The 72,089-nt window shown below is 29.8% G+C and overlaps 1 protein-coding gene, 1 long non-coding RNA gene and 1 pseudogene across 2 annotated transcripts; 2 read left to right on the forward strand and 1 right to left on the reverse strand.

Annotated features, from left to right (window-relative positions):
• Positions 1–4,528: 4,528 nt before the first annotated feature.
• On the reverse strand, positions 4,529–21,400 carry LOC126469789 (NADH-ubiquinone oxidoreductase chain 5-like). The gene is made up of 2 exons (XM_050097039.1): positions 20,795–21,400; positions 4,529–5,183 (listed from the first exon to the last, which is right to left on the reverse strand). The coding sequence occupies exons 1-2, from the start codon at positions 21,102–21,104 to the stop codon at positions 5,137–5,139; spliced, it is 357 nt and encodes a 118-aa protein (XP_049952996.1). The 5' UTR covers positions 21,105–21,400; the 3' UTR covers positions 4,529–5,136.
• Positions 21,401–32,966: 11,566 nt separating this feature from the next.
• Positions 32,967–43,261, forward strand: LOC126469790 (uncharacterized). Its single transcript, XR_007586078.1, has 2 exons — positions 32,967–33,704; positions 42,735–43,261. It is a non-coding gene; the product is annotated as an uncharacterized LOC126469790 (long non-coding RNA).
• Positions 43,262–46,205: 2,944 nt separating this feature from the next.
• On the forward strand, positions 46,206–58,943 carry LOC126470709 (NADH-ubiquinone oxidoreductase chain 5-like; annotated as a pseudogene).
• The last annotated feature ends 13,146 nt before the right edge of the window (positions 58,944–72,089 follow it).

Raw genomic sequence — 72,089 nt, forward strand, 5'->3', positions numbered from 1 at the left:
TATGGACCTGAGTCTTTAGCACCAAATTTCTTTGTGGTCGATGGTGGTGGTGTGATTCATGAAGATCAAGGTCTGTGTGCATAGATTTTCTATATACCCTGTGACCCAGCAATCCATCTGCTTTCTGTTAATTGATGTACCATCACTTTTGTAGTGAAATCATGGTTAAACATACATATGGACTAAAATGCTCAATAATGTACCCAGATGTTTCTCATGATCTTACAAGAAAAAGTTTAAAAATATTAATACTAAATTGAAAAGACATTTTATTTGTGGAAGGAGAAGCAACATTTTTAGCAATAGATAATATCTGAAAAGACAATAAAAATTAGCTTCGGTGTTCATTTTTTTCACTTTGATTCTGCCTTGGCATTTCTCTCAGCTGGTTTATGGGCATTATGTGTCATAAGATGGAATAAATTAATATATATGTATGAAATGCTGCATTTGTTATTAGTTCAATACTACTGTAGAAACCCACCATGCCAAAAATTTAAGCAAGTTCAAATAGAAAAAGTTAACTTCACCCATTCTGTAATTAACATCTCTGGTAGTGTATGTTGTGGACTGAACCTTTACTCCGTATTAACAATAACAAACAATTTTGTTTTCTACTGATAATTTACAGATTCTTACTAAAAGATAACTTGAGATTTCACTTACGGGTATGGCTATGCTCAAGTAATGACTTTGGCCTAGACTACTCCAAAAGTAATTAAAAAACAATATATTGTAATTATTTTTAAAACTTCAGAAATTATAATCTGAACAGTATCAACAATATTTTTTATTATAGTATTATTAGGTGGACTATACCATGAATGAAATCAAGGAGCCTTACAATGAGCAGAATAAAGGGTTGTAGTTAACTATAACATTTGGGTTGCATTCAAAAAGTATTGATATAATCAATCAACCTTAAATAGAATAAGAAGCGAAATATTGCAGTCAGTTTCGACCTGGAAGATTGGTAAATAAAATACCCTTATTCTTATTAATTGAAGCCAAAAAGAGGCGTATTACTGTTAATAATATAATTGAACTATAAAGTTCCAATTAAGGAAATGTAAAGCCAATATGAAAGCTGCTAACTTTTTATATTAGCAGTTAAACTCCGTTAACATTTCTAAAATTTATATAGTTTAAATAAAACATTATATTTTCACTGTAAAAATAATATATGTATATTTATAAATACCTAAAAGTAAAAATACTTCCTTAACATCTTCAGTGTCACGCTCTAATTATAAGCTATTTAAGTAAACGAAAAATAATACCACCAAAATAAATATTCAAAAAATAAAAGTTAAAAGATAAATCTTAAAATTAGAATCATATCAACCTTGTATATAACTAATTAAATAAATAAATAGTCTATATAAACCTTGACCACCAAATAATTCACCTCAACCATAATCAAATGACTTTGATGAATAATAACCCAATTTTAAAGGAAAATATCTAATAAACTTAGTTGAAATGAAAGGTATAAACCACATTAGACGCAATAATTACGATTAAAACAATTGGACGACAATGATATTGAAGATATGAATATTCAGACTTTATAGATGTAGAATTTGACACTTATATAACACCAGAACAAGACCTAGAAAACGACGGATTTCGACTTCTAGATGTGGATAACCGAACAATTTTACCAATAAATACAGAAGTACGAGTATTAACAAGAGCATCAGACGTTCTACATTCATGAGCAGTACCTGCATTAGGAGTTAAAATTGACGCAACGCCAGGTCGACTAAACCAAGGAACATTTACAATAAACCGGCCTGGACTATTCTTTGGACAATGCTCAGAAATCTGTGGAGCAAACCACAGATTTATACCAATTGTAATTGAAAGAACTTCAGTAAACTTATTTATCAAGTGATTATCTAAGATAATCTAAGGAGTTAGTTAAAATATATAACATTAGAGTGTCAATCTAAAATAACTAAATAATTAGTACACCTTGAAATACATCAGATGACTGAAAGTAAGTAATGGTCTCTTAAACCAAAAAATAGTAAATTAACGACTACTTCTGATGGGGAATTATAATCCAAATCCCTCAAATATCCCCTCTCATATGATTCTCCCTATTTATTATATTTTCGACTACATTAATTTTATTTAATCAAATAAACTTTTTCTCATTCAAACCAAACCTTATTAAAAGAGCAGAAAAAAGAACAATTGATGTAAAGAACTTAAATTGAAAATGATAACAAACTTATTTTCAACATTTGATCCATCATCTAATATCTTCAATTTATCATTAAATTGAACTAGAACATTCCTAGGATTATTATTAATCCCATCAATATTTTGACTTACACCATCACGAATTAATATTATTTGAAATAAACTAAACTTAACCTTACACAATGAATTTAAAACATTGCTAGGACCAAAATCATTTAATGGAACAACATTCATCTTCATTTCAATCTTTATTATAATACTATTTAATAATTTCATAGGATTATTCCCTTACATCTTTACTAGAACAAGACATATAGCATTAACATTTGCAATTGCTCTACCTATATGATTAAGATTTATATTATTTGGATGAATTAATCATACAAATCACATATTTGCACACCTTGTTCCACAAGGAACACCGCCTGCATTAATATCATTTATAGTATTAATTGAAACAATTAGAAATGTCATTCGACCAGGTACACTAGCAGTATGACTAGCAGCAAATATAATTGCAGGGCACTTACTATTAACGTTGCTAGGAAATACAGGACCATCTATAGCAATAAACTTAATTTCACTATTAATTATTGGACAAATACTTCTATTAATTCTAGAATCAGCAGTAGCAATAATTCAGGCCTATGTTTTCTCAATTTTAAGAACTTTATATTCTAGAGAAGTATACTAAACTTATGTTAACAACTCACTCAAACCACCCATTCCACTTAGTAGATTACAGACCTTGACCATTAACAGGAGCAATTGGAGCAATAGTTCTAGTATCAGGATTAGCAAAATGATTTCACCTATTTAACATTAACTTATTTATAATTGGATTTGGAATTACACTTCTAACTATAATCCAATGATGACGAGATGTAGTACGAGAAGGAACATACCAAGGACTACATACGGGATTTGTATCAATTGGATTACGATGAGGAATAATTTTATTTATTGCATCAGAAGTACTATTCTTTGTTTCATTTTTTTGAGCATTTTTTAGAAGAAGACTAGCACCTACTATTGAATTAGGAATATTATGACCCCCAATAGGAATTCAACCTTTCAATCCTATACAAATTCCATTACTTAATACAGCTATTCTTTTAGCATCAGGAGTAACAGTAACATGAGCACATCATAGTCTAATAGAATCTAATCATACTCAAGCATTACAAGGATTATTCTTCACAGTACTACTAGGACTATACTTCACTATACTTCAAGCATATGAATATTGAGAAGCACCCTTCACCATTGCAGATGCAGTTTATGGATCAACATTCTTTGTTGCAACAGGATTTCATGGTCTACATGTAATTATCGGAACAATTTTCTTATCAACATGTCTACTTCGACATTCAATAAATCAATTCTCACCAAGACACCACTTTGGGTTTGAAGCAGCAGCATGATACTGACACTTTGTAGACGTAGTATGATTATTCTTATATATTTCTATTTATTGATGAGGTAGATAATTGTTTTTCTAGTATAAATAGTACATTTGACTTCCAATCAAAAAGCTTGATATAAATCAAGAAAAACAATCCTAATCTTATCTACAAGAATTTTTATTAGATTTATTATTCCAATAATTGTTATAATCCTTGCAACAACATTATCAAAAAAATTAATTAATGACCGAGAAAAAAGATCACCATTCGAGTGTGGATTTGACCCAAAAAGATCAGCACGAATACCATTCTCACTTCGATTCTTCTTAATTGCAGTAATTTTCTTAATTTTTGATGTAGAAATCGCATTAATCCTTCCAATTGTAATTATTTTTAAAACTTCAGAAATTATAATCTGAACAGTATCAACAATATTTTTTATTATAGTATTATTAGGTGGACTATACCATGAATGAAATCAAGGAGCCTTACAATGAGCAGAATAAAGGGTTGTAGTTAACTATAACATTTGGGTTGCATTCAAAAAGTATTGATATAATCAATCAACCTTAAATAGAATAAGAAGCGAAATATTGCAGTCAGTTTCGACCTGGAAGATTGGTAAATAAAATACCCTTATTCTTATTAATTGAAGCCAAAAAGAGGCGTATTACTGTTAATAATATAATTGAACTATAAAGTTCCAATTAAGGAAATGTAAAGCCAATATGAAAGCTGCTAACTTTTTATATTAGCGGTTAAACTCCGTTAACATTTCTAAAATTTATATAGTTTAAATAAAACATTACATTTTCACTGTAAAAATAATATATGTATATTTATAAATACCTAAAAGTAAAAATACTTCCTTAACATCTTCAGTGTCACGCTCTAATTATAAGCTATTTAAGTAAACGAAAAATAATACCACCAAAATAAATATTCAAAAAATAAAAGTTAAAAGATAAATCTTAAAATTAGAATCATATCAACCTTGTATATAACTAATTAAATAAATAAATAGTCTATATAAACCTTGACCACCAAATAATTCACCTCAACCATAATCAAATGACTTTGATGAATAATAACCCAATTTTAAAGGAAAATATCTAATAAACTTAGTTGAAATGAAAGGTATAAACCACATAGAACCAGCAAATCTAACAAAAGAAAGCATACTTAAAGAAAATAAATTTTGAGAAAAATCAAAATTAGAAATAAGATAACCCAAATAAGCACCTAAAACAACTACAGTAATAGTTAAAAACTTCAAATAATAAGGCAGGGCAATCACATGAGGAACAGGAAAAATTAACCAAGACAAAAGGCTACCACCAAAAACAGAAACAAACAATAAACCAATTATACCAAAAGAAATATAATAACCCTTATCGTCAAAAGAAAATCTAGAATAAAAATTATTGTCACCAGATATTGAATAATAAAAAAGACGAAAGGAATAAGAAGCAGTTAAACCAGTAGAAAAGAAATAAAGAAAAAAAATCAAACAATTAATTCATCTTAAACAAACCATCTCAAGAATTAAATCCTTTGAATAAAAACCTGCTAAAAATGGTATACCACACAAAGATAAACTAGAAACATTAAAACAAACTGAGGTTAAAGGCATAAAATTAACAATTGAACCTATAAAACGAATATCCTGAGAATCCTTTAAATTATGAATTATTGAACCTGCACACATAAACAATAAAGCCTTAAATAAAGCATGAGCTAATAAATGAAAAAATGCAAGTTTTGGATAACCCATAGCCAAAATTCTTATTATTAAACCAAGTTGTCTTAAAGTAGAAAGAGCAATAATTTTCTTCAAATCAAATTCAAAATTTGCACCCAAACCGGCCATAAACATAGTTATACAACCAATTAAAAGTAAGAATCAACCACAATTATAAGTATCTAATATTGGTCTAAAACGAATTAATAAATAAACCCCAGCAGTAACAAGAGTAGAAGAATGAACCAAAGCAGAAACAGGAGTAGGAGCAGCCATAGCTGCAGGAAGTCAAGAAGAAAAGGGAATTTGAGCTCTTTTAGTTATAGCTGCTAAAACAATTAATATAGTAATAAGCTTTATTTCAAAAGAATTAGAAATAAAATCATAAAAATAAATATAATTTCAACCGCCAAAATTCAATATTCAAGCAATAGAAATTAAAATAGCAACATCACCAATACGATTAGAAAGTGCAGTTAACATACCCGCATTATAAGATTTTACATTTTGATAATAAATAACTAAACAATAAGAAACTAAACCTAAACCATCTCATCCTAATAAAATTCTAATCAAATTAGGACTAATAATTAAAAAACCTATAGAAAGAATAAATATTAAAACAATAATAATAAAACGATTTATATTCTTTTCTCCCGATATATAATCCTCTCTATAATAAATAACCAAAGAAGAAATATATATAACAAAAGATATAAAAATAAGAGACATTCAATCCAAAATTAAAGTCATAACAACCATAGAACCATTTAAATTAAAAAGCTCTCATTCAACAAAAACTCTATAATCAATTATTAAATAATAAATACCCAAAATAAAAATTATAGTTCTAGAAAAAAATAGAGAAAAAAAACTCAAAGAACAAATAGAAAACAAATTCACGGCCTAAGATGAAAAAATTCATATCATTGATTCCACAAAACAACATTTTTAATTAAAATACTTAAGCAACCTAAACAAAAAAATACTCACCCTTTAAACAAAGAATATTTAAAGGCAATCAATGTAAAAGTAAAAGATGATATTCACGAAAATAACCAAGAGAACAAGTATAAACACCAGAATAATAATTACCATGCTGAGAATAAGAATATATATATAAAGTATAAACAGCTCTAAAAAAAGACAAAAAAATTAAAGCAAGAAATCTAAAAGAAGATCAAGACATAATTCTATTTAATAATCTAAGTTCACCTACCAAATTTAAAGAAGGAGGAGCGGCTACATTAGAAGATCTCAAAAGAAATCATCATAAAGCCATTCTTGGCATTAAATTAATTATACCCTTGTTAATCAATAATCTTCGTCTACCTAAACGCTCATAAATAATATTAGATAGACAAAATAAACCAGAAGAACACAAACCATGACCAACCATTAAAGAAAGAGAACCTATACAACCTCATCAATTCATAGTTATTAATCCTCCAATAACCATTCTTATATGAGCAACAGAAGAATAAGCAATTAAAGATTTTAAATCAACCTGACGAAAACAAATAAATCTAACAATAACCCCACCGGATAAACCTAAAGACACTCAAAAATAATTAAACTTTAAACCCAAATAAGAAATAACCTTTATAACACGAAAAATACCATAACCACCTAACTTTAATAAAACACCAGCAAGAATTATTCTACCTGAAATAGGGGCCTCAACATGGGCCTTAGGAAGCCATAAATGAACCAAAAATATTGGCATCTTAACTAAAAAAGCAAGAATTATAAAAACATAAAACATAAAATAATAAGAACCAAAATCAACCAATAAAGGAAAATATAAAGTATCAGAAAAATCATAAACCCTAAATAAAACTAATAATAAAGGCAATCTAGCAACCAAAGTATAAAAAATTAAATAAACACCAGCCTGCAACCGTTCAGGTTGATAACCCCAACCCAAAATCAAAAGTAAAGTAGGAACCAATCTAGCCTAAAAAAAAATATAAAAAGAAAGAAGACTCAATCTAGCAAATGAACAATAAAGCATAATCATTAAAATTAAAACTATAAAAACAAAAAAATTAGAATGATAAGAACTTAAATAAACTGAACCTCTAGCAGTAATTATTAAAGAACAAATTCAAAAACTAAGTAGAATCAAACTAAAAGAAAAATAATCAATACCAAAATAATATCTAATCATATTTAAATCTGCATATGAATAAACACAAATCATAAAAACAAAACTAGACAGAAACATTAAAGAATGAACCAACCATCAACAATTATTAACTAAACAAAGAGGGATCAAAAAAATAGTTATAAATAAATACTTTAACATAAAGATAAACCAAAAGAATTAAAAAAATCATTACCATGAGAACGAATTATTGAAACTAAAATAGAAAGACCTAAAGCACCTTCACAAACAGAAAAAACCAAAAAAATAACAGGAAAAAAATAATCATAATCAAACTCAATAAGAAAAACAATAACCAACATAAATAAAGAAAGAACAATATATTCTAATCTCAAAAGAACCATTAATAAATGCTTACGTTTAGAAGAAAAAACATAAACACCAGCAAAATTAATCAATAAAGAAGTAAAGACAGAGAATATAAACATTAGTTTTAATAGTTTAAAAAAAACGCCGGTCTTGTAAACCGGAGATAAGTCTGGCCCCCGCTTTTAAAACTTCAGAGGTGGAAAGCTTCCCATCATCGGTCCCCAAAACCGATATTTTAAATAAACTAACCCCTGAAATGATCAAAATAATAATTATATCACTATCAAACGTAATAAATATTAATGTTATTAAATTAAGACACCCAATATCAATAATGCTTTTCATTATCCTACAAACTTTTTTAGTTGGGCTAATAACAGGGACAATAATGGAAAGATATTGGTTATCATATATTTTATTTTTAACATTTCTTGGTGGTATATTAGTTCTATTTATTTATATTACGAGAATTGCATCAAACGAAATATTTCAACCTAAATCAATTACAATAATTATTACCTTAACAATATGAATATTTATCATATCAACATTAATTATTTTAGATATAACAATATTTATAGACTTTTTCAAAAATACTGAAACTATAAATATTGATAATTCAATCAATTATCAAGAAATAACAATATCTTTAGAAAAACTATATAATAGACCAACATTCATTATTACAATAATAATATTAATTTATTTATTTTTAGCACTATTAGCAGTTGTTAAAATCACCAGCATTAACCAGGGGCCTATTCGTAAAATAAGATAATTTACTAATGAATAAACCCTTACGATTGAGACATCCTTTAATTAAAATCATCAATAACTCTTTAGTTGATTTACCCGCACCAACAAATATTTCATTTTGATGGAATTTTGGGTCCCTACTAGGGCTATGTTTGGTAATTCAAATTGTAACTGGACTATTTTTAGCTATACATTATACATCAAATATTGAAATAGCATTTAGTAGTGTAGTTCACATCTGCCGAGATGTAAATAATGGCTGAATTATTCGAACTTTACATGCAAATGGAGCTTCTATATTTTTTATTTGTATTTATTTGCATGTAGGACGAGGAATTTACTACGGATCTTATATATACATACACACCTGAATAATTGGTACAGTAATCCTATTTTTAGTTATAGCAACTGCATTTATAGGATACGTTTTACCTTGAGGTCAAATATCATTCTGAGGTGCAACAGTAATTACTAATTTATTATCAGCAATCCCATACTTAGGAACAGATTTAGTTCAATGAGTGTGAGGAGGATTTGCTGTTGATAATGCAACATTAAATCGATTCTTTACATTCCATTTTGTATTACCATTTATTATTGCTGCAATAGCAGCAATTCATTTATTTTTCCTTCACCAAACAGGGTCTAATAACCCTTTAGGACTAAATGGAGATATTGAAAAAATTCCATTTCACCCATACTTTACTTTCAAGGACTCTATTACATTTGTATTAATAACATCATTATTAATTATATTGTGCTTGATCAATCCTTACCTCCTAGGAGATCCGGATAATTCTGTACCTGCCAACCCATTAGTAACTCCTGTCCATATTCAACCAGAATGGTACTTCTTATTTGCATATGCAATTCTTCGGTCAATCCCTAATAAACTTGGAGGTGTTATTGCGTTATTCCTATCAATTAGAATCTTAATAATTTTACCATTTTATAATAAAACACCATTCCGAGGTATTCAATTCTATCCTATCAACCAGATTTTATTCTGAATTATAGTAGTTGTTGTATGCTTATTAACATGAATTGGAAAACGGCCTGTTGAAGAACCTTATATTATAACAGGACAAATCTTAACAATTATTTACTTTACATACTTCTTAATTAATGTGCATGTTGCAAACGCATGAGATAAGCTAATTAAGGAATAATAAGTTAATTAGCTTAGGAAAAGCATATGTTTTGAAAACATAAAACTAGAAGTTTAACTCTTCTATTAACTTTTCTTAAAAAATTTCACTAAATAAATGAAATAAATAAAATCTTTAAACCAACAAAGAAAATAAAAAAATTTAAAGATAATGGCAAAAAACTTTTTCAAGCTAAGTACATTAATTTATCGTAACGAAAACGTGGTAATGTGCCACGAACTCAAATAAAACCAAAGGACATAACAGCAAGCTTAATAAAAAATATAAAAGAATAAAAATCACCACCTAAAAAAATTAAAGCTAATAACATTCTTATAAAAACAATTCTAGTATACTCAGCTAAAAAAATTAAAGTAAAACCTCCTGCACCATATTCAATATTAAACCCTGAAACTAACTCAGATTCACCCTCGGCAAAGTCAAAAGGAGTACGGTTAGTTTCAGCTAAACGAGAAGCAAAACAAGCTAAAGCTAAAGGAAAAGAAATAATAATAAATCAACAATAAAGCTGATAGTTTATAAAATCAAACATGTTAAAACTACCAATTAAAATAATTAAAGATAATAAAATTAAAGCCAAACTAACTTCATATGAAATTGTTTGAGCAACAGAACGAAGAGAACCTAGTAAAGAATAATTTGAATTAGAAGACCAACCAGCAATTATAACAGTATAAACACCTAATCTAGTACAACATAAAAAAAACAAAAATCCATAAGAAAAAGAACATATATAAGTTAAGTAGGGAAAAATCACTCAAACAGCCAAGGAAATTATTAAATTTAAAACAGGAGAAAAATAATAAAGTAAATAATTAGATATAATAGGAATTGGCTGCTCCTTACAAATTAACTTGATAGCATCACTAAAGGGTTGAGGAATTCCGACAAAACCTACTTTATTTGGACCCTTTCGAATTTGAATATAACCTAAAACCTTACGCTCTAATAAAGTTAAAAAAGCAACACTAATTAAAACACAAATAACTAATAAAAGAAAATTCAAAATAAACATAAATAAATCATAAAGTATCAATACTATTTGTAGAAAAAATCTACATAAATGAATTCTAAATTCAACACATTAATCTGTCAAAATAGTAATTTAATTAGTATTAATCAATAAAATAAAAAATATTTCAACCATATGGTCCTTTCGTACTAATATGAATTAATAATCTTAGGATAGAAACCGACCTGGCTCACGCCGGTCTGAACTCAGATCATGTAAGAATTTAAAGGTCGAACAGACCTAATTACTGGGCTACTGCACCCAAAATTTTTCTTAATCCAACATCGAGGTCGCAATCTGCTTTGTCGATATGAGCTCTCAAAAACAATTACGCTGTTATCCCTAAGGTAACTTAATCTTATGATCATAAATTATGGATCAAAACAACAAACATAAATAAATGATATAATAATGAAGAGTTTATTTATCCTTCATGTCACCCCAACAAAACATCATCATTAAATATAGAAAGACAAACAAAAAACTATATAAAAATAAAATGTTAAGCTCTATAGGGTCTTCTCGTCCTAAAGAAAAATTTAAGCCTTTTGACTCAAAAGTTAAATTCAAAAATTTATTAAGAGACAGTTGATTTCTCGTCAAGCCATTCATTCCAGCCACTAATTAAGAGACTAATGATTATGCTACCTTTGCACGGTCAAAATACCGCGGCTCTTTAAAAATTTGCTCAGTGAGCAGGCCAGACCTCAAAATATTTTCTAGAGGACATGTTTTTGATAAACAGGCGGAAATCAATTTTGCCTAGTTCCTTATAATAAATTAAGAAGGTAAAAATTATATACAAATAAATATACTAATTCTATCATTATTACAAAAATTTCAAAATTAAATTTATAATCTTAATAAAAAACCTAAAATAATTATAAAATCAAAAATAAAAATAATGAACTAAAACGTAATCTTAAAGATAGCTGGTTTAAAGCTTACTATTATATTTTATTAAAACAAATTATAGGTTATTAACTTCAAAGCTTATCCCTTAAAGAATAAATAAGTTAATATTTATACCTAAAAAATTAAATAAAAACAATTAACTTTAAAAAATTAAATTTTTTCTTAAGAAACTAGATATCTTGGGAAAAGATTAACATCTCATTTCTATAAATAATTTAATAATAATTATGATACATTAACTATAAATTATTTATAAATCAACCCAAATCGAGACAAGTAAAGTAAATACTAAAATTTTGATAAACCCTGATACAAAAGGTACAATAAATAAAATCTACTTTTAAAAATTTAAAATAATATTTCATAAAACAATTACATTACCAATAAACTTTAATATAAAAAATCAATTCTACAAAATATACTAAGACAAAATTCGACAAAATTATTTTTATTAAATAATTAAATAAACAAAAAATAAATATAATAAAATAAATAATCAAGATATCCTGATTTGCACAGAAAAATTTTCAGTGTAAATGAAACACTTTACTAATAAGTTATATCTTGAAACTCTTCCTAGATACACTTTCCAGTACATCTACTATGTTACGACTTATCTCATCTAAATTGAAGCTAAATTAAAGTAATAAAATAGAATAATCAATAATGAGAGCGACGGGCGATGTGTACACACCTCAGAGCCAATATCAGTTAAATTAAATAAATTAAATTACTATCAAATCCACCTTCATTAATAGTATTTCACCATCAAATCCGTTATAAACAAAAATCTATTGTAACCCACCTCCTCTTAATTATAAGCTGCACCTTGACCTGAAATACTTTACAATTATAAATCTTGAGAATTATAACTCTAAAAAGATTCTCTGATAACGGAGATATACAAACAAATAAATTAAGTAGAGTAAATCGTGTATTATCAATCATGGGGTAGGTTCCTCTGAATGGAATGAGATACCGCCAAATTCTTTGGGTTTAAAGACCTTAACTAATAGTACCCAGGTAAATATAATTAACATTTAAAATAATAGGGTATCTAATCCTAGTTTATTATTCAAATTTCACAGATTCATAAAAAGAGCTATAAATAAATTTTAACATTTCACCTTACAAATTTATATTTTAACCCTAAAAATATAAATAACTGTTTTAACCAATAATATTCACTTGTATCAATCGTATAACCGCGGCTGCTGGCACGAATTATGCCGATACTAAATCAATTGCTAAATCCAAAATCACTTGATAATTAAATCAAATTACTGCAAAATAGAACATTTAGTTTAACAAAACTTACATATAATACAAAGAAAAAGTGAATAAATAAGCAAGAATAAAACTTTTGGAAACAAAATAAGAAATTTAAAAATTTATAAAAATAAGAAAAAAAAAACGATTCAAATATTTAAAGAAAAACAAAATAAAACAAACACAAAAATAACAAAAAAAAAAGAAACGCACCCTAGAATGACCACAACAACTTCTCTATTATATATAAATAAAGATTAATATGGAACATGTATACCGATAAATGTATTATATTCTTTCTTATTTAATCTTTCTTTTCACTAATAATAAAGAAAGATTAAATAATATAATAAATATATTTAATATAATTATGTAAATTAATGTAATATGTTATTAATATAAAATTAACTTTATATTAAGTTAACTTAAATATTAATTAGTTAAATAATCTAATTATAGATAATATATTAAATTATATTATTATAATTAATATAATTAGTTATATTAATATAAAATTTTATATTTAATAATATTAATTATATTTATTATATCCAATTATAATAATATTAAATATTAATTTACATATTATTATATAATTTATAATACAATAACTTATTTTAAGCTAAAAACATAAGTAGCTATAATCCTAGGTAAATAAATGTATTAAAATAATCATTTAATAATTATAAAATAACATTATAGGTATTTAAATTCAATTAAATGTAATATATTGATATAAATTATTTATTATATATAATATATATATTTAGATTATCCTAACGAGATAAATTAATTAGAAATAACCAAAATAATACATAAACAAATTTCTAAAAAAAATTTTTAATTTATGTATTAAATATAAATGAAGTGCCTGATTAAAGGTTTACCTTGATAGGGTAAATCAAGTAAATAAAATTACCTTCATTAAATTACATAAGACAGAATTAAACTACCTCCTTTACTATCAAAAACTAACGTGCATCATACACCTTAATGTAAAAAGGTAAGCTAAACAAGCTAATGGGTTCATACCCCATTTATAGAGGTATCAATCCTCTCCTTTTTAATGACCAACAACTCTACAAAACTTCTCTTCCTATCAACATTAATGATAGGAACGATCCTGTCCATTTCATCAAACTCCTGATTCGGAGTTTGAATAGGACTTGAGATCAACTTACTTTCATTTATTCCTCTCCTAACAAGAAATAAAAATATAATAATAAATGAATCATCAATTAAATATTTTATTGTCCAAGCAATAGCATCGACAATACTATTATTTTCAATTTTGCTGATTCAAATAAAGTATCCAATAGGATGAGAAACAGAATTTATTCCATCAATAATGATTAGATCTAGATTATTATTAAAGATTGGGGCTGCACCCTTTCATTTCTGATTTCCAGAAGTAATAGGAGCTTCAAGATGAAATAACTGTTTAACACTAATAACATGACAAAAAATTGCCCCAATAATAGTATTATCTTACTGTATTCAACTAAGAACTTTCATTTGAACAATTATTATTCTAAGAATTATTATTGGGGCAATAGGTGGTTTAAATCAAACATCGCTACGACAACTTCTAGCATATTCCTCAATTAGACATTTAGGGTGAATAATTAGATCCCTAACAGTTAGAGAAAACATTTGAGAACTATACTTTATTATTTATTCACTATTAAGATTAATTATGGTCCTATTATTTAAGCAAATAAATCTATTTTTTATAAATCAGATCTATTCAGCTAGAAATATAAAAACTGAAATTAAATTCATAATATTCTTATCCCTTTTATCATTAGGTGGTTTACCACCATTTCTTGGATTTCTACCAAAATGAATTGTAATACAATCATTGATGGAAAATAACATAACAACTATTATAACAATTATGGTTGTATTAACTACAATCACACTTTATTATTATATACGTATTAGATTCTCAGCCCTAATTATATCATACACAGAAAATTCGTGATCTATAAAAATAAAGTCTCAAAAATCAAGAATTATTCTTCCTATAACAGTAATAATTTCAACAATAGGATTAGTCTCAACATCAACCTTAATCTCATTATACTAAGGACTTAAGTTAAACAAACTAATAACCTTCAAAGTTATAATTAAAAGAATAATCTTTTAGGCCTTAGTAAAATTTTACACCTCTAGAATTGCAGTCTAGAATCATAATTGAATATAAGACCTAAAGTATGGTAAGAGAGAAACATCTCATAAGTAGATTTACAGTCTACCACCTTAAATTCAGCCATCTTACCGCAAAAATGATTATTCTCAACAAACCATAAGGATATTGGTACTTTACACTTCTTATTTGGAGCGTGAGCAGGAATAGTAGGAACATCAATAAGAATACTTATTCGTGCTGAACTTGGTCAACCAGGATCTCTAATTGGAGATGACCAAATTTATAATGTCATTATTACAGCTCACGCATTTGTAATAATTTTTTTTATAGTAATACCTATTATAATTGGTGGATTTGGTAATTGACTTGTACCATTAATAATTGGTGCACCAGATATAGCATTCCCACGAATAAATTATATAAGTTTTTGATTACTACCGCCCTCACTTACCCTTCTTCTTACATCTTCTATAGTAGATAACGGTGCTGGTACAGGATGAACAGTTTACCCTCCTCTTGCAGGAGCTATCGCACATGGGGGGGGCATCTGTAGACCTAGCTATTTTTTCACTTCACTTAGCAGGTGTATCATCTATTCTTGGTGCAGTAAACTTCATTACAACAGCAATTAATATACGATCAGAAAGTATAACTCTAGATCAAACACCTTTATTTGTCTGATCTGTAGCTATTACAGCCCTTCTTCTCCTTTTATCACTTCCAGTATTAGCAGGGGCTATTACTATACTATTAACAGATCGAAATTTAAATACATCATTCTTTGACCCTGCTGGAGGAGGTGACCCAATTTTATATCAACACCTATTCTGATTCTTTGGACACCCAGAAGTTTACATTTTAATTCTACCGGGGTTTGGGATTATTTCTCACATTGTATGTCAAGAAAGAGGAAAAATTGAATCATTTGGAACACTAGGTATAATTTATGCTATATTATCAATTGGACTAATAGGATTTATTGTATGAGCACATCATATATTCACAGTAGGAATAGACGTTGACACACGAGCATACTTTACATCAGCAACAATAATTATTGCTGTACCTACAGGAATCAAGGTATTCAGATGATTAGCTACACTATATGGAACTAAATTCAAATTTAATCCACCGTTATTATGAGCTCTAGGATTTATTTTCCTATTTACAATTGGTGGGCTAACAGGATTAGTATTAGCAAATTCATCACTTGACATTGTATTACATGATACATATTATGTAGTTGCCCACTTCCATTATGTCTTATCTATAGGAGCAGTATTTGCAATTATAGGAGGTGTTATTCAATGATATCCATTATTTACAGGATTAACTATAAATAATACATGATTAAAAATCCAATTCACAATTATATTTATTGGAGTAAACTTAACATTCTTTCCTCAGCACTTCCTAGGACTAGCAGGAATACCACGACGATATTCAGATTACCCAGACGCATATACATCATGAAATGTAGTATCAAGAATTGGGTCCACAATTTCTATTGTAGGAATCATTATATTCATTGTAATTATATGAGAAAGAATGGTTACAAACCGGGCAATCATATTTAGAGCTAATATAAGAAGATCAACAGAATGACTGCAAAATAACCCACCTGCGGAACACAGTTACTCAGAACTACCATTAATTTCTAGATTCTAATATGGCAGATTAGTGCAGTAGATTTAAGCTCTACAAATAAAGGTTTGACCTTTTATTAGAAAATTAATGGCAACATGATCAAATTTATCCCTTCAAGATGGAGCTTCACCATTAATGGAGCAACTATCATTCTTCCATGATCATACCATGGTCGTATTATTATTAATTACAGTAATTGTAGGCTATGCCCTAAGTTACATATTATTCATTGCCTATACAAACCGAAACATACTTCACGGGCATTTAATTGAAACAATCTGAACAGCACTACCAGCAATTACACTAATTTTTATTGCACTACCATCATTACGACTTCTATATTTACTTGATGATTCAGTAGACGCAATAATTACGATTAAAACAATTGGACGACAATGATATTGAAGATATGAATATTCAGACTTTATAGATGTAGAATTTGACACTTATATAACACCAGAACAAGACCTAGAAAACGACGGATTTCGACTTCTAGATGTGGATAACCGAACAATTTTACCAATAAATACAGAAGTACGAGTATTAACAAGAGCATCAGACGTTCTACATTCATGAGCAGTACCTGCATTAGGAGTTAAAATTGACGCAACGCCAGGTCGACTAAACCAAGGAACATTTACAATAAACCGGCCTGGACTATTCTTTGGACAATGCTCAGAAATCTGTGGAGCAAACCACAGATTTATACCAATTGTAATTGAAAGAACTTCAGTAAACTTATTTATCAAGTGATTATCTAAGATAATCTAAGGAGTTAGTTAAAATATATAACATTAGAGTGTCAATCTAAAATAACTAAATAATTAGTACACCTTGAAATACATCAGATGACTGAAAGTAAGTAATGGTCTCTTAAACCAAAAAATAGTAAATTAACGACTACTTCTGATGGGGAATTATAATCCAAATCCCTCAAATATCCCCTCTCATATGATTCTCCCTATTTATTATATTTTCGACTACATTAATTTTATTTAATCAAATAAACTTTTTCTCATTCAAACCAAACCTTATTAAAAGAGCAGAAAAAAGAACAATTGATATAAAGAACTTAAATTGAAAATGATAACAAACTTATTTTCAACATTTGATCCATCAACTAATATCTTCAATTTATCATTAAATTGAACTAGAACATTCCTAGGATTATTATTAATCCCATCAATATTTTGACTTACAATATCACGAATTAATATTATTTGAAATAAACTAAACTTAACCTTACACAATGAATTTAAAACATTGCTAGGACCAAAATCATTTAATGGAACAACATTCATCTTCATTTCAATCTTTATTATAATACTATTTAATAATTTCATAGGATTATTCCCTTACATCTTTACTAGAACAAGACATATAGCATTAACATTTGCAATTGCTCTACCTATATGATTAAGATTTATATTATTTGGATGAATTAATCATACAAATCACATATTTGCACACCTTGTTCCACAAGGAACACCGCCTGCATTAATATCATTTATAGTATTAATTGAAACAATTAGAAATGTCATTCGACCAGGTACACTAGCAGTACGACTAGCAGCAAATATAATTGCAGGGCACTTACTATTAACGTTGCTAGGAAATACAGGACCATCTATAGCAATAAACTTAATTTCACTATTAATTATTGGACAAATACTTCTATTAATTCTAGAATCAGCAGTAGCAATAATTCAGGCCTATGTTTTCTCAATTTTAAGAACTTTATATTCTAGAGAAGTATACTAAACTTATGTTAACAACTCACTCAAACCACCCATTCCACTTAGTAGATTACAGACCTTGACCATTAACAGGAGCAATTGGAGCAATAGTTCTAGTATCAGGATTAGCAAAATGATTTCACCTATTTAACATTAACTTATTTATAATTGGATTTGGAATTACACTTCTAACTATAATCCAATGATGACGAGATGTAGTACGAGAAGGAACATACCAAGGACTACATACGGGATTTGTATCAATTGGATTACGATGAGGAATAATTTTATTTATTGCATCAGAAGTACTATTCTTTGTTTCATTTTTTTGAGCATTTTTTAGAAGAAGACTAGCACCTACTATTGAATTAGGAATATTATGACCCCCAATAGGAATTCAACCTTTCAATCCTATACAAATTCCATTACTTAATACAGCTATTCTTTTAGCATCAGGAGTAACAGTAACATGAGCACATCATAGTCTAATAGAATCTAATCATACTCAAGCATTACAAGGATTATTCTTCACAGTACTACTAGGACTATACTTCACTATACTTCAAGCATATGAATATTGAGAAGCACCCTTCACCATTGCAGATGCAGTTTATGGATCAACATTCTTTGTTGCAACAGGATTTCATGGTCTACATGTAATTATCGGAACAATTTTCTTATCAACATGTCTACTTCGACATTCAATAAATCAATTCTCACCAAGACACCACTTTGGGTTTGAAGCAGCAGCATGATACTGACACTTTGTAGACGTAGTATGATTATTCTTATATAATTCTATTTATTGATGAGGTAGATAATTGTTTTTCTAGTATAAATAGTACATTTGACTTCCAATCAAAAAGCTTGATATAAATCAAGAAAAACAATCCTAATCTTATCTACAAGAATTTTTATTAGATTTATTATTCCAATAATTGTTATAATCCTTGCAACAACATTATCAAAAAAATTAATTAATGACCGAGAAAAAAGATCACCATTCGAGTGTGGATTTGACCCAAAAAGATCAGCACGAATACCATTCTCACTTCGATTCTTCTTAATTGCAGTAATTTTCTTAATTTTTGATGTAGAAATCGCATTAATCCTTCCAATTGTAATTATTTTTAAAACTTCAGAAATTATAATCTGAACAGTATCAACAATATTTTTTATTATAGTATTATTAGGTGGACTATACCATGAATGAAATCAAGGAGCCTTACAATGAGCAGAATAAAGGGTTGTAGTTAACTATAACATTTGGGTTGCATTCAAAAAGTATTGATATAATCAATCAACCTTAAATAGAATAAGAAGCGAAATATTGCAGTCAGTTTCGACCTGGAAGATTGGTAAATAAAATACCCTTATTCTTATTAATTGAAGCCAAAAAGAGGCGTATTACTGTTAATAATATAATTGAACTATAAAGTTCCAATTAAGGAAATGTAAAGCCAATATGAAAGCTGCTAACTTTTTATATTAGCGGTTAAACTCCGTTAACATTTCTAAAATTTATATAGTTTAAATAAAACATTACATTTTCACTGTAAAAATAATATATGTATATTTATAAATACCTAAAAGTAAAAATACTTCCTTAACATCTTCAGTGTCACGCTCTAATTATAAGCTATTTAAGTAAACGAAAAATAGTACCACCAAAATAAATATTCGAAAAATAAAAGTTAAAAGATAAATCTTAAAATTAGAATCATATCAACCTTGTATATAACTAATTAAATAAATAAATAGTCTATATAAACCTTGACCACCAAATAATTCACCTCAACCATAATCAAATGACTTTGATGAATAATAACCCAATTTTAAAGGAAAATATCTAATAAACTTAGTTGAAATGAAAGGTATAAACCACATAGAACCAGCAAATCTAACAAAAGAAAGCATACTTAAAGAAAATAAATTTTGAGAAAAATCAAAATTAGAAATAAGATAACCCAAATAAGCACCTAAAACAACTACAGTAATAGTTAAAAACTTCAAATAATAAGGCAGGGCAATCACATGAGGAACAGGAAAAATTAACCAAGACAAAAGGCTACCACCAAAAACAGAAACAAACAATAAACCAATTATACCAAAAGAAATATAATAACCCTTATCGTCAAAAGTAAATCTAGAATAAAAATTATTGTCACCAGATATTGAATAATAAAAAAGACGAAAAGAATAAGAAGCAGTTAAAGCAGTAGAAAAGAAATAAAGAAAAAAAAATCAAACAGTTAATTCATCTTAAACAAACCATCTCAAGAATTAAATCCCTTGAATAAAAACCTGCTAAAAATGGTATACCACACAAAGATAAACTAGAAACATTAAAACAAACTGAAGTTAAAGGCATAAAATTAACAATTGAACCTATAAAACGAATATCCTGAGAATCCTTTAAATTATGAATTATTGAACCTGCACACATAAACAATAAAGCCTTAAATAAAGCATGAGCTAATAAATGAAAAAATGCAAGTTTTGGATAACCCATAGCCAAAATTCTTATTATTAAACCAAGTTGTCTTAAAGTAGAAAGAGCAATAATTTTCTTCAAATCAAATTCAAAATTTGCACCCAAACCGGCCATAAACATAGTTATACAACCAATTAAAAGTAAGAATCAACCACAATTATAAGTATCTAATATTGGTCTAAAACGAATTAATAAATAAACCCCAGCAGTAACAAGAGTAGAAGAATGAACCAAAGCAGAAACAGGAGTAGGAGCAGCCATAGCTGCAGGAAGTCAAGAAGAAAAGGGAATTTGAGCTCTTTTAGTTATAGCTGCTAAAACAATTAATATAGTAATAAGCTTTATTTCAAAAGAATTAGAAATAAAATCATAATAATAAATATAATTTCAACCGCCAAAATTCAATATTCAAGCAATAGAAATTAAAATAGCAACATCACCAATACGATTAGAAAGTGCAGTTAACATACCCGCATTATAAGATTTTACATTTTGATAATAAATAACTAAACAATAAGAAACTAAACCCAAACCATCTCATCCTAATAAAATTCTAATCAAATTAGGACTAATAATTAAAAAACCTATAGAAAGAATAAATATTAAAACAATAATAATAAAACGATTTATATTCTTTTCTCCCGATATATAATCCTCTCTATAATAAATAACCAAAGAAGAAATATATATAACAAAAGATATAAAAATAAGAGACATTCAATCCAAAATTAAAGTCATAACAACCATAGAACCATTTAAATTAAAAAGCTCTCATTCAACAAAAACTCTATAATCAATTATTAAATAATAAATACCCAAAATAAAAATTATAGTTCTAGAAAAAAATAGAGAAAAAAAACTCAAAGAACAAATAGAAAACAAATTCACGGCCTAAGATGAAAAAATTCATATCATTGATTCCACAAAACAACATTTTTAATTAAAATACTTAAGCAACCTAAACAAAAAAATACTCACCCTTTAAACAAAGAATATTTAAAGGCAATCAATATAAAAGTAAAAGATGATATTCACGAAAATAACCAAGAGAACAAGTATAAACACCAGAATAATAATTACCATGCTGAGAATAAGAATATATATATAAAGTATAAACAGCTCTAAAAAAAGACAAAAAAATTAAAGCAAGAAATCTAAAAGAAGATCAAGACATAATTCTATTTAATAATCTAAGTTCACCTACCAAATTTAAAGAAGGAGGAGCGGCTATATTAGAAGATCTCAAAAGAAATCATCATAAAGCCATTCTTGGCATTAAATTAATTATACCCTTGTTAATCAATAATCTTCGTCTACCTAAACGCTCATAAATAATATTAGATAGACAAAATAAACCAGAAGAACACAAACCATGACCAACCATTAAAGAAAGAGAACCTATACAACCTCATCAATTCATAGTTATTAATCCTCCAATAACCATTCTTATATGAGCAACAGAAGAATAAGCAATTAAAGATTTTAAATCAACCTGACGAAAACAAATAAATCTAACAATAACCCCACCGGATAAACCTAAAGACAATCAAAAATAATTAAACTTTAAACCCAAATAAGAAATAACCTTTATAACACGAAAAATACCATAACCACCTAACTTTAATAAAACACCAGCAAGAATTATTCTACCTGAAATAGGGGCCTCAACATGGGCCTTAGGAAGCCATAAATGAACCAAAAATATTGGCATCTTAACTAAAAAAGCAAGAATTATAAAAACATAAAACATAAAATAATAAGAACCAAAATCAACCAATAAAGGAAAATATAAAGTATTAGAAAAATCATAAACCCTAAATAAAACTAATAATAAAGGCAATCTAGCAACCAAAGTATAAAAAATTAAATAAACACCAGCCTGCAACCGTTCAGGTTGATAACCCCAACCCAAAATCAAAAGTAAAGTAGGAACCAATCTAGCCTCAAAAAAAATATAAAAAGAAAGAAGACTCAATCTAGCAAATGAACAATAAAGCATAATCATTAAAATTAAAACTATAAAAACAAAAAAATTAGAATGATAAGAACTTAAATAAACTGTACCTCTAGCAGTAATTATTAAAGAACAAATTCAAAAACTAAGTAGAATCAAACTAAAAGAAAAATAATCAATACCAAAATAATATCTAATCATATTTAAATCTGCATATGAATAAACACAAATCATAAAAACAAAACTAGACAGAAACATTAAAGAATGAACCAACCATCAACAATTATTAACTAAACAAAGAGGGATCAAAAAAATAGTTATAAATAAATACTTTAACATAAAGATAAACCAAAAGAATTAAAAAAATCATTACCATGAGAACGAATTATTGAAACTAAAATAGAAAGACCTAAAGCACCTTCACAAACAGAAAAAACCAAAAAAATAACAGGAAAAAAATAATCATAATCAAACTCAATAAGAAAAACAATAACCAACATAAATAAAGAAAGAACAATATATTCTAATCTCAAAAGAACCATTAATAAATGCTTACGTTTAGAAGAAAAAACATAAACACCAGCAAAATAAATCAATAAAGAAGTAAAGACAGAGAATATAAACATTAGTTTTAATAGTTTAAAAAAAACGCCGGTCTTGTAAACCGGAGATAAGTCTGGCCCCCGCTTTTAAAACTTCAGAGGTGGAAAGCTTCCCATCATCGGTCCCCAAAACCGATATTTTAAATAAACTAACCCCTGAAATGATCAAAATTATAATTATATCACTATCAAACGTAATAAATATTAATTTTATTAAATTAAGACACCCAATATCAATAATGCTTTTCATTATCCTACAAACTTTTTTAGTTGGGCTAATAACAGGGACAATAATGGAAAGATATTGGTTATCATATATTTTATTTTTAACATTTCTTGGTGGTATATTAGTTCTATTTATTTATATTACGAGAATTGCATCAAACGAAATATTTCAACCTAAATCAATTACAATAATTATTACCTTAACAATATGAATATTTATCATATCAACATTAATTATTTTAGATATAACAATATTTATAGACTTTTTCAAAAATACTGAAACTATAAATATTGATAATTCAATCAATTATCAAGAAATAACAATATCTTTAGAAAAACTATATAACAGACCAACATTCATTATTACAATAATAATAATAATTTATTTATTTTTAGCACTATTAGCAGTTGTTAAAATCACCAACATTAACCAGGGGCCTATTCGTAAAATAAGATAATTTACTAATGAATAAACCCTTACGATTGAGACATCCTTTAATTAAAATCATCAATAACTCTTTAGTTGATTTACTCGCACCAACAAATATTTCATTTTGATGGAATTTTGGGTCCCTACTAGGGCTATGTTTGGTAATTCAAATTGTAACTGGACTATTTTTAGCTATACATTATACATCAAATATTGAAATAGCATTTAGTAGTGTAGTTCACATCTGCCGAGATGTAAATAATGGCTGAATTATTCGAACCTTACATGCAAATGGAGCTTCTATATTTTTTATTTGTATTTATTTGCATGTAGGACGAGGAATTTACCAAGGATCTTATATATACATACACACCTGAATAATTGGTACAGTAATCCTATTTTTAGTTATAGCAACTGCATTTATAGGATACGTTTTACCTTGAGGTCAAATATCATTCTGAGGTGCAACAGTAATTACTAATTTATTATCAGCAATCCCATACTTAGGAACAGATTTAGTTCAATGAGTGTGAGGAGGATTTGCTGTTGATAATGCAACATTAAATCGATTCTTTACATTCCATTTTGTATTACCATTTATTATTGCTGCAATAGCAGCAATTCATTTATTTTTCCTTCACCAAACAGGGTCTAATAACCCTTTAGGACTAAATGGAGATATTGAAAAAATTCCATTTCACCCATACTTTACTTTCAAGGACTCTATTACGTTTGTATTAATAACATCATTATTAATTATGTTGTGCTTGATCAATCCTTACCTCCTAGGAGATCCGGATAATTTTGTACCTGCCAACCCATTAGTAACTCCTGTCCATATTCAACCAGAATGGTACTTCTTATTTGCATATGCAATTCTTCGGTCAATCCCTAACAAACTTGGAGGTGTTATTGCGTTATTCCTATCAATTAGAATCTTAATAATTTTACCATTTTATAATAAAACACCATTCCGAGGTATTCAATTCTATCCTATCAACCAGATTTTATTCTGAATTATAGTAGTTGTTGTATGCTTATTAACATGAATTGGAAAACGGCCTGTTGAAGAACCTTATATTATAACAGGACAAATCTTAACAATTATTTACTTTACATACTTCTTAATTAATGTGCATGTTGCAAACGCATGAGATAAGCTAATTAAGGAATAATAAGTTAATTAGCTTAGGAAAAGCATATGTTTTGAAAACATAAAACTAGAAGTTTAACTCTTCTATTAACATTTCTTAAAAAATTTCACTAAATAAATGAAATAAATAAAATCTTTAAACCAACAAAGAAAATAAAAAAATTTAAAGATAATGGCAAAAAACTTTTTCAAGCTAAGTACATTAATTTATCGTAACGAAAACGTGGTAATGTGCCACGAACTCAAATAAAACCAAAGGACATAACAGCAAGCTTAATAAAAAACATAAAAGAATAAAAATCACCACCTAAAAAAATTAAAGCTAATAACATTCTTATAAAAACAATTCTAGTATACTCAGCTAAAAAAATTAAAGTAAAACCTCCTGCACCATATTCAATATTAAACCCTGAAACTAACTCAGATTCACCCTCGGCAAAGTCAAAAGGAGTACGGTTAGTTTCAGCTAAACAAGAAGCAAAACAAGCATCAAGTAAATATAGAAGTCGTAATGATGGTAGTGCAATAAAAATTAGTGTAATTGCTGGTAGTGCTGTTCAGATTGTTTCAATTAAATGCCCGTGAAGTATGTTTCGGTTTGTATAGGCAATGAATAATATGTAACTTAGGGCATAGCCTACAATTACTGTAATTAATAATAATACGACCATGGTATGATCATGGAAGAATGATAGTTGCTCCATTAATGGTGAAGCTCCATCTTGAAGGGATAAATTTGATCATGTTGCCATTAATTTTCTAATAAAAGGTCAAACCTTTATTTGTAGAGCTTAAATCTACTGCACTAATCTGCCATATTAGAATCTAGAAATTAATGGTAGTTCTGAGTAACTGTGTTCCGCAGGTGGGTTATTTTGCAGTCATTCTGTTGATCTTCTTATATTAGCTCTAAATATGATTGCCCGGTTTGTAACCATTCTTTCTCATATAATTACAATGAATATAATGATTCCTACAATAGAAATTGTGGACCCAATTCTTGATACTACATTTCATGATGTATATGCGTCTGGGTAATCTGAATATCGTCGTGGTATTCCTGCTAGTCCTAGGAAGTGCTGAGGAAAGAATGTTAAGTTTACTCCAATAAATATAATTGTGAATTGGATTTTTAATCATGTATTATTTATAGTTAATCCTGTAAATAATGGATATCATTGAATAACACCTCCTATAATTGCAAATACTGCTCCTATAGATAAGACATAATGGAAGTGGGCAACTACATAATATGTATCATGTAATACAATGTCAAGTGATGAATTTGCTAATACTAATCCTGTTAGCCCACCAATTGTAAATAGGAAAATAAATCCTAGAGCTCATAATAACGGTGGATTAAATTTGAATTTAGTTCCATATAGTGTAGCTAATCATCTGAATACCTTGATTCCTGTAGGTACAGCAATAATTATTGTTGCTGATGTAAAGTATGCTCGTGTGTCAACGTCTATTCCTACTGTGAATATATGATGTGCTCATACAATAAATCCTATTAGTCCAATTGATAATATAGCATAAATTATACCTAGTGTTCCAAATGATTCAATTTTTCCTCTTTCTTGACATACAATGTGAGAAATAATCCCAAACCCCGGTAGAATTAAAATGTAAACTTCTGGGTGTCCAAAGAATCAGAATAGGTGTTGATATAAAATTGGGTCACCTCCTCCAGCAGGGTCAAAGAATGATGTATTTAAATTTCGATCTGTTAATAGTATAGTAATAGCCCCTGCTAATACTGGAAGTGATAAAAGGAGAAGAAGGGCTGTAATAGCTACAGATCAGACAAATAAAGGTGTTTGATCTAGAGTTATACTTTCTGATCGTATATTAATTGCTGTTGTAATGAAGTTTACTGCACCAAGAATAGATGATACACCTGCTAAGTGAAGTGAAAAAATAGCTAGGTCTACAGATGCCCCCCCCATGTGCGATAGCTCCTGCAAGAGGAGGGTAAACTGTTCATCCTGTACCAGCACCGTTATCTACTATAGAAGATGTAAGAAGAAGGGTAAGTGAGGGCGGTAGTAATCAAAAACTTATATAATTTATTCGTGGGAATGCTATATCTGGTGCACCAATTATTAATGGTACAAGTCAATTACCAAATCCACCAATTATAATAGGTATTACTATAAAAAAAATTATTACAAATGCGTGAGCTGTAATAATGACATTATAAATTTGGTCATCTCCAATTAGAGATCCTGGTTGACCAAGTTCAGCACGAATAAGTATTCTTATTGATGTTCCTACTATTCCTGCTCACGCTCCAAATAAGAAGTGTAAAGTACCAATATCCTTATGGTTTGTTGAGAATAATCATTTTTGCGGTAAGATGGCTGAATTTAAGGTGGTAGACTGTAAATCTACTTATGAGATGTTTCTCTCTTACCATACTTTAGGTCTTATATTCAATTATGATTCTAGACTGCAATTCTAGAGGTGTAAAATTTTACTAAGGCCTAAAAGATTATTCTTTTAATTATAACTTTGAAGGTTATTAGTTTGTTTAACTTAAGTCCTTAGTATAATGAGATTAAGGTTGATGTTGAGACTAATCCTATTGTTGAAATTATTACTGTTATAGGAAGAATAATTCTTGATTTTTGAGACTTTATTTTTATAGATCACGAATGTTCTGTGTATGATATAATTAGGGCTGAGAATCTAATACGTATATAATAATAAAGTGTGATTGTAGTTAATACAACCATAATTGTTATAATAGTTGTTATGTTATTTTCCATCAATGATTGTATTACAATTCATTTTGGTAGAAATCCAAGAAATGGTGGTAAACCACCTAATGGTAAAAGGGATAAGAATATTATGAATTTAATTTCAGTTTTTATATTTCTAGCTGAATAGATCTGATTTATAAAAAATAGATTTATTTGCTTAAATAATAGGACCATAATTAATCTTAATAGTGAATAAATAATAAAGTATAGTTCTCAAATGTTTTCTCTAACTGTTAGGGATCTAATTATTCACCCTAAATGTCTAATTGAGGAATATGCTAGAAGTTGTCGTAGCGATGTTTGATTTAAACCACCTATTGCCCCAATAATAATTCTTAGAATAATAATTGTTCAAATGAAAGTTCTTAGTTGAATACAGTAAGATAATACTATTATTGGGGCAATTTTTTGTCATGTTATTAGTGTTAAACAGTTATTTCATCTTGAAGCTCCTATTACTTCTGGAAATCAGAAATGAAAGGGTGCAGCCCCAATCTTTAATAATAATCTAGATCTAATTATTATTGATGGAATAAATTCTGTTTCTCATCCTATTGGATACTTTATTTGAATCAGCAAAATTGAAAATAATAGTATTGTCGATGCTATTGCTTGGACAATAAAATATTTAATTGATGATTCATTTATTATTATATTTTTATTTCTTGTTAGGAGCGGAATAAATGAAAGTAAGTTGATCTCAAGTCCTATTCAAACTCCGAATCAGGAGTTTGATGAAATGGACAGGATCGTTCCTATCATTAATGTTGATAGGAAGAGAAGTTTTGTAGAGTTGTTGGTCATTAAAAAGGAGAGGATTGATACCTCTATAAATGGGGTATGAACCCATTAGCTTGTTTAGCTTACCTTTTTACATTAAGGTGTATGATGCACGTTAGTTTTTGATACTAAAGGAGGTAGTTTAATTCTGTCTTATGTAATTTAATGAAGGTAATTTTATTTACTTGATTTACCCTATCAAGGTAACCCTTTAATCAGGCACTTCATTTATATTTAATATATAAATTAAAAATTTTTTTTAGAAATTTGTTTATGTATTATTTTGGTTATTTCTAATTAATTTATCTCGTTAGGATAATCTAAATACATATATATTATATATAATAAATAATTTATATTAATATATTACATTTAATTAAATTTAAATACCTATAATGTTATTTTATAATTATTAAATGATTATTTTAATACATTTATTTACCTAGGATTATAGCTACTTATGTTTTTAGCTTAAAATAAGTTATTGTATTATAAATTATATAATAATATGTAAATTAATATTTAATATTATTATAATTGGATATAATAAATATAATTAATATTATTAAATATAAAATTTTATATTAATATAACTAATTATATTAATTATAATAATATAATTTAATATATTATCTATAATTAGATTATTTAACTAATTAATATTTAAGTTAACTTAATATAAAGTTAATTTTATATTAATAACATATTACATTAATTTACATAATTATATTAAATATATTTATTATATTATTTAATCTTTCTTTATTATTAGTGAAAAGAAAGATTAAATAAGAAAGAATATAATACATTTATCGGTATACATGTTCCATATTAATCTTTATTTATATATAATAGAGAAGTTGTTGTGGTCATTCTAGGGTGCGTTTCTTTTTTTTTTTTGTTATTTTTGTGTTTGTTTTATTTTGTTTTTCTTTAAATATTTGAATCGTTTATTTTTTCTTATTTTTATAAATTTTTAAATTTCTTATTTTGTTTCCAAAAGTTTTATTCTTGCTTATTTATTCACTTTTTCTTTGTATTATATGTAAGTTTTGTGAAACTAAATGTTCTATTTTGCAGTAATTTGATTTAATTATCAAGTGATTTTGGATTTAGCAATTGATTTAGTATCGGCATAATTCGTGCCAGCAGCCGCGGTTATACGATTGATACAAGTGAATATTATTGGTTAAAACAGTTATTTATATTTTTAGGGTTAAAATATAAATTTGTAAGGTGAAATGTTAAAATTTATTTATAGCTCTTTTTATGAATCTGTGAAATTTGAATAATAAACTAGGATTAGATACCCTATTATTTTAAATGTTAATTATATTTACCTGGGTACTATTAGTTAAGGTCTTTAAACCCAAAGAATTTGGCGGTATCTCATTCCATTCAGAGGAACCTACCCCATGATTGATAATACACGATTTACTCTACTCAATTTATTTGTTTGTATATCTCCGTTATCAGAGAATCTTTTTAGAGTTATAATTCTCAAGATTTATAATTGTAAAGTATTTCAGGTCAAGGTGCAGCTTATAATTAAGAGGAGGTGGGTTACAATAGATTTTTGTTTATAACGGATTTGATGGTGAAATACTATTAATGAAGGTGGATTTGATAGTAATTTAATTTATTTAATTTAACTGATATTGGCTCTGAGGTGTGTACACATCGCCCGTCGCTCTCATTATTGATTATTCTATTTTATTACTTTAATTTAGCTTCAATTTAGATGAGATAAGTCGTAACATAGTAGATGTACTGGAAAGTGTATCTAGGAAGAGTTTCAAGATATAACTTATTAGTAAAGTGTTTCATTTACACTGAAAATTTTTCTGTGCAAATCAGGATATCTTGATTATTTATTTTATTATATTTATTTTTTGTTTATTTAATTATTTAATAAAAATAATTTTGTCGAATTTTGTCTTAGTATATTTTGTAGAATTGATTTTTTATATTATAGTTTATTGGTAATGTAATTGTTTTATGAAATATTATTTTAAATTTTTAAAAGTAGATTTTATTTATTGTACCTTTTGTATCAGGGTTTATCAAAATTTTAGTATTTACTTTACTTGTCTCGATTTGGGTTGATTTATAAATAATTTATAGTTAATGTATCATAATTATTATTAAATTATTTATAGAAATGAGATGTTACTCTTTTCCCAAGATATCTAGTTTCTTAAGAAAAAATTTAATTTTTTAAAGTTAATTGTTTTTATTTAATTTTTTAGGTATAAATATTAACTTATTTATTCTTTAAGGGATAAGCTTTGAAGTTAATAACCTATAATTTGTTTTAATAAAATATAATAGTAAGCTTTAAACCAGCTATCTTTAAGATTACGTTTCAGTTCATTACTTTTATTTTTGATTTTATAATTATTTTAGGTTTTTTATTAAGATTATAAATTTAATTTTGAAATTTTTGTAATAATGATAGAATTAGTATATTTATTTGTATATAATTTTTACCTTGTTAATTTATTATAAGGAACTAGGCAAAATTGATTTCCGCCTGTTTATCAAAAACATGTCCTCTAGAAAATATTTTGAGGTCTGGCCTGCTCACTGAGCAAATTTTTAAAGAGCCGCGGTATTTTGACCGTGCAAAGGTAGCATAATCATTAGTCTCTTAATTAGTGGCTGGAATGAATGGCTTGACGAGAAATCAACTGTCTCTTAATAAATTTTTGAATTTAACTTTTGAGTCAAAAGGCTTAAATTTTTCTTTAGGACGAGAAGACCCTATAGAGCTTAACATTTTATTTTTATATAGTTTTTTGTTTGTCTTTCTATATTTAATGATGATGTTTTGTTGGGGTGACATGAAGGATAAATAAACTCTTCATTATTATATCATTTATTTATGTTTGTTGTTTTGATCCATAATTTATGATCATAAGATTAAGTTGCCTTAGGGATAACAGCGTAATTGTTTTTGAGAGCTCATATCGACAAAGCAGATTGCGACCTCGATGTTGGATTAAGAAAAATTTTGGGTGCAGTAGCCCAGTAATTAGGTCTGTTCGACCTTTAAATTCTTACATGATCTGAGTTCAGACCGGCGTGAGCCAGGTCGGTTTCTATCCTAAGATTATTAATTCATATTAGTACGAAAGGACCACATGGTTGAAATATTTTTTATTTTATTGATTAATACTAATTAAATTACTATTTTGACAGATTAATGTGTTGAATTTAGAATTCATTTATGTAGATTTTTTCTACAAATAGTATTGATACTTTATGATTTATTTATGTTTATTTTGAATTTTCTTTTATTAGTTATTTGTGTTTTAATTAGTGTTGCTTTTTTAACTTTATTAGAGCGTAAGGTTTTAGGTTATATTCAAATTCGGAAGGGTCCAAATAAAGTAGGTTTTGTCGGAATTCCTCAACCCTTTAGTGATGCTATCAAGTTAATTTGTAAGGAGCAGCCAATTCCTATTATATCTAATTATTTACTTTATTATTTTTCTCCTGTTTTTAATTTAATAATTTCCTTGGCTGTTTGAGTGATTTTTCCCTACTTAACTTATATATGTTCTTTTTCTTATGGATTTTTGTTTTTTTTATGTTGTACTTGATTAGGTGTTTATACTGTTATAATTGCTGGTTGGTCTTCTAATTCAAATTATTCTTTACTAGGTTCTCTTCGTTCTGTTGCTCAAACAATTTCATATGAAGTTAGTTTGGCTTTAATTTTATTATCTTTAATTATTTTAATTGGTAGTTTTAACATGTTTGATTTTATAAACTATCAGCTTTATTGTTGATTTATTATTATTTCTTTTCCTTTAGCTTTAGCTTGTTTTGCTTCTTGTTTAGCTGAAACTAACCGTACTCCTTTTGACTTTGCCGAGGGTGAATCTGAGTTAGTTTCAGGGTTTAATATTGAATATGGTGCAGGAGGTTTTACTTTAATTTTTTTAGCTGAGTATACTAGAATTGTTTTTATAAGAATGTTATTAGCTTTAATTTTTTTAGGTGGTGATTTTTATTCTTTTATATTTTTTATTAAGCTTGCTGTTATGTCCTTTGGTTTTATTTGAGTTCGTGGCACATTACCACGTTTCCGTTACGATAAATTAATGTACTTAGCTTGAAAAAGTTTTTTGCCATTATCTTTAAATTTTTTGTATTTTCTTTGTTGGTTTAAAGATTTTATTTATTTCATTTATTTAGTGAAATTTTTTTAAGAAAAGTTAATAGAAGAGTTAAACTTCTAGTTTTATGTTTTCAAAACATATGCTTTTCCTAAGCTAATTAACTTATTATTCCTTAATTAGCTTATCTCATGCGTTTGCAACATGCACATTAATTAAGAAGTATGTAAAGTAAATAATTGTTAAGATTTGTCCTGTTATAATATAAGGTTCTTCAACAGGCCGTTTTCCAATTCATGTTAATAAGCATACAACAACTACTATAATTCAGAATAAAATCTGGTTGATAGGATAGAATTGAATACCTCGGAATGGTGTTTTATTATAAAATGGTAAAATTATTAAGATTCTAATTGATAGGAATAACGCAATAACACCTCCAAGTTTATTAGGGATTGACCGAAGAATTGCATATGCAAATAAGAAGTACCATTCTGGTTGAATATGGACAGGAGTTACTAATGGGTTGGCAGGTACAAAATTATCCGGATCTCCTAGGAGGTAAGGATTGATCAAGCACAATATAATTAATAATGATGTTATTAATACAAATGTAATAGAGTCCTTGAAAGTAAAGTATGGGTGAAATGGAATTTTTTCAATATCTCCATTTAGTCCTAAAGGGTTATTAGACCCTGTTTGGTGAAGGAAAAATAAATGAATTGCTGCTATTGCAGCAATAATAAATGGTAATACAAAATGGAATGTAAAGAATCGATTTAATGTTGCATTATCAACAGCAAATCCTCCTCACACTCATTGAACTAAATCTGTTCCTAAGTATGGGATTGCTGATAATAAATTAGTAATTACTGTTGCACCTCAGAATGATATTTGACCTCAAGGTAAAACGTATCCTATAAATGCAGTTGCTATAACTAAAAATAGGATTACTGTACCAATTATTCAGGTGTGTATGTATATATAAGATCCGTAGTAAATTCCTCGTCCTACATGCAAATAAATACAAATAAAAAATATAGAAGCTCCATTTGCATGTAAGGTTCGAATAATTCAGCCATTATTTACATCTCAGCAGATGTGAACTACACTACTAAATGCTATTTCAATATTTGATGTATAATGTATAGCTAAAAATAGTCCAGTTACAATTTGAATTACCAAACATAGCCCTAGTAGGGACCCAAAATTCCATCAAAATGAAATATTTGTTGGTGCGGGTAAATCAACTAAAGAGTTATTGATGATTTTAATTAAAGGATGTCTCAATCGTAAGGGTTTATTTGTTAGTAAATTATCTTATTTTACGAATAGGCCCCTGGTTAATGTTGGTGATTTTAACAACTGCTAATAGTGCTAAAAATATAAATTATTATTATTATTGTAATAATGAATGTTGGTCTATTATATAGTTTTTCTAAAGATATTGTTATTTCTTGATAATTGATTGAATTATCAATATTTATAGTTTCAGTATTTTTGAAAAAGTCTATAAATATTGTTATATCTAAAATAATTAATGTTGATATGATAAATATTCATATTGTTAAGGTAATAATTATTGTAATTGATTTAGGTTGAAATATTTCGTTTGATGCAATTCTCGTAATATAAATAAATAGAACTAATATACCACCAAGAAATGTTAAAAATAAAATATATGATAACCAATATCTTTCCATTATTGTCCCTGTTATTAGCCCAACTAAAAAAGTTTGTAGGATAATGAAAAGCATTATTGATATTGGGTGTCTTAATTTAATAAAATTAATATTTATTACGTTTGATAGTGATATAATTATTATTTTGATCATTTCAGGGGTTAGTTTATTTAAAATATCGGTTTTGGGGACCGATGATGGGAAGCTTTCCACCTCTGAAGTTTTAAAAGCGGGGGCCAGACTTATCTCCGGTTTACAAGACCGGCGTTTTTTTAAACTATTAAAACTAATGTTTATATTCTCTGTATTTACTTCTTTATTGATTTATTTTGCTGGTGTTTATGTTTTTTCTTCTAAACGTAAGCATTTATTAATGGTTCTTTTGAGATTAGAATATATTGTTCTTTCTTTATTTATGTTGGTTATTGTTTTTCTTATTGAGTTTGATTATGATTATTTTTTTCCTGTTATTTTTTTGTTTTTTTCTGTTTGTGAAGGTGCTTTAGGTCTTTCTATTTTAGTTTCAATAATTCGTTCTCATGGTAATGATTTTTTTAATTCTTTTGGTTTATCTTTATGTTAAAGTATTTATTTATAACTATTTTTTTGATCCCTCTTTGTTTAGTTAATAATTGTTGATGGTTGGTTCATTCTTTAATGTTTCTGTCTAGTTTTGTTTTTATGATTTGTGTTTATTCATATGCAGATTTAAATATGATTAGATATTATTTTGGTATTGATTATTTTTCTTTTAGTTTGATTCTACTCAGTTTTTGAATTTGTTCTTTAATAATTACTGCTAGAGGTTCAGTTTATTTAAGTTCTTATCATTCTAATTTTTTTGTTTTTATAGTTTTAATTTTAATGATTATGCTTTATTGTTCATTTGCTAGATTGAGTCTTCTTTCTTTTTATATTTTTTTTTAGGCTAGATTGGTTCCTACTTTACTTTTGATTTTGGGTTGGGGTTATCAACCTGAACGGTTGCAGGCTGGTGTTTATTTAATTTTTTATACTTTGGTTGCTAGATTGCCTTTATTATTAGTTTTATTTAGGGTTTATGATTTTTCTGATACTTTATATTTTCCTTTATTGGTTGATTTTGGTTCTTATTATTTTATGTTTTATGTTTTTATAATTCTTGCTTTTTTAGTAAAGATGCCAATATTTTTGGTTCATTTATGGCTTCCTAAGGCCCATGTTGAGGCCCCTATTTCAGGTAGAATAATTCTTGCTGGTGTTTTATTAAAGTTAGGTGGTTATGGTATTTTTCGTGTTATAAAGGTTATTTCTTATTTGGGTTTAAAGTTTAATTATTTTTGAGTGTCTTTAGGTTTATCCGGTGGGGTTATTGTTAGATTTATTTGTTTTCGTCAGGTTGATTTAAAATCTTTAATTGCTTATTCTTCTGTTGCTCATATAAGAATGGTTATTGGAGGATTAATAACTATGAATTGATGAGGTTGTATAGGTTCTCTTTCTTTAATGGTTGGTCATGGTTTGTGTTCTTCTGGTTTATTTTGTCTATCTAATATTATTTATGAGCGTTTAGGTAGACAAAGATTATTGATTAACAAGGGTATAATTAATTTAATGCCAAGAATGGCTTTATGATGATTTCTTTTGAGATCTTCTAATATAGCCGCTCCTCCTTCTTTAAATTTGGTAGGTGAACTTAGATTATTAAATAGAATTATGTCTTGATCTTCTTTTAGATTTCTTGCTTTAATTTTTTTGTCTTTTTTTAGAGCTGTTTATACTTTATATATATATTCTTATTCTCAGCATGGTAATTATTATTCTGGTGTTTATACTTGTTCTCTTGGTTATTTTCGTGAATATCATCTTTTACTTTTACATTGATTGCCTTTAAATATTCTTTGTTTAAAGGGTGAGTATTTTTTTGTTTAGGTTGCTTAAGTATTTTAATTAAAAATGTTGTTTTGTGGCATCAATGATATGAATTTTTTCATCTTAGGCCGTGAATTTGTTTTCTATTTGTTCTTTGAGTTTTTTTTCTCTATTTTTTTCTAGAACTATAATTTTTATTTTGGGTATTTATTATTTAATAATTGATTATAGAGTTTTTGTTGAATGAGAGCTTTTTAATTTAAATGGTTCTATGGTTGTTATGACTTTAATTTTGGATTGAATGTCTCTTATTTTTATATCTTTTGTTATATATATTTCTTCTTTGGTTATTTATTATAGAGAGGATTATATATCGGGAGAAAAGAATATAAATCGTTTTATTATTATTGTTTTAATATTTATTCTTTCTATAGGTTTTTTAATTATTAGTCCTAATTTGATTAGAATTTTATTAGGAAGAGATGGTTCAGGTTTAGTTTCTTATTGTTTAGTTATTTATTATCAAAATGTAAATCTTATAATGCGGGTATGTTAACTGCACTTTCTAATCGTATTGGTGATGTTGCTATTTTAATTTCTATTGCTATTTTAATTTCTATTCATTTTGGTAGAAATCCAAGAAATGGTGGTAAACCACCTAATGATAAAAGGGATAAGAATATTATGAATTTAATTTCAGTTTTTATATTTCTAGCTGAATAGATCTGATTTATAAAAAATAGATTTATTTGCTTAAATAATAGGACCATAATTAATCTTAATAGTGAATAAATAATAAAGTATAGTTCTCAAATGTTTTCTCTAACTGTTAGGGATCTAATTATTCACCCTAAATGTCTAATTGAGGAATATGCTAGAAGTTGTCGTAGCGATGTTTGATTTAAACCACCTATTGCCCCAATAATAATTCTTAGAATAATAATTGTTCAAATGAAAGTTATTAGTTGAATACAGTAAGATAATACTATTATTGGGGCAATTTTTTGTCATGTTATTAGTGTTAAACAGTTATTTCATCTTGAAGCTTCTATTACTTCTGGAAATCAGAAATGAAAGGGTGCAGCCCCAATCTTTAATAATAATCTAGATCTAATTATTATTGATGGAATAAATTCTGTTTCTCATCCTATTGGATACTTTATTTGAATCAGCAAAATTGAAAATAATAGTATTGTCGATGCTATTGCTTGGACAATAAAATATTTAATTGATGATTCATTTATTATTATATTTTTATTTCTTGTTAGGAGCGGAATAAATGAAAGTAAGTTGATCTCAAGTCCTATTCAAACTCCGAATCAGGAGTTTGATGAAATGGACAGGATCGTTCCTATCATTAATGTTGATAGGAAGAGAAGTTTTGTAGAGTTGTTGGTCATTAAAAAGGAGAGGATTGATACCTCTATAAATGGGGTATGAACCCATTAGCTTGTTTAGCTTACCTTTTTACATTAAGGTGTATGATGCACGTTAGTTTTTGATACTAAAGGAGGTAGTTTAATTCTGTCTTATGTAATTTAATGAAGGTAATTTTATTTACTTGATTTACCCTATCAAGGTAACCCTTTAATCAGGCACTTCATTTATATTTAATATATAAATTAAAAATTTTTTTTAGAAATTTGTTTATGTATTATTTTGGTTATTTCTAATTAATTTATCTCGTTAGGATAATCTAAATACATATATATTATATATAATAAATAATTTATATTAATATATTACATTTAATTAAATTTAAATACCTATAATGTTATTTTATAATTATTAAATGATTATTTTAATACATTTATTTACCTAGGATTATAGCTACTTATGTTTTTAGCTTAAAATAAGTTATTGTATTATAAATTATATAATAATATGTAAATTAATATTTAATATTATTATAATTGGATATAATAAATATAATTAATATTATTAAATATAAAATTTTATATTAATATAACTAATTATATTAATTATAATAATATAATTTAATATATTATCTATAATTAGATTATTTAACTAATTAATATTTAAGTTAACTTAATATAAAGTTAATTTTATATTAATAACATATTACATTAATTTACATAATTATATTAAATATATTTATTATATTATTTAATCTTTCTTTATTATTAGTGAAAAGAAAGATTAAATAAGAAAGAATATAATACATTTATCGGTATACATGTTCCATATTAATCTTTATTTATATATAATAGAGAAGTTGTTGTGGTCATTCTAGGGTGCGTTTCTTTTTTTTTTTTGTTATTTTTGTGTTTGTTTTATTTTGTTTTTCTTTAAATATTTGAATCGTTTATTTTTTCTTATTTTTATAAATTTTTAAATTTCTTATTTTGTTTCCAAAAGTTTTATTCTTGCTTATTTATTCACTTTTTCTTTGTATTATATGTAAGTTTTGTGAAACTAAATGTTCTATTTTGCAGTAATTTGATTTAATTATCAAGTGATTTTGGATTTAGCAATTGATTTAGTATCGGCATAATTCGTGCCAGCAGCCGCGGTTATACGATTGATACAAGTGAATATTATTGGTTAAAACAGTTATTTATATTTTTAGGGTTAAAATATAAATTTGTAAGGTGAAATGTTAAAATTTATTTATAGCTCTTTTTATGAATCTGTGAAATTTGAATAATAAACTAGGATTAGATACCCTATTATTTTAAATGTTAATTATATTTACCTGGGTACTATTAGTTAAGGTCTTTAAACCCAAAGAATTTGGCGGTATCTCATTCCATTCAGAGGAACCTACCCCATGATTGATAATACACGATTTACTCTACTCAATTTATTTGTTTGTATATCTCCGTTATCAGAGAATCTTTTTAGAGTTATAATTCTCAAGATTTATAATTGTAAAGTATTTCAGGTCAAGGTGCAGCTTATAATTAAGAGGAGGTGGGTTACAATAGATTTTTGTTTATAACGGATTTGATGGTGAAATACTATTAATGAAGGTGGATTTGATAGTAATTTAATTTATTTAATTTAACTGATATTGGCTCTGAGGTGTGTACACATCGCCCGTCGCTCTCATTATTGATTATTCTATTTTATTACTTTAATTTAGCTTCAATTTAGATGAGATAAGTCGTAACATAGTAGATGTACTGGAAAGTGTATCTAGGAAGAGTTTCAAGATATAACTTATTAGTAAAGTGTTTCATTTACACTGAAAATTTTTCTGTGCAAATCAGGATATCTTGATTATTTATTTTATTATATTTATTTTTTGTTTATTTAATTATTTAATAAAAATAATTTTGTCGAATTTTGTCTTAGTATATTTTGTAGAATTGATTTTTTATATTAAAGTTTATTGGTAATGTAATTGTTTTATGAAATATTATTTTAAATTTTTAAAAGTAGATTTTATTTATTGTACCTTTTGTATCAGGGTTTATCAAAATTTTAGTATTTACTTTACTTGTCTCGATTTGGGTTGATTTATAAATAATTTATAGTTAATGTATCATAATTATTATTAAATTATTTATAGAAATGAGATGTTAATCTTTTCCCAAGATATCTAGTTTCTTAAGAAAAAATTTAATTTTTTAAAGTTAATTGTTTTTATTTAATTTTTTAGGTATAAATATTAACTTATTTATTCTTTAAGGGATAAGCTTTGAAGTTAATAACCTATAATTTGTTTTAATAAAATATAATAGTAAGCTTTAAACCAGCTATCTTTAAGATTACGTTTTAGTTCATTATTTTTATTTTTGATTTTATAATTATTTTAGGTTTTTTATTAAGATTATAAATTTAATTTTGAAATTTTTGTAATAATGATAGAATTAGTATATTTATTTGTATATAATTTTTACCTTCTTAATTTATTATAAGGAACTAGGCAAAATTGATTTCCGCCTGTTTATCAAAAACATGTCCTCTAGAAAATATTTTGAGGTCTGGCCTGCTCACTGAGCAAATTTTTAAAGAGCCGCGGTATTTTGACCGTGCAAAGGTAGCATAATCATTAGTCTCTTAATTAGTGGCTGGAATGAATGGCTTGACGAGAAATCAACTGTCTCTTAATAAATTTTTGAATTTAACTTTTGAGTCAAAAGGCTTAAATTTTTCTTTAGGACGAGAAGACCCTATAGAGCTTAACATTTTATTTTTATATAGTTTTTTGTTTGTCTTTCTATATTTAATGATGATGTTTTGTTGGGGTGACATGAAGGATAAATAAACTCTTCATTATTATATCATTTATTTATGTTTGTTGTTTTGATCCATAATTTATGATCATAAGATTAAGTTGCCTTAGGGATAACAGCGTAATTGTTTTTGAGAGCTCATATCGACAAAGCAGATTGCGACCTCGATGTTGGATTAAGAAAAATTTTGGGTGCAGTAGCCCAGTAATTAGGTCTGTTCGACCTTTAAATTCTTACATGATCTGAGTTCAGACCGGCGTGAGCCAGGTCGGTTTCTATCCTAAGATTATTAATTCATATTAGTACGAAAGGACCACATGGTTGAAATATTTTTTATTTTATTGATTAATACTAATTAAATTACTATTTTGACAGATTAATGTGTTGAATTTAGAATTCATTTATGTAGATTTTTTCTACAAATAGTATTGATACTTTATGATTTATTTATGTTTATTTTGAATTTTCTTTTATTAGTTATTTGTGTTTTAATTAGTGTTGCTTTTTTAACTTTATTAGAGCGTAAGGTTTTAGGTTATATTCAAATTCGGAAGGGTCCAAATAAAGTAGGTTTTGTCGGAATTCCTCAACCCTTTAGTGATGCTATCAAGTTAATTTGTAAGGAGCAGCCAATTCCTATTATATCTAATTATTTACTTTATTATTTTTCTCCTGTTTTTAATTTAATAATTTCCTTGGCTGTTTGAGTGATTTTTCCCTACTTAACTTATATATGTTCTTTTTCTTATGGATTTTTGTTTTTTTTATGTTGTACTTGATTAGGTGTTTATACTGTTATAATTGCTGGTTGGTCTTCTAATTCAAATTATTCTTTACTAGGTTCTCTTCGTTCTGTTGCTCAAACAATTTCATATGAAGTTAGTTTGGCTTTAATTTTATTATCTTTAATTATTTTAATTGGTAGTTTTAACATGTTTGATTTTATAAACTATCAGCTTTATTGTTGATTTATTATTATTTCTTTTCCTTTAGCTTTAGCTTGTTTTGCTTCTCGTTTAGCTGAAACTAACCGTACTCCTTTTGACTTTGCCGAGGGTGAATCTGAGTTAGTTTCAGGGTTTAATATTGAATATGGTGCAGGAGGTTTTACTTTAATTTTTTTAGCTGAGTATACTAGAATTGTTTTTATAAGAATGTTATTAGCTTTAATTTTTTTAGGTGGTGATTTTTATTCTTTTATATTTTTTATTAAGCTTGCTGTTATGTCCTTTGGTTTTATTTGAGTTCGTGGCACATTACCACGTTTTCGTTACGATAAATTAATGTACTTAGCTTGAAAAAGTTTTTTGCCATTATCTTTAAATTTTTTTATTTTCTTTGTTGGTTTAAAGATTTTATTTATTTCATTTATTTAGTGAAATTTTTTAAGAAAAGTTAATAGAAGAGTTAAACTTCTAGTTTTATGTTTTCAAAACATATGCTTTTCCTAAGCTAATTAACTTATTATTCCTTAATTAGCTTATCTCATGCGTTTGCAACATGCACATTAATTAAGAAGTATGTAAAGTAAATAATTGTTAAGATTTGTCCTGTTATAATATAAGGTTCTTCAACAGGCCGTTTTCCAATTCATGTTAATAAGCATACAACAACTACTATAATTCAGAATAAAATCTGGTTGATAGGATAGAATTGAATACCTCGGAATGGTGTTTTATTATAAAATGGTAAAATTATTAAGATTCTAATTGATAGGAATAACGCAATAACACCTCCAAGTTTATTAGGGATTGACCGAAGAATTGCATATGCAAATAAGAAGTACCATTCTGGTTGAATATGGACAGGAGTTACTAATGGGTTGGCAGGTACAGAATTATCCGGATCTCCTAGGAGGTAAGGATTGATCAAGCACAATATAATTAATAATGATGTTATTAATACAAATGTAATAGAGTCCTTGAAAGTAAAGTATGGGTGAAATGGAATTTTTTCAATATCTCCATTTAGTCCTAAAGGGTTATTAGACCCTGTTTGGTGAAGGAAAAATAAATGAATTGCTGCTATTGCAGCAATAATAAATGGTAATACAAAATGGAATGTAAAGAATCGATTTAATGTTGCATTATCAACAGCAAATCCTCCTCACACTCATTGAACTAAATCTGTTCCTAAGTATGGGATTGCTGATAATAAATTAGTAATTACTGTTGCACCTCAGAATGATATTTGACCTCAAGGTAAAACGTATCCTATAAATGCAGTTGCTATAACTAAAAATAGGATTACTGTACCAATTATTCAGGTGTGTATGTATATATAAGATCCGTAGTAAATTCCTCGTCCTACATGCAAATAAATACAAATAAAAAATATAGAAGCTCCATTTGCATGTAAGGTTCGAATAATTCAGCCATTATTTACATCTCAGCAGATGTGAACTACACTACTAAATGCTATTTCAATATTTGATGTATAATGTATAGCTAAAAATAGTCCAGTTACAATTTGAATTACCAAACATAGCCCTAGTAGGGACCCAAAATTCCATCAAAATGAAATATTTGTTGGTGCGGGTAAATCAACTAAAGAGTTATTGATGATTTTAATTAAAGGATGTCTCAATCGTAAGGGTTTATTCATTAGTAAATTATCTTATTTTACGAATAGGCCCCTGGTTAATGCTGGTGATTTTAACAACTGCTAATAGTGCTAAAAATAAATAAATTAATATTATTATTGTAATAATGAATGTTGGTCTATTATATAGTTTTTCTAAAGATATTGTTATTTCTTGATAATTGATTGAATTATCAATATTTATAGTTTCAGTATTTTTGAAAAAGTCTATAAATATTGTTATATCTAAAATAATTAATGTTGATATGATAAATATTCATATTGTTAAGGTAATAATTATTGTAATTGATTTAGGTTGAAATATTTCGTTTGATGCAATTCTCGTAATATAAATAAATAGAACTAATATACCACCAAGAAATGTTAAAAATAAAATATATGATAACCAATATCTTTCCATTATTGTCCCTGTTATTAGCCCAACTAAAAAAGTTTGTAGGATAATGAAAAGCATTATTGATATTGGGTGTCTTAATTTAATAACATTAATATTTATTACGTTTGATAGTGATATAATTATTATTTTGATCATTTCAGGGGTTAGTTTATTTAAAATATCGGTTTTGGGGACCGATGATGGGAAGCTTTCCACCTCTGAAGTTTTAAAAGCGGGGGCCAGACTTATCTCCGGTTTACAAGACCGGCGTTTTTTTTAAACTATTAAAACTAATGTTTATATTCTCTGTCTTTACTTCTTTATTGATTAATTTTGCTGGTGTTTATGTTTTTTCTTCTAAACGTAAGCATTTATTAATGGTTCTTTTGAGATTAGAATATATTGTTCTTTCTTTATTTATGTTGGTTATTGTTTTTCTTATTGAGTTTGATTATGATTATTTTTTTCCTGTTATTTTTTTGGTTTTTTCTGTTTGTGAAGGTGCTTTAGGTCTTTCTATTTTAGTTTCAATAATTCGTTCTCATGGTAATGATTTTTTTAATTCTTTTGGTTTATCTTTATGTTAAAGTATTTATTTATAACTATTTTTTTGATCCCTCTTTGTTTAGTTAATAATTGTTGATGGTTGGTTCATTCTTTAATGTTTCTGTCTAGTTTTGTTTTTATGATTTGTGTTTATTCATATGCAGATTTAAATATGATTAGATATTATTTTGGTATTGATTATTTTTCTTTTAGTTTGATTCTACTTAGTTTTTGAATTTGTTCTTTAATAATTACTGCTAGAGGTTCAGTTTATTTAAGTTCTTATCATTCTAATTTTTTTGTTTTTATAGTTTTAATTTTAATGATTATGCTTTATTGTTCATTTGCTAGATTGAGTCTTCTTTCTTTTTATATTTTTTTTTAGGCTAGATTGGTTCCTACTTTACTTTTGATTTTGGGTTGGGGTTATCAACCTGAACGGTTGCAGGCTGGTGTTTATTTAATTTTTTATACTTTGGTTGCTAGATTGCCTTTATTATTAGTTTTATTTAGGGTTTATGATTTTTCTGATACTTTATATTTTCCTTTATTGGTTGATTTTGGTTCTTATTATTTTATGTTTTATGTTTTTATAATTCTTGCTTTTTTAGTTAAGATGCCAATATTTTTGGTTCATTTATGGCTTCCTAAGGCCCATGTTGAGGCCCCTATTTCAGGTAGAATAATTCTTGCTGGTGTTTTATTAAAGTTAGGTGGTTATGGTATTTTTCGTGTTATAAAGGTTATTTCTTATTTGGGTTTAAAGTTTAATTATTTTTGAGTGTCTTTAGGTTTATCCGGTGGGGTTATTGTTAGATTTATTTGTTTTCGTCAGGTTGATTTAAAATCTTTAATTGCTTATTCTTCTGTTGCTCATATAAGAATGGTTATTGGAGGATTAATAACTATGAATTGATGAGGTTGTATAGGTTCTCTTTCTTTAATGGTTGGTCATGGTTTGTGTTCTTCTGGTTTATTTTGTCTATCTAATATTATTTATGAGCGTTTAGGTAGACGAAGATTATTGATTAACAAGGGTATAATTAATTTAATGCCAAGAATGGCTTTATGATGATTTCTTTTGAGATCTTCTAATGTAGCCGCTCCTCCTTCTTTAAATTTGGTAGGTGAACTTAGATTATTAAATAGAATTATGTCTTGATCTTCTTTTAGATTTCTTGCTTTAATTTTTTTGTCTTTTTTTAGAGCTGTTTATACTTTATATATATATTCTTATTCTCAGCATGGTAATTATTATTCTGGTGTTTATACTTGTTCTCTTGGTTATTTTCGTGAATATCATCTTTTACTTTTACATTGATTGCCTTTAAATATTCTTTGTTTAAAGGGTGAGTATTTTTTTGTTTAGGTTGCTTAAGTATTTTAATTAAAAATGTTGTTTTGTGGAATCAATGATATGAATTTTTTCATCTTAGGCCGTGAATTTGTTTTCTATTTGTTCTTTGAGTTTTTTTTCTCTATTTTTTTCTAGAACTATAATTTTTATTTTGGGTATTTATTATTTAATAATTGATTATAGAGTTTTTGTTGAATGAGAGCTTTTTAATTTAAATGGTTCTATGGTTGTTATGACTTTAATTTTGGATTGAATGTCTCTTATTTTTATATCTTTTGTTATATATATTTCTTCTTTGGTTATTTATTATAGAGAGGATTATATATCGGGAGAAAAGAATATAAATCGTTTTATTATTATTGTTTTAATATTTATTCTTTCTATAGGTTTTTTAATTATTAGTCCTAATTTGATTAGAATTTTATTAGGATGAGATGGTTTAGGTTTAGTTTCTTATTGTTTAGTTATTTATTATCAAAATGTAAAATCTTATAATGCGGGTATGTTAACTGCACTTTCTAATCGTATTGGTGATGTTGCTATTTTAATTTCTATTGCTTGAATATTGAATTTTGGCGGTTGAAATTATATTTATTTTTATGATTTTATTTCTAATTCTTTTGAAATAAAGCTTATTACTATATTAATTGTTTTAGCAGCTATAACTAAAAGAGCTCAAATTCCCTTTTCTTCTTGACTTCCTGCAGCTATGGCTGCTCCTACTCCTGTTTCTGCTTTGGTTCATTCTTCTACTCTTGTTACTGCTGGGGTTTATTTATTAATTCGTTTTAGACCAATATTAGATACTTATAATTGTGGTTGATTCTTACTTTTAATTGGTTGTATAACTATGTTTATGGCCGGTTTGGGTGCAAATTTTGAATTTGATTTGAAGAAAATTATTGCTCTTTCTACTTTAAGACAACTTGGTTTAATAATAAGAATTTTGGCTATGGGTTATCCAAAACTTGCATTTTTTCATTTATTAGCTCATGCTTTATTTAAGGCTTTATTGTTTATGTGTGCAGGTTCAATAATTCATAATTTAAAGGATTCTCAGGATATTCGTTTTATAGGTTCAATTGTTAATTTTATGCCTTTAACCTCAGTTTGTTTTAATGTTTCTAGTTTATCTTTGTGTGGTATACCATTTTTAGCAGGTTTTTATTCAAAGGATTTAATTCTTGAGATGGTTTGTTTAAGATGAATTAATTGTTTGATTTTTTTTCTTTATTTCTTTTCTACTGGTTTAACTGCTTCTTATTCCTTTCGTCTTTTTTATTATTCAATATCTGGTGACAATAATTTTTATTCTAGATTTTCTTTTGACGATAAGGGTTATTATATTTCTTTTGGTATAATTGGTTTATTGTTTGTTTCTGTTTTTGGTGGTAGCCTTTTGTCTTGGTTAATTTTTCCTGTTCCTCATGTGATTGCCCTGCCTTATTATTTGAAGTTTTTAACTATTACTGTAGTTGTTTTAGGTGCTTATTTGGGTTATCTTATTTCTAATTTTGATTTTTCTCAAAATTTATTTTCTTTAAGTATGCTTTCTTTTGTTAGATTTGCTGGTTCTATGTGGTTTATACCTTTCATTTCAACTAAGTTTATTAGATATTTTCCTTTAAAATTGGGTTATTATTCATCAAAGTCATTTGATTATGGTTGAGGTGAATTATTTGGTGGTCAAGGTTTATATAGACTATTTATTTATTTAATTAGTTATATACAAGGTTGATATGATTCTAATTTTAAGATTTATCTTTTAACTTTTATTTTTTGAATATTTATTTTGGTGGTATTATTTTTCGTTTACTTAAATAGCTTATAATTAGAGCGTGACACTGAAGATGTTAAGGAAGTATTTTTACTTTTAGGTATTTATAAATATACATATATTATTTTTACAGTGAAAATGTAATGTTTTATTTAAACTATATAAATTTTAGAAATGTTAACGGAGTTTAACCGCTAATATAAAAAGTTAGCAGCTTTCATATTGGCTTTACATTTCCTTAATTGGAACTTTATAGTTCAATTATATTATTAACAGTAATACGCCTCTTTTTGGCTTCAATTAATAAGAATAAGGGTATTTTATTTACCAATCTTCCAGGTCGAAACTGACTGCAATATTTCGCTTCTTATTCTATTTAAGGTTGATTGATTATATCAATACTTTTTGAATGCAACCCAAATGTTATAGTTAACTACAACCCTTTATTCTGCTCATTGTAAGGCTCCTTGATTTCATTCATGGTATAGTCCACCTAATAATACTATAATAAAAAATATTGTTGATACTGTTCAGATTATAATTTCTGAAGTTTTAAAAATAATTACAATTGGAAGGATTAATGCGATTTCTACATCAAAAATTAAGAAAATTACTGCAATTAAGAAGAATCGAAGTGAGAATGGTATTCGTGCTGATCTTTTTGGGTCAAATCCACACTCGAATGGTGATCTTTTTTCTCGGTCATTAATTAATTTTTTTGATAATGTTGTTGCAAGGATTATAACAATTATTGGAATAATAAATCTAATAAAAATTCTTGTAGATAAGATTAGGATTGTTTTTCTTGATTTATATCAAGCTTTTTGATTGGAAGTCAAATGTACTATTTATACTAGAAAAACAATTATCTACCTCATCAATAAATAGAAATATATAAGAATAATCATACTACGTCTACAAAGTGTCAGTATCATGCTGCTGCTTCAAACCCAAAGTGGTGTCTTGGTGAGAATTGATTTATTGAATGTCGAAGTAGACATGTTGATAAGAAAATTGTTCCGATAATTACATGTAGACCATGAAATCCTGTTGCAACAAAGAATGTTGATCCATAAACTGCATCTGCAATGGTGAAGGGTGCTTCTCAATATTCATATGCTTGAAGTATAGTGAAGTATAGTCCTAGTAGTACTGTGAAGAATAATCCTTGTAATGCTTGAGTATGATTAGATTCTATTAGACTATGATGTGCTCATGTTACTGTTACTCCTGATGCTAAAAGAATAGCTGTATTAAGTAATGGAATTTGTATAGGATTGAAAGGTTGAATTCCTATTGGGGGTCATAATATTCCTAATTCAATAGTAGGTGCTAGTCTTCTTCTAAAAAATGCTCAAAAAAAATGAAACAAAGAATAGTACTTCTGATGCAATAAATAAAATTATTCCTCATCGTAATCCAATTGATACAAATCCCGTATGTAGTCCTTGGTATGTTCCTTCTCGTACTACATCTCGTCATCATTGGATTATAGTTAGAAGTGTAATTCCAAATCCAATTATAAATAAGTTAATGTTAAATAGGTGAAATCATTTTGCTAATCCTGATACTAGAACTATTGCTCCAATTGCTCCTGTTAATGGTCAAGGTCTGTAATCTACTAAGTGGAATGGGTGGTTTGAGTGAGTTGTTAACATAAGTTTAGTATACTTCTCTAGAATATAAAGTTCTTAAAATTGAGAAAACATAGGCCTGAATTATTGCTACTGCTGATTCTAGAATTAATAGAAGTATTTGTCCAATAATTAATAGTGAAATTAAGTTTATTGCTATAGATGGTCCTGTATTTCCTAGCAACGTTAATAGTAAGTGCCCTGCAATTATATTTGCTGCTAGTCGTACTGCTAGTGTACCTGGTCGAATGACATTTCTAATTGTTTCAATTAATACTATAAATGATATTAATGCAGGCGGTGTTCCTTGTGGAACAAGGTGTGCAAATATGTGATTTGTATGATTAATTCATCCAAATAATATAAATCTTAATCATATAGGTAGAGCAATTGCAAATGTTAATGCTATATGTCTTGTTCTAGTAAAGATGTAAGGGAATAATCCTATGAAATTATTAAATAGTATTATAATAAAGATTGAAATGAAGATGAATGTTGTTCCATTAAATGATTTTGGTCCTAGCAATGTTTTAAATTCATTGTGTAAGGTTAAGTTTAGTTTATTTCAAATAATATTAATTCGTGATGGTGTAAGTCAAAATATTGATGGATTAATAATAATCCTAGGAATGTTCTAGTTCAATTTAATGATAAATTGAAGATATTAGTTGATGGATCAAATGTTGAAAATAAGTTTGTTATCATTTCCAATTTAAGTTCTTTATATCAATTGTTCTTTTTTCTGCTCTTTTAATAAGGTTTGGTTTGAATGAGAAAAAGTTTATTTGATTAAATAAAATTAATGTAGTCGAAAATATAATAAATAGGGAGAATCATATGAGAGGGGATATTTGAGGGATTTGGATTATAATTCCCCATCAGAAGTAGTCGTTAATTTACTATTTTTTGGTTTAAGAGACCATTACTTACTTTCAGTCATCTGATGTATTTCAAGGTGTACTAATTATTTAGTTATTTTAGATTGACACTCTAATGTTATATATTTTAACTAACTCCTTAGATTATCTTAGATAATCACTTGATAAATAAGTTTACTGAAGTTCTTTCAATTACAATTGGTATAAATCTGTGGTTTGCTCCACAGATTTCTGAGCATTGTCCAAAGAATAGTCCAGGCCGGTTTATTGTAAATGTTCCTTGGTTTAGTCGACCTGGCGTTGCGTCAATTTTAACTCCTAATGCAGGTACTGCTCATGAATGTAGAACGTCTGATGCTCTTGTTAATACTCGTACTTCTGTATTTATTGGTAAAATTGTTCGGTTATCCACATCTAGAAGTCGAAATCCGTCGTTTTCTAGGTCTTGTTCTGGTGTTATATAAGTGTCAAATTCTACATCTATAAAGTCTGAATATTCATATCTTCAATATCATTGTCGTCCAATTGTTTTAATCGTAATTATTGCGTCTACTGAATCATCAAGTAAATATAGAAGTCGTAATGATGGTAGTGCAATAAAAATTAGTGTAATTGCTGGTAGTGCTGTTCAGATTGTTTCAATTAAATGCCCGTGAAGTATGTTTCGGTTTGTATAGGCAATGAATAATATGTAACTTAGGGCATAGCCTACAATTACTGTAATTAATAATAATACGACCATGGTATGATCATGGAAGAATGATAGTTGCTCCATTAATGGTGAAGCTCCATCTTGAAGGGATAAATTTGATCATGTTGCCATTAATTTTCTAATAAAAGGTCAAACCTTTATTTGTAGAGCTTAAATCTACTGCACTAATCTGCCATATTAGAATCTAGAAATTAATGGTAGTTCTGAGTAACTGTGTTCCGCAGGTGGGTTATTTTGCAGTCATTCTGTTGATCTTCTTATATTAGCTCTAAATATGATTGCCCGGTTTGTAACCATTCTTTCTCATATAATTACAATGAATATAATGATTCCTACAATAGAAATTGTGGACCCAATTCTTGATACTACATTTCATGATGTATATGCGTCTGGGTAATCTGAATATCGTCGTGGTATTCCTGCTAGTCCTAGGAAGTGCTGAGGAAAGAATGTTAAGTTTACTCCAATAAATATAATTGTGAATTGGATTTTTAATCATGTATTATTTATAGTTAATCCTGTAAATAATGGATATCATTGAATAACACCTCCTATAATTGCAAATACTGCTCCTATAGATAAGACATAATGGAAGTGGGCAACTACATAATATGTATCATGTAATACGATGTCAAGTGATGAATTTGCTAATACTAATCCTGTCAGCCCACCAATTGTAAATAGGAAAATAAATCCTAGAGCTCATAATAACGGTGGATTAAATTTGAATTTAGTTCCATATAGTGTAGCTAATCATCTGAATACCTTGATTCCTGTAGGTACAGCAATAATTATTGTTGCTGATGTAAAGTATGCTCGTGTGTCAACGTCTATTCCTACTGTGAATATATGATGTGCTCATACAATAAATCCTATTAGTCCAACTGATAATATAGCATAAATTATACCTAGTGTTCCAAATGATTCAATTTTTCCTCTTTCTTGACATACAATGTGAGAAATAATCCCAAACCCCGGTAGAATTAAAATGTAAACTTCTGGGTGTCCAAAGAATCAGAATAGGTGTTGATATAAAATTGGGTCACCTCCTCCAGCAGGGTCAAAGAATGATGTATTTAAATTTCGATCTGTTAATAGTATAGTAATAGCCCCTGCTAATACTGGAAGTGATAAAAGGAGAAGAAGGGCTGTAATAGCTACAGATCAGACAAATAAAGGTGTTTGATCTAGAGTTATACTTTCTGATCGTATATTAATTGCTGTTGTAATGAAGTTTACTGCACCAAGAATAGATGATACACCTGCTAAGTGAAGTGAAAAAATAGCTAGGTCTACAGATGCCCCCCCATGTGCGATAGCTCCTGCAAGAGGAGGGTAAACTGTTCATCCTGTACCAGCACCGTTATCTACTATAGAAGATGTAAGAAGAAGGGTAAGTGAGGGCGGTAGTACTCAAAAACTTATATTATTTATTCGTGGGAATGCTATATCTGGTGCACCAATTATTAATGGTACAAGTCAATTACCAAATCCACCAATTATAATAGGTATTACTATAAAAAAAATTATTACAAATGCGTGAGCTGTAATAATGACATTATAAATTTGGTCATCTCCAATTAGAGATCCTGGTTGACCAAGTTCAGCACGAATAAGTATTCTTATTGATGTTCCTACTATTCCTGCTCACGCTCCAAATAAGAAGTATAAAGTACCAATATCCTTATGGTTTGTTGAGAATAATCATTTTTGCGGTAAGATGGCTGAATTTAAGGTGGTAGACTGTAAATCTACTTATGAGATGTTTCTCTCTTACCATACTTTAGGTCTTATATTCAATTATGATTCTAGACTGCAATTCTAGAGGTGTAAAATTTTACTAAGGCCTAAAAGATTATTCTTTTAATTATAACTTTGAAGGTTATTAGTTTGTTTAACTTAAGTCCTTAGTATAATGAGATTAAGGTTGATGTTGAGACTAATCCTATTGTTGAAATTATTACTGTTATAGGAAGAATAATTCTTGATTTTTGAGACTTTATTTTTATAGATCACGAATTTTCTGTGTATGATATAATTAGGGCTGAGAATCTAATACGTATATAATAATAAAGTGTGATTGTAGTTAATACAACCATAATTGTTATAATAGTTGTTATGTTATTTTCCATCAGTATGAACCCATTAGCTTGTTTAGCTTACCTTTTTACATTAAGGTGTATGATGCACGTTAGTTTTTGATACTAAAGGAGGTAGTTTAATTCTGTCTTATGTAATTTAATGAAGGTAATTTTATTTACTTGATTTACCCTATCAAGGTAACCCTTTAATCAGGCACTTCATTTATATTTAATATATAAATTAAAAATTTTTTTTAGAAATTTGTTTATGTATTATTTTGGTTATTTCTAATTAATTTATCTCGTTAGGATAATCTAAATATATATATTATATATAATAAATAATTTATATTGATATATTACATTTAATTAAATTTAAATACCTATAATGTTATTTTATAATTATTAAATGATTATTTTAATACATTTATTTACCTAGGATTATAGCTACTTATGTTTTTAGCTTAAAATAAGTTATTGTATTATAAATTATATAATAATATGTAAATTAATATTTAATATTATTATAATTGGATATAATGAAAATAATTAATATTATTAAATATAAAATTTTATATTAATATAACTAATTATATTAATTATAATAATATAATTTAATATATTATCTATAATTAGATTATTTAACTAATTAATATTTAAGTTAACTTAATATAAAGTTAATTTTATATTAATAACATATTACATTAATTTACATAATTATATTAAATATATTTATTATATTATTTAATCTTTCTTTATTATTAGTGAAAAGAAAGATTAAATAAGAAAGAATATAATACATTTATCGGTATACATGTTCCATATTAATCTTTATTTATATATAATAGAGAAGTTGTTGTGGTCATTCTAGGGTGCGTTTCTTTTTTTTTTTTGTTATTTTTGTGTTTGTTTTATTTTGTTTTTCTTTAAATATTTGAATCGTTTTTTTTTTCTTATTTTTATAAATTTTTAAATTTCTTATTTTGTTTCCAAAAGTTTTATTCTTGCTTATTTATTCACTTTTTCTTTGTATTATATGTAAGTTTTGTTAAACTAAATGTTCTATTTTGCAGTAATTTGATTTAATTATCAAGTGATTTTGGATTTAGCAATTGATTTAGTATCGGCATAATTCGTGCCAGCAGCCACGGTTATACGATTGATACAAGTGAATATTATTGGTTAAAACAGTTATTTATATTTTTAGGGTTAAAATATAAATTTGTAAGGTGAAATGTTAAAATTTATTTATAGCTCTTTTTATGAATCTGTGAAATTTGAATAATAAACTAGGATTAGATACCCTATTATTTTAAATGTTAATTATATTTACCTGGGTACTATTAGTTAAGGTCTTTAAACCCAAAGAATTTGGCGGTATCTCATTCCATTCAGAGGAACCTACCCCATGATTGATAATACACGATTTACTCTACTTAATTTATTTGTTTGTATATCTCCGTTATCAGAGAATCTTTTTAGAGTTATAATTCTCAAGATTTATAATTGTAAAGTATTTCAGGTCAAGGTGCAGCTTATAATTAAGAGAAGGTGGGTTACAATAGATTTTTGTTTATAACGGATTTGATGGTGAAATACTATTAATGAAGGTGGATTTGATAGTAATTTAATTTATTTAATTTAACTGATATTGGCTCTGAGGTGTGTACACATCGCCCGTCGCTCTCATTATTGATTATTCTATTTTATTACTTTAATTTAGCTTCAATTTAGATGAGATAAGTCGTAACATAGTAGATGTACTGGAAAGTGTATCTAGGAAGAGTTTCAAGATATAACTTATTAGTAAAGTGTTTCATTTACACTGAAAATTTTTCTGTGCAAATCAGGATATCTTGATTATTTATTTTATTATATTTATTTTTTGTTTATTTAATTATTTAATAAAAATAATTTTGTCGAATTTTGTCTTAGTATATTTTGTAGAATTGATTTTTTATATTATAGTTTATTGGTAATGTAATTGTTTTATGAAATATTATTTTAAATTTTTAAAAGTAGATTTTATTTATTGTACCTTTTGTATCAGGGTTTATCAAAATTTTAGTATTTACTTTACTTGTCTCGATTTGGGTTGATTTATAAATAATTTATAGTTAATGTATCATAATTATTATTAAATTATTTATAGAAATGAGATGTTAATCGTTTCCCAAGATATCTAGTTTCTTAAGAAAAAATTTAATTTTTTAAAGTTAATTGTTTTTATTTAATTTTTTAGGTATAAATATTAACTTATTTATTCTTTAAGGGATAAGCTTTGAAGTTAATAACCTATAATTTGTTTTAATAAAATATAATAGTAAGCTTTAAACCAGCTATCTTTAAGATTACGTTTTAGTTCATTATTTTTATTTTTGATTTTATAATTATTTTAGGTTTTTTATTAAGATTATAAATTTAATTTTGAAATTTTTGTAATAATGATAGAATTAGTATATTTATTTGTATATAATTTTTACCTTGTTAATTTATTATAAGGAACTAGGCAAAATTGATTTCCGCCTGTTTATCAAAAACATGTCCTCTAGAAAATATTTTGAGGTCTGGCCTGCTCACTGAGCAAATTTTTAAAGAGCCGCGGTATTTTGACCGTGCAAAGGTAGCATAATCATTAGTCTCTTAATTAGTGGCTGGAATGAATGGCTTGACGAGAAATCAACTGTCTCTTAATAAATTTTTGAATTTAACTTTTGAGTCAAAAGGCTTAAATTTTTCTTTAGGACGAGAAGACCCTATAGAGCTTAACATTTTATTTTTATATAGTTTTTTGTTTGTCTTTCTATATTTAATGATGATGTTTTGTTGGGGTGACATGAAGGATAAATAAACTCTTCATTATTATATCATTTATTTATGTTTGTTGTTTTGATCCATAATTTATGATCATAAGATTAAGTTACCTTAGGGATAACAGCGTAATTGTTTTTGAGAGCTCATATCGACAAAGCAGATTGCGACCTCGATGTTGGATTAAGAAAAATTTTGGGTGCAGTAGCCCAGTAATTAGGTCTGTTCGACCTTTAAATTCTTACATGATCTGAGTTCAGACCGGCGTGAGCCAGGTCGGTTTCTATCCTAAGATTATTAATTCATATTAGTACGAAAGGACCATATGGTTGAAATATTTTTTATTTTATTGATTAATACTAATTAAATTACTATTTTGACAGATTAATGTGTTGAATTTAGAATTCATTTATGTAGATTTTTTCTACAAATAGTATTGATACTTTATGATTTATTTATGTTTATTTTGAATTTTCTTTTATTAGTTATTTGTGTTTTAATTAGTGTTGCTTTTTTAACTTTATTAGAGCGTAAGGTTTTAGGTTATATTCAAATTCGAAAGGGTCCAAATAAAGTAGGTTTTGTCGGAATTCCTCAACCCTTTAGTGATGCTATCAAGTTAATTTGTAAGGAGCAGCCAATTCCTATTATATCTAATTATTTACTTTATTATTTTTCTCCTGTTTTTAATTTAATAATTTCCTTGGCTGTTTGAGTGATTTTTCCCTACTTAACTTATATATGTTCTTTTTCTTATGGATTTTTGTTTTTTTTATGTTGTACTAGATTAGGTGTTTATACTGTTATAATTGCTGGTTGGTCTTCTAATTCAAATTATTCTTTACTAGGTTCTCTTCGTTCTGTTGCTCAAACAATTTCATATGAAGTTAGTTTGGCTTTAATTTTATTATCTTTAATTATTTTAATTGGTAGTTTTAACATGTTTGATTTTATAAACTATCAGCTTTATTGTTGATTTATTATTATTTCTTTTCCTTTAGCTTTAGCTTGTTTTGCTTCTTGTTTAGCTGAAACTAACCGTACTCCTTTTGACTTTGCCGAGGGTGAATCTGAGTTAGTTTCAGGGTTTAATATTGAATATGGTGCAGGAGGTTTTACTTTAATTTTTTTAGCTGAGTATACTAGAATTGTTTTTATAAGAATGTTATTAGCTTTAATTTTTTTAGGTGGTGATTTTTATTCTTTTATATTTTTTATTAAGCTTGCTGTTATGTCCTTTGGTTTTATTTGAGTTCGTGGCACATTACCACGTTTTCGTTACGATAAATTAATGTACTTAGCTTGAAAAAGTTTTTTGCCATTATCTTTAAATTTTTTTATTTTCTTTGTTGGTTTAAAGATTTTATTTATTTCATTTATTTAGTGAAATTTTTTAAGAAAAGTTAATAGAAGAGTTAAACTTCTAGTTTTATGTTTTCAAAACATATGCTTTTCCTAAGCTAATTAACTTATTATTCCTTAATTAGCTTATCTCATGCGTTTGCAACATGCACATTAATTAAGAAGTATGTAAAGTAAATAATTGTTAAGATTTGTCCTGTTATAATATAAGGTTCTTCAACAGGCCGTTTTCCAATTCATGTTAATAAGCATACAACAACTACTATAATTCAGAATAAAATCTGGTTGATAGGATAGAATTGAATACCTCGGAATGGTGTTTTATTATAAAATGGTAAAATTATTAAGATTCTAATTGATAGGAATAACGCAATAACACCTCCAAGTTTATTAGGGATTGACCGAAGAATTGCATATGCAAATAAGAAGTACCATTCTGGTTGAATATGGACAGGAGTTACTAATGGGTTGGCAGGTACAAAATTATCCGGATCTCCTAGGAGGTAAGGATTGATCAAGCATAATATAATTAATAATGATGTTATTAATACAAATGTAATAGAGTCCTTGAAAGTAAAGTATGGGTGAAATGGAATTTTTTCAATATCTCCATTTAGTCCTAAAGGGTTATTAGACCCTGTTTGGTGAAGGAAAAATAAATGAATTGCTGCTATTGCAGCAATAATAAATGGTAATACAAAATGGAATGTAAAGAATCGATTTAATGTTGCATTATCAACAGCAAATCCTCCTCACACTCATTGAACTAAATCTGTTCCTAAGTATGGGATTGCTGATAATAAATTAGTAATTACTGTTGCACCTCAGAATGATATTTGACCTCAAGGTAAAACGTATCCTATAAATGCAGTTGCTATAACTAAAAATAGGATTACTGTACCAATTATTCAGGTGTGTATGTATATATAAGATCCGTAGTAAATTCCTCGTCCTACATGCAAATAAATACAAATAAAAAATATAGAAGCTCCATTTGCATGTAAGGTTCGAATAATTCAGCCATTATTTACATCTCGGCAGATGTGAACTACACTACTAAATGTTATTTCAATGTTTGATGTATAATGTATAGCTAAAAATAGTCCAGTTACAATTTGAATTACCAAACATAGCCCTAGTAGGGACCCAAAATTCCATCAAAATGAAATATTTGTTGGTGCGGGTAAATCAACTAAAGAGTTATTGATGATTTTAATTAAAGGATGTCTCAATCGTAAGGGTTTATTCATTAGTAAATTATCTTATTTTACGAATAGGCCCCTGTCCTTAGTACTGAGAGAACGTAAAATATGTAACTGTTGAAATACGTAATGAGAGAAGCTATGCTGAGATGAAGAGGAAAAGTAATTGGCCCTCTTTCTCAAGTTCCATCATGAATTTTATATTGTGATGGATGGATCTTAAATGCCCCAAGAATTCTTGAAGCTTTTCTGCTTCATGTGGTGGCCACATCACAAACATGTTGTCCATGTACCAGTAGAAACAAATTGGTTTCAACTTGTCAGCTTCCAGTGCCTTTTGTTCAATTTGTTCTAGGTATAGGTTTGCCATTGAGGGTGAAAACAGACTAGTTATCACCAAGCCACTGGTTTGTTCATAATATTTTTCATTGAACAGGAAATGAGTTCATGTCAGAATGTGCCTAAAAAGTTCTTTCTGCAGTTAGTTCCAAAGAATCAAAAAGTGATACTCTCATAAAGAGGGAGAGTACAGCAAAACTGGCCATAATATCCATATCCTAGAGTCACAATTGACTGAGGTAGTGTACAAAGTCAGTAGCATTGTGGGTGTGGTGTTTGCTCTTCCCCACATATTCAGTGTGAATTCGTTTCAGATATTTTGACAACTTGTATGTACCCATACATGTGTAAATATTACCAAATAGAGGAACTCCTTCCTTATGTACTTTCCTCAGATATATCAGTGCTACTCTTCTCCTGTGGAGATACTTGATCTTAGTGCTGGTGCCTTGGCAAGCAGTGAACCGGTTCTGCTGGTTCCAGTGGAAGAGAAGCTGCAACATGCTCCATGAAGCTGATGTAGTCTGTTATTTGTAGAATTTTTGGAGTAAGTGCGAAATTTGATCCTTTACAGAGGATCTTCACTACATACTCATCAAGATGTTTATCAGTGGCATTAATTACAGCAAAACTCATGCATCTTGTCTTGGGTTTTAATACAAATGATCAAATTTTGCTGTCTGGGGTCAGACATTTCCAACTGCATTGATTCCACTTGTGACTATCTTGTATTATCAACCAGTTTTCAAGAAGTTGCAGAGAATTTAGCTGACATGTAAAGATGGAGAAGAGGAATCTCTTTTGAAGTGACGTTTAGTGTTCATCAGGAGTAACGAATTCTCTCTTGCACTAGAGCCAACTTGCAAGGTGCATAATCCTGTTTTCTACTGGCATCTTAGTGTAATGTTTGATTTTAGTGAATATATTTGCAACTTGCTCACTTTGACACCTTGTTAGGATGGTCAACATGGTGAGAAGCTGACCCTTCTTTTGGCAAAGCTTATACAACTTGTATACAGTGTGGAACACATCACTATAGAGTGAAGTAATGTGAGCATTCAGGTCTTCTTGGTGTGGTTTCTTAATAGTGTGCTACTGGGCTTTCTGCAAGTTGTTCTTTCCGTTATGCGCACAACATTTTACTGACAAACCCAGCTGCATTCTTCAGATGCTGCAAGTTTTGCTGTTATGTGTACTCACTGGCTGGACTCCAACCCTATTGTGAAATATTATTGATCTCACACCAGTATTGGTTCCTGACGCCTCATGCAGTGTTTTTTGCTCTGTTCCATCCATATTCCATATGAATGTGGTGCATATTATGTGGGGCAGACTATCAGAACAGTCAATGAGAGATGCAAGTAAGATCTGTGACACACCCAACTAAAACCACCAAGCAGATCATATGTTACCAAGCAACGCCTTGAATATAAATAATGAAATTAAATATGATGAGACTAGTGTTATGGTGTATATGTCTGGTTTTGGGACAGCATAATTAAGGAGTCTATCAAAATACAGATAACAGAAAACCTAATAAACAGGGATGGTCATTTCAATTTAAATAACACTTGGAGTATGATACTCAATTTCTTAAAATCTCACTGGCCATAGCATCCACCAAAGTTAAAAATTGCTGAGAGAATTTGCATTTCATGGAATATTAGTGTGAGCTCTGAGGAACAAAAGAGCATCAAAGGGTGTAGTGAGTGCTGGAAATCAAACTCAGCTGCAAATAGCATGGTATAGACTAATACGGTACTGTCGGGCTGGAGTTGAGACAGTGAATACACATAATAACAAAGCTCGCAGCACCTGAAGAAGACAACTGTGCTAGTTGTCAAAATATTGTGCACAAAATGGAAACAACAAAATGGTTCAAATGGCTCTGAGCACTATGTGACTTAACTTCTGAGGTCATCTGTAACCTAGAACTCAGATCTAATTAAACCTAACTAACCTACGGACATCACACACATCCATACCCGAGGCAGGATTCGAACCTGCTACCGTAGTGGTCACTCGGTTCCAGACTGTAGCGCATAGAACTGCACGGCCACTCTGGCCAGCTGGGAACAACAGACAGTTGATGAAATAACTGTTGCTACAGCAGACGATGTGGCATGCAGTTCCCCATCATCAGGCAGTGTGCACACTGTGGAATGACAGTTGAACATCCCATGATCCACTGTATTGGAGATGCTTCAGACCATTCTCAAATGGTATCCGTACAAGATCCATATACTACAGCACTTTGCATCACATGATACACAACAGTATGCTGACTTCTCTCTCGACTTTCTCATGGGGATTGAAGTTGGGCCATCCCATGGACAGATGAAGCTCATTTTTCTCTGATGGGTGAGATGAACACACATAATTGCCAAGTGTGGGGATCTTCACCACCAGACACTGTGCATAATGTTCCTATGTATGGTGAACATGTCACCATATGGTGTGGTTTCACAGCTACAGTCATCATTGGCCCATTCTTTTTTGAACAGATTGGCACTCAAGGACCAAATATGTGCAATTTTGCTGGCCAGTGTTATCAGGATATGTGTATAGAGAAGTGCTCAGATATTAATTGAAAGACGTTGTTGAGTTACTCATCTGGTTATACTGCTGCTGCTCCTTGGATCACTGAAATTTTGAAGTCTTGTTCTTTGAAAGAGGTTTGACTTGCAGCTCAATGGTTTAACAATGAACTTGTGACCATTGATTTAAACTTGAGATTACTTCACATTTATCATCATCAAATCACACAATGATAGCTTGTACAATAAGCTATTTTTTATAGTTAAAATAAACCATATTAGTAACTACATTTGGATGAACTTTAAATAGTGGCAATTCCTTTGGTAAAATTTCCATGGTGAAGTCATTGCTTGTGTTTCTATAAATAACAAATTTTCATAAAACACCATTTCAAAGAAAACTGATAGTCATAAATAGTTCTCAGAGTGAGTCACTGAAGCTTTGCTAACACATAACACAGAACAGTTATTTGGATGACTACAATCAGTCTGTTCAAGTAAGTTCATAAAATATTTACATTTACAGACTGTAACACTCAGAGCTGCACATATTAATGTCATTGACACTAAAATGTAGATCTGTATAAACTGTGAATTTTTTACTCTGAGATATTAACATGAAAACTGTTAATCACTATTTTCCACATTCCAAACATGGCCATCCCTTTGAAGAGCTCATTTCTCAGTTCTTTGCATGACTGGATATTTCATATCCACTATTTCCTTAATTTCCTCATTTCTTCTCCTCTCTGTTCAGATATCCCTACTGCTTATGCTCCTCCCCCAAGGGTCCACCCTTCTCCACAATATGTTAATATACTTTCATTACTGTTTGTAGAATCCTCTCCTTTATTTCTTTTCATATTTTCTTGCTCCACAGAACTCCATTTAGCATCTTCATTTCTCACTTCATCTGCTGGATCCTGTCTTCCACATCAGCTTCATAGCTTCCTGTGTATGGATAATTGATCCTAAGTATTTAATGCTTTGCTGCCTGAAACCACTTTTTTTTTAAATACCAGGGCCTTTCTCATGAAACCACCAATGCTATTGCAAGACACAGACATCTAGTGATACACTGAAGTACTCCTATGAATGTAGCGCAATGTAGCAGTCACTTACCACATTAAAATTGACAGTCAGTGTAGAGACTGTTCCACACAATTGTAGGAGTTTGTGATGTGTGTTTCTGTTGAGAGTGACCATACTGAGGAGATCATTGATAGTGAAAGTAAGTATGTCTAAATTTATTTAACATAGAGTTGAGATGTACTGATGCTATTATGAGTTGTTTGAAAATGAAGCCACTGGAACAACATATTGTTTTGATATAAATTCATTAAATTTTAGGTACATTTTTGCTTGCGATTTAGGATTATGATTTGTTTCAGGTATTATGAGTTCGTGGCAGTAGTGACATGTGGAATTGTATCTAGGAAAAATTCAAAAATATTTTCAATTATATCTCATCAAGCAATGTGTGGTTGAAAACTGTATGTTCCAGTGGTTATAAAGTGAAGCTGCAACTTTACAGCTATTGATTGTTTACTTTTTGCCCATTTTGTTTTGTATTTGTTGGGAACTATGATGATATAAGTCACTTTGGTGGTTTTTTCTTTACTCATAAGAGTTAAACTGCTTTACTAGTTCCTTGCAGCAGTACTATGTTCCTTCCATCTGTCTCACTTCTAGATGTATTTTGTCCATTTTGAGTAAACCAATCTAAAACAAATAATTACCCATGTGGAACAAGATAACATACATAATGCAGTCAGAAGGCTACCATTAACAATCTATGGAACATTATGATATAGAATCAAAATTTGAAAACGGCTAATAGCAACTATTACATGTTTACAAAGTACTTAAGATAACACATCTCACTAAGGGAAAGAAAGAATCTGATCACTGATCTGCAACACACAACAACAAACTATGCAAAAATTACAATTTTCAGTATATATTAATTACAAAATCATACAAAAGGTTTTTCAAATTTTCAAGTACGTCTTTCTTACAAACATTTGTAAACAAATTTTAAGTTCTCTGCAGCTTTTAAATGGTACTGGTACAGCATGTTTCACATAAACCTCAATAAGCCTTTCAAACAAACATTTAATAATTTTTGTTTGTTTCTATAACTGCATTTTTTTTACACTTGCTGTACTCCCTGACTTCTGAGTTCTGAAAGAAGGGACTACATTTCTTTCCTTGATCCCCCATTTCTCTAGTCCTTTTGATGCAGTCCAGTGTTTTAAGGCACTGACATGATATTTCTCAGTGTCCAGGTATCCAGTTACATAGCCTTCAGTGCTCACATATACTAAATGAAGCAAAATTACTCTCAGTTAGTAAATCACAGAAACATCTGACAAAAACAGGCAAAACCTCTGATTATTCTTCACATCAACTGAAAATATTTAGGAAATGATTTTGAAACCAAATCAGATTATTTAATTTATTAACCTTCAAATATTTCAAACCTTACTGGATCAATATTGTTAATTACAGTCAAGTTTTTCCTAACATTTTCATAATTAATCCACTTAATAAAAACAGTTTTTTCGTAGTGGCTTACCACCTGAAATCATTAGTATAGGTACATCAATAACACTTCCACATTATAGAAGAGGTAAGCATAACATTATCATGAAAACAAAATTCACAGCTGTGTGTATGTGATGAACTGTTAGATAATTTAAGATTTCATTCAAAATTTTTAAATAATTTTATTACAGATTTTCAATATAACCATTATTCTTCAGAAATTACTGACCTGTTCTTAACCATAAATTACCAAAATGTTATGATAAATCACATGTACTTCTTACTATAGCAAAAAGTAATACCATGAAGTATTTAGTCATCTATTACCATTTACTATTGCCTGCTATGTCATTAATTTGTTTACTTACAAAGTTGTTCACTAAAGAAGTGCATTCACAAATAAACTACCACAAAGACAGGGTCCCTAATTGTTGCTGCATTATATAATTCCTTTTGTATTTCTTATATTACTTCTTTATACCATATACTTCAGTGCTTTACAAACATCATTATATTCAAGCGACCCATTACTATATCATTATTACATAAAACTTCTTCATTATTACATCATTAAATTTTAAATCCCTGCTCTGTTTCATCCCAAAAATTCACTGTAAAGAATGACATTTCATAGCGACAAAGCACAATATTACAGACAAAATTTTACTTTCTTTTCATAACAGGTACCACAAAGTTAATGCATGAATTTCTTAACTTTAAACAACACAATTCTGTTTCTAAAGCTTGAAAGGCTACATTTTGGTAAACTGTTAGTAAAAGTCAGTGGTGAATTAAGTCAGAGTGGGGCTGATAGCAATTGCTGAGAAGAGGCCCTTGGTTTGCTTTGGGATTCAAAGCTTGAGATAACACTAGGTGGAGCAATGTTCCTAAGGAATTCAAATTCTATGTTCATTAAGGTGAGGTAGTTCAAAAGTTCTTGTCCAGCAGTGTTCTTTAACTCATTTTTAATGTGTTTTAATGTTAAAAAGAATGTTCTCCAATGCAGCTGGCAATCAACAAAAATAAATAAATAAATGTTACATTTGGAAAACATGATTTTTATGTATTTTCCATTAAAAGTATTTAAACCTGCAATTCTGGTGGATGATGTTTTTTACTGTCAACACCAGCAGCCACATCTCACATCCATCTTGAGAATCTCACCACTTCATCACCTAGGTTGTTTTCCAAATTGTCTGGGTAAGAACTGATGATAATTAGAGTCCTTTTCAAGATCTCTTCTCATGTTACAGACTTAAATTGCTGAAGTGTTCCAGATGCACTAGTCACTTGATGGTACATTTCTATACCTTTAGCTAATGCCAAAAGCACACTGTTAGTTATGACAATAAACACCTGACTTTCAAAATGTTGTGCAGGTGTTCAATTTTCTACAATTTTCTTAAATGTAGCAGAGTGATTAAATGGTCAAACTTTGTGTTTCACTTGCACCATCTTGAAGTCTGTTGTTTATATTCTTCATAGGCAGTGAGCACTTTGCCTTTTGCTTCAGTATCTGAAAACTGCACTCCTTTGATGTACCCGTGTACTGATTTATAAAGGGCATATCATGTGTTAGGGTCTTGGATCAGATGAATGCATAGTGAACCATTTGAATTTCCTACTTTGCACACAAAACAGAAAAGTTTTCCTTTAGATTATACAAAACAAAACCAATCTCTCATGTGAGTTTTATTTGTCAGTTTATGTCTATATGTTAAAAATGACTTTTGACAGAACTGTGGTTTATTTTTGTTGAAGACAAACAATTACTGTTCACATGTGGCACTTCTATATTTCCATTTGCAGTCCAATAATCTCAATCAATGTATCCCATCCATTCACTACTATCATTGTAGTACCATTTACTTTCATTTCATTTCTGGCCAGTTGAATGAGTAGTATCGGAAGTGTGTAATATAGTTTCCACATCTCTTAGGGTTGGAGGAGACACTGCATGGATGAGAGGGCTTGCTGTTCTTTTAACTTCTCTTTGGTTGGAAGATGATGTGGCTTAAATGGGAGGACTTGCTGTCCATTCGACTTCAGTATCGTTTGTGGAAAATATGGCTTCATTATGAAGAGTTGCAGATCCTAATAAATGTTTTGTTGTGGGTCTTCTGCTATCATCTGTACATTGAAGTGCAAATTCTATATTTTCTGCTTTAATTTCTTTGAATTCAGAAACATCATTCTGAACATTAAAAAACTCAGTTCACATGTTTTTCATATAACATTTTGGTTTTTATTTTCCTTTTCATCTTGTGATTTATGCTTTGCACTTCCAGATGTGTAATATCATCCATATTTTTAGACCAGCTTGTGTTGGCTACCACTATCTGCATTGAAGGGAAAGGAAATTACAAAATAAAATGAAATTCTACTAGTTATTTGTATGGTGTTAAACATAAGTATTAAAATATTTACTTCCATTTTATATTTAAGACAGTGCCATTTGGCTGTGTCAGATGTAAGAGTGAATAAGTTCTCACAGGCGGGACTAAAGGGGTGAAATCAACTTTTCAGAACCATCTATAGAGTTAAGTAAGGTTGGGACCTAGGTTTCACAGATTTCAGCTATTCTCCCCTGTGGGTCCTCATTTGCAAAAAAATATATGACATATAATTTCTTCTGCTACAGTAGACCCTCATAAATGTCATTAATTGCACAACTACTGCCTTAGTCTCACAGTATGCAGTAACACTGCAGAACAATTTGAATGCACTGCCAACAGGATGTTAAAAATGTCCATAGTCAGTCAAACATGGATGCGGCAGCATATGAGTGGACACCTGCACTCATTCATTCTGAACTGACAATGTACTATGTCAGAACTAACCGAAAAATTACATTTCATTTAGAATAGTTGCTCACCTCATTTAAATCATAATATGGCATTTTTAAAATTTTTCTCTAACTTTTTTCTTCTTTTATCCACTTTTCATTTGAAATATTTGTTTATATAATTACAATTATGGTAGTTTTATTGATCTATCATTATATTTTTTTTAATTACCAGTATTTCAGTTAAATTACACATAGCAGACAAACATTCTATTCACTATCCACAAAAGTTTAACTAAGCCTCTCCCAGCGGTTTATGCAGGGAGAGGAGAAAGATTACAGAAACTTCCAGACTTCCATGAGGTGGTGAGCACTGCAGGAACGGGGGAATGAGCAGTGGCGGGGGAGGGGGGAGGGGAAGAGAGCCACTGCATCAGAGCTGACAACATATATTTTGTGATGATTGTCTGCTGTGGTGGAAATGACACATGGAAGTTATAGTTTCATGATGGCTCATTATGAAGACACATTCATATGTGATACTTATCTGTAGCAATGAATTTGAAATTAAACTGACCATGTCTGTTCTTCAATTATGCCAAGACCAGTAGCAGTGAGAAGTGACATGATGTCTCTCAAATTCATCCAATATCTACCGAAAGGAACTAGGACAACTAGGCCCACTAAAAGTTTTACAGGCTGTACATTAGCCATGCATTGGTTGCAAAATAATATGTACATTTTCTTTGATAGTTATCATCATACAAACATTTAAAACATAAATTCCTGTTATTCCATGAGAATATATAAATTCTACCTTGCTGCCATCACATTTTTGTACAAATTCAATTCATTAAACTTGTGTATAAAAATAAAGTTAATATACTGATACAAATGATCCATTGAAGGATCAGAAATTAAATTTAACAAAAGTATTATATTTACAACATAAAGTGAATAAAAACAGGGACCACAATTATATTGACAAGATTTAAAAAATCGCTATTTTGCAAGTATTTGGCACATGAATTTTCACTTATGAGCCTAGAACCTTAGCCATTATGCTATGGAGCTACTGGATAAACCCGTGTTATTTTTAATGTGTGGCACCGATGAGATTGACACCACTATTGATCTGAGTATCGTCTTTGAACTAAGCTAAACATTATCTTTGTGCAGTTCCGCCATCCATTTCTTTGTAGGCCTTACTTGTGCAAAGAGGTGAATAAATGAACTCCTGATTATCAGGTGTTGTTTGGTTTAATTGACCCGAGCATCCACCTCACTGGTGACCCCTAGTTGTAACGTCTTCCGTTTTTGCCATTTTACTGTGTCCGCGGCCTCCATGTTGATTATTTTCGCATGTATTACAACAACACAACATTCGAATAATGGCTTCGGCCCAACGCCTAACGCCGGATTTTATCGTCGACATGCATCATGTTGCGGGCAATGTTCACCCGTCAGCACTGCAACACGATGCCTCTCACTCAATGATTATGCCAATTTCGCTGGACGTTTTTGTGCCTGCAACAATAAGTGAGGTTAGGAGTGTGCATGACTCCGGCTATCAGACATCTTTGTTCCCACCACATGTGCCCTCCCTCATTGATGGTGCAGTTACCTCTTATGGATCTCCGTGCAGTGTGGGATCAATGTCAATTTCTGCAAATGCTTCATTGGATAACCTACCACTGACAGGACAACGGTTTGCCACACTACAATCCGTGCAGTACCATGCGGATTCCTGCCACGTGGCCGGAACTGCTTTGTTCACAGGTCAAGCTCCTCAGCATCCGACCACGCCTGCGCCTGCCTCAGTTCAGCATCAGCACATACCTTCCTGCTTCAATACCTCGGCCTGCAACAGTAACTGACAGCTCCTACCCCGCCCCTCATGGACAGCACCTCAAACAATGCAACTTCGGCTCCTGTGCGCCACTGTGCGACCACCACTGACAGCACAAACAGTGCCCTCGCGCCAAGCGTTTCGCCTGCCACCATGCTGCCACAGGCCACGCCCTCGGACAATGGACTCACTAACGCTTCATGAGCTCTACCGAGCTTACCCGACCACGGTGCCACTGTTTCAGGCCGGCGGCCACCTTGTCACGCTGACTCCTGCAACACTTCGCCACCTCGGCTCCCGTCGGATCTGCCGAATGGCTCTGAACACTACAACCACGCCTCACCTGCCCCGCTCGCCACACATTGTAAACAAACTGCCTCCCGTGTCACCGGCAACATTTCCATGATCACCAACAGCACGATTCACAAGCTTCGCCTCACGCCAGGCCCCCTGATCTCCAGTAAACCACGTCAACTTTGTCACGAGCGCCTCTCTGACCTTAAAAAACAGATTTCTAAACTACAAAACTCCGCTGTCATTGACCTCTCTGCCAGTAGGTGGTCTACGCCTATATACATGACACCCAAGAAAGACGGGTCGTGGCGCATGTCCGGAGACTACCGTCGACCAAACGCACGAACAAGTATGGACACCTACCCCATAACCAACATTGCCGACTTTACTAGTTCCCTTGCAGGTGCGACCACGTTCGCTGCAATTGATTGCAAATGGGCCTACCACCAGATCCCCATGGCACCTGTAGACATCGAGAAGACAGCAATCACCACCCTGATCGGATTATTTCAGTTTCGATCCATGCCCTTCGGTCTGAAAAACGCAACCCAGACCTTGCAACACTTCATCAACAAAGTGCTATTCAAACTAAAATTCTGCTTTGCATATCTTGATGACATTCTTGTGTTCAGGTCCTCCATAGAGGACAACATTCAACATGTGCAAACTGTTATGAACACTCTCGTGGCAGCAGGTGTCAAGACCAACCAGGGCAAATTGCAGCTACATCAACCCACTGTCACTTTTCTTGGTTTTCGGGTCTCTGCTGACAGCATTTCACCGCCCCCTGAGAAAGTACTAAATACTAAACCTACCCAGACCTTTGTCATTCAAAGAGCTCCCGCACTTTATGGGGACGGTTAATTATTATTGCCGACTTCTACCTGGGGCTGCGGAGATTCAGGCTCCACTGACGGACGCCTTGGCAGGCACCAAGACTTCTGGATCTCGACCTGTTCCACGGACCCCTGGTATGACTGCCTCGTTCACTGCCCTAAAAAATATTCTTGCCGAGGCCTGCATCCCAATGCGCAGCTTTTCATCACCACAGACGGGAGCGATACTGCCATCGGCGCTGTCCTTAGCCAGACAGTCAATGGCCAAACTTCGCCTCTGCTGGTCTTCTCGCGCAAGCTCACCAATGCACAACGGAAATATTCCGGGTTTGACAGGGAGTTGCTCACGGTCTATGAAGAGATCAAGCAATTTATGACTGATGTTGAAGGATGCCCTTTCTATGTTTTAACAGACCACAAACCCCTGTCTGCAGCCATTACAAGCCCACCAGCTGACCCGCCTCCTTGCCACTTCAGATACATGTACTTCATATCTCAGTTCACCACCGATGTCAGACACATAAAGGGTGCTGACAATATACACTCCTGGAAATGAAAAAAAGAACACATTGACACCGGTGTGTCAGACCCACCATACTTGCTCCGGACACTGCGAGAGGGCTGTACAAACAATGATCACACGCACGGCACAGCGGACACACCAGGAACCGCGGTGTTGGCCGTCGAATGGCGCTAGCTGCGCAGCATTTGTGTACCGCCGCCGTCAGTGTCAGCCAGTTTGCCGTGGCATACGGAGCTCCATCGCAGTCTTTAACACTGGTAGCATGCCGCGACAGCGTGGACGTGAACCGTATGTGCAGTTGACGGACTTTGAGCGAGGGCGTATAGTGGGCATGCGGGAGGCCGGGTGGACGTACCGCCGAATTGCTCAACACGTGGGGCGTGAGGTCTCCACAGTACATCGATGTTGTCGCCAGTGGTCGGCGGAAGGTGCACGTGCCCGTCGACCTGGGACCGGACCGCAGCGACGCACGGATGCACGCCAAGACCGTAGGATCCTACGCAGTGCCGCAGGGGACCGCACCGCCACTTCCCAGCAAATTAGGGACACTGTTGCTCCTGGGGTATCGGCGAGGACCATTCGCAACCGTCTCCATGAAGCTGGGCTACGGTCCCGCACACCGTTAGGCCGTCTTCCGCTCACGCCACAACATCGTGCAGCCCGCCTCCAGTGGTGTCGCGACAGGCGTGAATGGAGGGACGAATGGAGACGTGTCGTCTTCAGCGATGAGAGTCGCTTCTGCCTTGGTGCCAATGATGGTCGTATGCGTGTTTGGCGCCGTGCAGGTGAGCGCCACAATCAGGACTGCATACGACCGAGGCACACAGGGCCGACACCCGGCATCATGGTGTGGGGAGCGATCTCCTACACTGGCCGTACACCACTGGTGATCGTCGAGGGGACACTGAATAGTGCACGGTACATCCAAACCGTCATCGAACCCATCGTTCTACCATTCCTAGACCGGCAAGGGAACTTTCTGTTCCAACAGGACAATGCACGTCCGCATGTATCCCGTGCCACCCAACGTGCTCTAGAAGGTGTAAGTCAACTACCCTGGCCAGCAAGATCTCCGGATCTGTCCCCCATTGAGCATGTTTGGGACTGGATGAAGCGTCGTCTCACGCGGTCTGCACGTCCAGCACGAACGCTGGTCCAACTGAGGCGCCAGGTGGAAATGGCATGGCAAGCCGTTCCACAGGACTACATCCAGCATCTCTACGATTGTCTCCATGGGAGAATAGCAGCCTGCATTGCTGCGAAAGGTGGATATACACTGTACTAGTGCCGACATTGTGCATGCTCTGTTGCCTGTGTCTATGTGCCTGTGGTTCTGTAAGTGTGATCATGTGATGTATCTGACCCCAGGAATGTGTCAATAAAGTTTCCCCTTCCTGGGACAATGAATTCACGGTGTTCTTATTTCAATTTCCAGGAGTGTAGTTGCTGATTTCCTTTCATGATTCGACGCCGTTCATTCGCTGTTAGACCTCTCTGAACTGCCTAACCCCCAACCTGCCGACGAGGACACACAAAACCTGATTTCAGACTCTACCTCTTCACTACACTTCGTCCGCACCACCTTCCCTGGCATTTCTGGTGAGATCTAGTGCGTCGACAGTATGGGCACGTTACGCCGCCTCATCCCAACCACGCTCCGTAGAGCTGTCTTCAACGCACTGCATAATTTAGCCCACCCTGGTGTTCGTGCGGCTGCCCGCCTCGGGGCGGAGTGCTTTGTGTGGAGAAATGTCAACAAGGACTGCCAGCAATGGACACGCTCCTGCGTCGATTGCCAACACTGCAAAGTACACAAGCACACTTCACCCCCCGCCCCCCCTCCCCCACCAATCGGCGCCTTTTCGATCCCTCCTGGGCGTTTCCAGCATATTCATATATACATTGTCGGCCCTCTACCCCCCTCTAATGGCTTTCGTTATGTCATTATGTTCTCTCGTCTATTGACCGAACAACTCACTGGGTCGAGGCTGTCCCCCTCCCCAATATCATGGCAGAAACTGTTGCTCGAGCTTTTGTCAAGTCATGGGTATTGCATTTCAGATGTCCATCTATCATCACGACTGACCAGGGCAGACAATTTGAATCGGCCCTGGTCAATGAGATTTGTAATATTTGCGGCATCCGGTGGATCCATACCACACCATATGACCTGCAAAGTAACAGGCCAGTTAAGTGCTGGCGCTTCTTCGATACCACAACTCTCTTTGGACGGAGACCCTTCCCCTTGTGGTACTCAGCATTAGTGTGATCTATAAGGAAGACCTCA

Source organism: Schistocerca serialis, chromosome 3 (assembly GCF_023864345.2).
Source record: "Schistocerca serialis cubense isolate TAMUIC-IGC-003099 chromosome 3, iqSchSeri2.2, whole genome shotgun sequence".
In the NCBI taxonomy this organism is placed as follows: domain Eukaryota; kingdom Metazoa; phylum Arthropoda; class Insecta; order Orthoptera; family Acrididae; genus Schistocerca; species Schistocerca serialis.

Excerpts from the sequence above, each read along its gene's own strand:
- LOC126469789 (XM_050097039.1), bottom strand. The coding sequence starts at position 21,104 with ATGTTTATGGCCGGTTTGGGTGCAAATTTTGAATTTGATTTGAAGAAA. Across the intron at positions 5,184-20,794 it reads TGGTATACCATTTTTAGCAG|GTTTTTATTCAAAGGATTTA; the intron begins GTTTTTATTCAA and ends CATTTTTAGCAG.